The sequence below is a fragment of the Ambystoma mexicanum genome, chromosome 3q (assembly GCF_040938575.1).
Source record: "Ambystoma mexicanum isolate Mex_15411 chromosome 3q, UKY_AmexF1_1, whole genome shotgun sequence".
Lineage (NCBI taxonomy): Eukaryota > Metazoa > Chordata > Amphibia > Caudata > Ambystomatidae > Ambystoma > Ambystoma mexicanum.
In genome coordinates this window covers 229,127,763-229,199,851 of record NC_090926.1, presented here as the reverse complement: position 1 = coordinate 229,199,851, position 72,089 = coordinate 229,127,763, and the positions used below count along the sequence as shown (strand labels likewise).

At 44.7% G+C, this 72,089-nt stretch overlaps 1 pseudogene; it reads left to right on the top strand.

Annotated features, from left to right (window-relative positions):
* The first annotated feature begins 42,307 nt into the window (after positions 1-42,307).
* Positions 42,308-42,426, top strand: LOC138448291 (5S ribosomal RNA; annotated as a pseudogene).
* The last annotated feature ends 29,663 nt before the right edge of the window (positions 42,427-72,089 follow it).

Here is a 72,089-nt window from a genome sequence, read left to right as displayed (position 1 = left end):
AATCAGCATGTACTTTCCCTCCTCTTTCTTCGGGACAACCCCCAAAGGGGACACAATGAAGTTTGTAAGAGGAGCCTGACTAAATGGACCCGCTATTCTCCCCAATGCTTTCTCTTTGGTAGGTTTTCACTCACAATACCTGGTAGTTTGTCTGCAGAAGGGAGATTCTGTGCCACCCGCGAAGTCAGTGGTCCCTCATAAGCAATCCTGAACCCCTCACTGAAACCCTGGGAGATCAATCTCCCCTCACGAGTTTTTGGATAATCAGTCAGCCAGCCGTGCAATGTTGTCATGATTATAGGTGAAGGTCCCTTCCCCCAGTAGCCCTCATTGGGTGGACTTGCCGTGGTCCCTGCCCATTGTCCCCTGGACCATTGATAGCACGTAGAGGCTGGGTGGGACCCTTTACATTTTTCACACGCATGGGCAAATATGCATTCCTGCCCGAAGCGGTAGTACCCTGCATTAAATCCCCTGCACGTGCCCCTGGCTCTGTCACCCCCTGAGGTGCCTCTGCCGCTCTCCCGTGCCCTGTGCCTGCTCCCCCATCTCTACCCCTGCCCTTCGGCCTGTTCTGAAAGGGCTGCCATGTCTCCCTCTTGTCCTCGTACTTTCCTTGGTCAGCCTGTCGGGGGGACCTAACTGCATCTTTGATCGGTACGCTGGTCCTTTCCTGGCCACCCATGAATGCCAGCCAGCACTCCGTGTCCTTCTGGGCCCAGGACATTGATGGCAAATTCTCCATCTTGTGCCTGAAACCCCTGTCGTAATCGATCCAACCTGAAGTACCATACATCTTGTGCTCTGCCACAATGGTATCCCTGTAGATTCCATAGACCAGTCCCTTGTTCAGGGAACTTCTCAATCATTACTGTTGCATACAGAGAGAAAGATTTTTCCCAGTTATCAATGGTTTCCTCTGGCCTGTGCCTCTTTTGCCTCTTTTTCTCCTCCTCCTTTGATACATCTGGGCCCTAATTTTCCGATGTCATCATTGAAAATATGTCGAAGTTATCCCTTGTCCATATGCGTTCTTTCACCTGCCTATGAATGTAACAAGATATCGTACTTCTCCTGGTCAATATTGGGGCTATTGTTACCAGTGGAGTAACCCCGCTTCCTGCCGGTGTAACCGCCCCCAAAGATCCAACCGTCATCCCTTCCGACGGTACCATCCTATTGGACCCTAAGGAACCCACAGGCATCCCCTCTGGTGGTATCACCACCGTTGTTTGAGATACCACATCAGCTAGTGCCACTATCCCACTGCCCTGCCCGGGACTGCAGCCGGCCCTGCTGGTTGCCCCCAGATAGAGAGTGGGCCAACCCTGTTATCCCCTTGTGGTGCCCCGGGGGACCTGTCCCAACCTCAGCATTATCTGATCCATAAACCTGGTCATTTCAGATTTTGCCCACTCCATGGACTGCCCGCTTACTCCGAGATGTGGTCCATTTGCGGGCATTGTCCCCGTGTTTGCCTCAACCACCCCTGGACCTGCATTGTCACTGGCTACTGGTGGTATCCCTAGGTTTGCCCCACCTGGCTGGCCAGTACCTGTGCTTGGGGACAATCCAGTTGGAGACAGAGGAATAGAGACATTGGGGGACACAGTCACTTCAGTGGTAGGCTCCTTACCCTTTTGCTTTCTGGGCACTCTCTTCCTTTTAGTTGGAGTGGGTTTCACCACCTCCGGAACTGTTGGAGGCACCCCTGTGTCTGGTAGTACGCTCAGTGCTGGTTCCCCCAGAGACTGCTGCACCGTTCTTTTCGCCCACTCTGCACCCTTATTTCGGACCCTTTCTTGGAACCATGCCACCATCCAGGCCTCCTCCTGGCTCTCACAGGACCGTCCACTGTCGGAAGTGCCCTCCCCGCTGTCGAATAAGCTAGGTGATCCCTGGCTGGACATGCTGCCACTGCTGCAAGAAAATAAAACAAAATTGTGCAACAAGAGGTTGTTGCTTAGTATACCATCAAGCTCAGTCATGCATAGTTCAAAACTTACTGAGGTAATCCTCAGAGCATCCCGGGTTACTGCTACTTCCCCTTACTGCCAGTATCTTACGTTGGTTGTGCCCTGGGACATCAATCTCATTAACATGTGGCAGTCAATTGGCTGACCCTCTTCCTTTCTTGTCCTCCTCAAGCCCCCCAAGTAGGCCCCCTGCCTTACCACAGATCTTTCGCCTCCTTCTTTGTAACAAACCACCTCTGTCGACTGTACCTCGAGAAGATATCCGCTGTGATCTGCAAATGCACACATACATTGTTAAAATTGTCCTTCAGACTAGTACACTGGCTTGCCCCAGACTCCGTTCGCCCTACTAATACTTGCTAAGCATTATAATGTTAAGCCCTCTGCTTATACCTCGCTCTTACACCCCCTCTTTGGGGCATCCGCGATATCTCCCTTAAATCTCCACATTTTGGTATACCATTATGTAGATGTGTGTATAAATCACTTCCTCCCTGCAACATCCGCGCTATGCCCTTAGATCTGTACAAATCGGTAAACACTTGTGTATGCGCGCGTTATAAACCACTTCATCGGATTCACAGAAAAAGTTCAGGGAAAACAAACAGTGCCCCGCGCACTTGCAGTGACCATCACGCCTTCCTTGATGCAGTCCCAATGCTGCTCCATCCTCCCAATAACCTAAACTCCCCCAATTCATGGCCTGGCCTGTTTCAAACCTGACATCATTATTCTTTTAAATTCAGTTCACACGAATGCGGAATGCCCCCAGCTGCCTTCTGGGCCGCACACTCACACTAGCCCGCCACACATGCGATAAAACAAAAACAAATGCCTCAGCGTGAATGAGCCCGCCTCGCTTGGCAATCCCAGTTTGTGCCTGCCATCAGGCAATGTCCCGGCTGCTGCCTTCCGCGCACACACCCTGTATCAGAGAACGAAATGCCTGCGGTCCCCCAGGAAGCGAGGCCAGTGCATGCACCCGGGCCCCACCCCTCGACTTACCGACAGCATTGGTGGACCACTGTCTTACTTCGCGCATTGGCCCTGCGGCCCGTGCGTGCCTGTTTCCCAAATTATACCTAAATAGCAGCCAGTAATTTCCAATGCACACTGCCGATGTCTCAGCATGGTCTAACCCTTTCGGAAACCTCCAGCCGTTTTGTCCCTACCAACGAACGTGGAACCTGTCGTTCCGTGATGGCCCCCCCCCGAGATGGTGTACCAGTGCTAGCATCTGGTAGTTGCGCGGTCCATGCCTACAAATATACGGAATGGCCCAGATGCGTTCTGGGCTGCGCACGCACACTTCCCAGCCATACATGGGATACAACCAAACAAATGTTTCGGCGGGAATGCGCCCACCTCGCTCGGCAATCCCCGCTTATGCCTGCCGTCCTGCAATGCCCCGGCAGCTGCTTCCCATGCCCACACCCCACCTCAGAGGTTGAAAATCCCAGTGGTCCCCGGCCCACGATGTGAGATCATGCCCCAGGCCCAACCATCGACCCCACCACCAGCATTAGTGGGCCGATGCCTTGCTTCGGAGGAGGAAATGCCTGCGGGGTCCCCAATCCGCGAAATGTAAAGCATGTGCCCATGCCAGAAGTGCCCTCCCCAAATCAACCAATACAAGCACCCAAAACGTGGTTTACATATTGATATGAAAAAACTCTGCATTTTCCCATTCAAATCCCCCGTCTGTGTCCATTTTGTTTGAGGAAAAAACCCGGCTGGCCTTCGGACAAGGGTTGGTGCCTTGCGCCGCCCATCACTCTCCATCCACCCGCAGCTATGGCTGCCGTAATGACCACGGCCCCCCGGCCCTGTGTTAAAAACCCACACCACATTGCGGTCCGCCTTCACAGACCCAGAACCTTTGTGCCTCCCCCGCACCAAGTGGAGGAAATGCTTGCGGTCGCCAGACTCGCGGCGAGGGCGAGCGCCAATGCGCTACCCATCGACTCCACACCATACCTTATAATATCTTGGTTCCTGTGCTAACTCCGCGAGTCGATGCCGCGGGTCTCCCACTCCTTAACTTGCTGCTCCACGCAAACCTTCCTTGTTGCTGCTGCCAGGGCTGGTTGAGAGGGCTTGCTCTCTCTGCCCTGGCTATTTAAGCCCTCGGGGTGCCGTATGTTTCCGGCTGGACCCCAGAGGGCACCCTGATTGCGTCCTCTTCAGAGGAGGTGAGTCCACGCAGAGGATGGCCAGAGGGGGCGCCCCCACGCAGGGGGCAGCCCGCTATGTGAGCGGCGCTTCTAGCACCCCCTGCGTGGCTGTCGCACCTGCTGAGTCTGAACTTCTTGCAAGAAGACCATAACAGGGTGGGCATCTGGCTTCTAGCCGATGAGAAAAAGACACATGGGGAAAGGAATTGGAGTTAGCTGTAGGACCATCAGGAGGAAACGTAAAGACGTTTAGCATCCCACACTTCCATTCACTGCTGTGTTGGCAGCAATCAAGAACGCATCATTGGTTTCAAATATTTTGCTGATAGTGCTGTCTTCCGTTGCCCTAGAAACGCAAAGGGCACACAACAGGTCATCGGGAGCACTGTCTGTGAACAGCTTGATCCAGCATCCTTTCCGTTCACCAGCCACTGGCTTATTTTATGCCTGAAGGGATTAAAACGGTAGATAGGAGGTGTTAGGCGCCAACAGCACAGGGTTTTTGAGGCAAGCGGCATGCTCTGACATTTCAGGACTGCTTAGGCACCCACTATTGTACGGGTTTTTGTTTCTTGAACTGTGTCTCACATTGTCCTGGTAGTGGGGCCTGCGGGGAGCAAAGCCCTTGCTCCACAGTTGTCTGCAGCCAGCGTGCCCCTTTCAAGGGACTATGCTGTGGACTTCAGTAACAGAGAAATAAACACAGCCTGAAACTTTCTTTCAGGCTGCGCTTATTGCCATTATGGTGCTCATTCGCTGGAGATAACCTGCATGGAGCCCTATTTGAAATGCACATAAGACTAAATGGTTTGGGTGGTGCTTCACGCTGTGGTATTCATATCCACTTGAGAAGGTGTCAGGCCCTCCCCGCCCCTGAGGGGAGCAAGACCCACACTTTGAAAACTACTGGGGGGCTTTTGATGCCTAGCAGGCTTCTGTCCTCTGCCAATGTGTTCCCTGCTGTCGCCGCCACCAGGCATCACGTTAATGATAACGCCCTCAAAGCTGGCTGGACATCACATCAGAATGACCCCTTCTGCCTCCCAAGCCCAACGCTGTCGCCGCCCATGCACAAGATCGTTGCTACCTAAGCTTTATTTTAAATAGTTTGTTCTTATATATCATTCGAGGCGTTTTATTTTTTAAATTGCCTTAGACGGACTCTTTAGGCTGCATTAGAGGTTTAAAGGATGAATTAATTGACTTTAAGAGCCAAGAGGGACTGGTTGACAGCTGAGCCTGATGATTTTACGATGTAAAATGGAGACAAAGGATTTGGCAGGAAGCTATGTTGCTTGTGCATGAATCACACCCCAGAAATGTGTCTTCTCGTTTTTATAGGTTCGGGGGCATACCATTCACTCCCAAAGCCTCACTTTTATAGATCACACAGCGCTAGTATTAACAGTGTTGGGATCCACTCCTGCACTCCATTCGTCCCGAGCCTGACGTCCCATTTAATGGACGTCGTACTGACGTCACAGTGCGCAAAGTTGACTTTCATCGGACTGACGTCCGTCTTTGCAGACCAGCAATTCTGCACAAATTGAACAGGCCAGGCATTATCATGCACTTGGGTTTGTATGGAGTTTTCTGAATATCACTTCAGTTTATGGGTCTGTGACAAGATTGGGGACTGGACACAGAGGTGAGAGAAAGTAAGGTACTTTAATGGGTTAAAATGGAGCAGGCAACAGGCACCAAGCCCGACTCAGCTCCAACAGAAAACTGATCACAGAACCCGGTTGGATTCTGGAACACTGCTGAACACAAACAACCAACCCATGCAATACTAATCCCCCATCCAAGATACAAAACACAACACATCTCCCTCCTTATAACACATTACACAACGTAACCTAGTAACAATAGAAGTCTCTGAACCTGGTAGGGATCTTCCTGATCCTACCTTTATGTTGGTTGTCTAACTCCTGTTCCCCGTTCAACACAACTTTCTCCTCAGCCGTATTCTTGTAATCACCAAGCCTCACAGCATCCTCTCCCTGAACCACCACATCACTCTCCCCTTCATCCGACAAGACCAACATTCCTTTGGACCAAACTTCACCATCTTCCACAATCACCACACCAGCACGAACAGCTGTAATTCTCTTGGGACCCAAGAACGTACTCTCTAGACCAGGGGTCTCCAACCTTTTCGTTGGCAGGAGCTACTTGTAGTTAATGGACAATAGGCGGGAGCTGCTAGGGTGGTGATATCCATCAGTATGAGAATTACGACCAAGATGTTTTTGGGCAATTTATTTGCTCTTCATATAAAAAAGGAATAATGTATGTATTTACTGTGATATCAATATATCAATAACTTCAAAAACATGTTTATTTTATTATTTGTATTAGATGCGGTTTCCTAAAAATTGCTAAGGATATCAGAAGTAGGAAACTAAATCGGGACATTCAATGTGAAGGCTTAAACTGCATGCTATTCACCAGTGCTCAGAAATCTGCTGTATAGCTTGAAACAGCAACAGCACTCAGATGCTGTCAGACGGGATCAAGGTTTTGATTTCAGGAAGTTCACAGAGACAGGCAATCAGATTGGCTGATAGTGCAGATACCTTTTTAGCCATAGTGAGTGCACACTTGACATGGTAGACATACATTCTGGACAGTTTTTAAACTTGCTTACAACAGACTCCGCCATGAAAGTCACTGTGCCCTTCACAACTGCACCATCTGTAAAAGAGCATTTGTTTTTCATCAATTAATTAGCACCTTTTGAAGGATGGCTCTGTATCAGCATTTGGATAGCAGCATTTAGTTTACGTATTTTTTAGAATCACACACAAATTCCTTTAGGAAAATTATTTTAATAATTTGTGTGTATTGCTGCAAAATTCCAATCAATGTTACTATTTTATTCCCACTTTGACTTGGGCACCGTAGATTAAAGATACACATTTTATTTTCACATTGGAACAATAAAAATAGTTTCCCACTCTGGATGGAAATGGTACATCTTTTGCCTTTTGTTGGATGGCAATCTGACTAGTTTTTCAATAAATGTGCTATATGGCTTTAAAACAAAATCAAGCATATACCACACTCTGCTTTGTCAAAAAATATAATCCACTGCCAGTTTAGCATATCCCCAATTCATATACATTGCTCACTAGGTCACAGAAGTCAGCTAAGGAAAAGCAGGCCCACACCTACTTTGTTGATTACCCTTCACCGTGTTTATGTCAATAATTGGCAAGATTGAAAAAAGGAACATTTGGGAAACCATGCGATCCAGTTATATGCAAAAAATAGTGTAAATGGCAGGGCTAAAATAACATTCAGTTTTATAGTGATGACTTGTAGCACAAACACATGAGACAACATGAGTCTTTAAATTAACATTTTGAGCAAAGAGTATGGTTGTAACAAGTGGCGACTTATTCACAATGAATGGCGACATGCCACCCTGACACTGCCTCCTTCATGAAAGAGAGCAAAATGGACAGCTTACAAGATCGCTGCCTCGGCCTGCAGGAATCCTGTTATTCTGGTGCATGACCAATGGGCCATGCTTGGCTTGCACGTGCAACTCTACGACATATTGAAATTGCTCATGTCTTAGACAATTACTTGTAAAATAATGTTTTGCAGAATTTTTAGCAAAAACAGTGCTCATAAATTGTACCATTCAGCCCAGTATTGAAAGGCTGGAAATCCCTTGCCAGAAATTGAACATGACTACAGGTTCCCCATAGATCTCCCGATTTGTGCACATAGCCAAAGTGGATCAACCCTGTTAATTGTTCTCCCATCCCATGTCTCGACTCTATGTTCTCTCCCTGTATTCACCATCCTGTTTTGTACAGTGCTCTGCTACCTAGTAACTAGGTTTAAGCTATATTAATCCTATGCATATCAAAATATATATAAACCATCTCACATTATGTTTTTTTAAGTCCTGGTATTGATAGACATGTCACTTTACATTCTTGTTTATTTTTATAAATGTAAGTGGACAAGTACCAGAATGCAGTGCAGCTAGTAGTTTTCCATGTTTACTTAAATGTAAAATTGCAGTAACGCTTGAATTCCTGTTGTGGGCTCCTCCATACCACGCCATATTCCATCCTAAACTTTAATACAGTTTGGGTACTAGAGCTTTAAAACCGGGAACTCAATATCTCAAAATATAAACAATAATTCAGTTTTACCGTAAACACGCAATGCTAGATGTACCTTTTTTCTTGCAAGCTGGGACACACACGGATTGTTATTTTTCTATGCACACGTGCGCTGAGAAAACGATTAAAGCTGTATCTTTATTTCCCCCAAACTGATTGAAAGCCTACAATTACCAGAATGCATAGTAATGCTAGCTGAAATAAATCTGAAGAAACACAGGTCAATAGGCTGTGTTCGTGCTGGTAGAGAGACTCCCAGACCCCCCTTTGATTTGCATATTGAGTAACTTTGGGTCTCACCCTAAATTACCTGGGGAATCCAGACGTGGACCCCTTGCTCACTGTTTTTAGAGAGGCACAGCTCTACCTCACTGATGAGGCCCGACTAGGCCGAAACACGTGTCTGGGGTTGCTGTTGGTACTCTTGTTCAGAGAAGAATTGCCTAGCATTTCAGTGCTGGACTGCCCCTGGGCACGACAAAGACTGATATGCAGGGATATTTCTCCTCTGTGAAAGGGACAGCGAGCTAAAGACTTGGTTGAGACTCTGCCAGGGGCCTTCCACCCAAGAACAGGTAAATGGGCTGTGTTTGTGCTGGTAGAGAGAATCCCAGACCCCCCTTTGTTTTGCATATTGCGTAACTTTGGGTCTCACCCTAAGTTACTGGGGGAATCCAGACATGGACCCCTTGCTCACTGTTCTTAGAGAGGCACAGCTCCACCTCACTGATGAGGCCCGACTAGGCGAAACTAGTGTCTTGGGTTGCTGTTGGTACTCTTGTTCAGAGAAGAATTGCCTAGCATTTTGGTGCTGGACTGGTCCTGAGCACGACAAAGACTGATATGCAGGGATATTTCTCCTCTGTGAAAGGGACAGTGAGCTAAAGACTTGGTTGAGACTATCCCAGGGGCCATCCAGCCAAGAACAGGTCAATGGGCTATGTTCGTGCTGGTAGAGAGACTCCCAGACCCCCTTTGTTTTGCCTTACAAATACTCTCCACAAGACTAAGTTTCGGTGCCATACCTTGCCCTGAAATTTTGTGGCCTAGGTACTCCACCTCACGCACTCCAATCCTGCATTTATTCCTTTGCACAGTCAGACCAGCTTTTTCCAATCTTCCTAGCACCAACCTCAATATTTCATCATGCTGCACCTCACTCGCTGCAAACACCAAAATGTCATCCTGAAACACTACCACATTCGCCAAGCCCTGCAGCACTTTCTCCATGACCCGTTGAAATACAGAGGCAGCTGACGCCAACCCAAATGGCATGTGCAGGTACTTGAATGTTCCTTCAGGGGTGATAAAAGCTGTAAGGTCCTGGCTCTCTTAATACAAAGGCACTTGATGATATGCCACTGATAGGTCCATCACAGAAAACCAACTGGAGTCTCCCAGTACAGCCAATACTGGTTCCGCTCCCTTCGAACGCACCGCACACCCCTTCTGAACTGGGTTAACCACTGCAGTGTCTGTTGCCGTCAGGGCTGCTTGGTTCCACTTCCACTCTTCCCCTCGCTGGTGGCTGAACCAGGGACTCACGACCTTTCCGGGCCGCCACTACACCAGTGCTTGATCGACTGTCCTCATCGCCAGTGATAAGATTGAGGACCGGACACGGAGGTGAGAGAATGTAACATACTTTAATGAGTTAAAATGGAGCAGGCGACAGGCACCCAGCCCGACTCAGCTCCAACAGAAAACTGGTCACAGAACCCGGTTGGATTCTGGAACACTGCTGAACACAAACAACCAACCCATGCAATACTAATTCCCCACCCAAGATACAAAACACAACAGTCTGCCATAAACCGAAGTGCAATGCAATACCACTCGCAAGCTTTTTGTATTCATCACAGAATCGACTGGCTTGGGAAGATGTTAAGCATACGGGTAGAATAAACATTGAGCGGTTTCACTTTCTCAGACCACCATTATCTTAGCAAGGAGTTCAATAGTAAAACGTGATTAGTCTTGGATTGAATTTGTTTAAAGAGCCCTGAGGAAGAGATCAAAGCTCAAAACACGCTTCGGCTCATTTGTTATGAAGAAGTTTAGCTATTGGTAACAAACAAAGATTTCCGTAATCAATGAAAGGATTTGTTTTTTTCAAATGAACACTGAACATACACCACTTCTTATAAATTGGGTGGAGTGCAGTAGAAACCCAAATCTTTCCAGGTTTATTTTTCATTATATGTGAGGCTGGGGAAACGTCCCATACTTTGGGTTTTATGCAACACGCTTTCCAGACAATTCCAGCATCTAAGCGCATTGATTAGGATTAGTTCCCTACAGCAATACATCGTCACTTATTTTTATGGCTCCTTGAATGCCAACCACCACCCCTCTCACCCTGTTCTAGAACACCTCGGCAGCCAACGATATCCCAAAGCTCAAACTCTTGTAGCGCTGTAGGCCTATGTGCATTGTGAATCTCGTTATATATTGGGATTCAGGGTGAAGAACCAACTGGTGATATCCATCACGTAGGTCCAGTTTTGAAAAGAACACTACCCCTTGTAAGTCAGCGACAATATCATCAATTGTAGGTGTGATGTGCCTCTCCCTTGTTTGGGAGGTGCATGTCCACACAGATTCTGACTGAATATGGCAGCTTCAACTTGCATGCCACTACAATTGGCTAAACTCATTACACTCCCTGCCACACTACAGCAGTGGAATACCCACCGGGTTCACCCGCGGCACTTGGCACTGCAGCGCACCACGGGCAGCCACTGCATTGTGCGGACATGCACCTCGTGCGCATACCTGCCTAACCTCCAGGTTTAGCCCAGAGACTCAGGGATTTTAGCTCTTCTCTGGGTTTTCCAGCCATTCCTGCATCTCCACTAGATTTGTGTGCTTTGATCCCTTTCCAGCCACACACTACAGTACGTGGATGATCAAATAATAATGATCAGGCATTGAAATGATTTTGATGTAGTTTATTGAAGGGAAGTCCCCAGCAGGCAACCTCCATCAACAGGCATCATCTTGTTCTGCTTGTCTCGCCCTGGAGCAAGTTCCAGAACCAGACAAGCAGAACATTCTCTCAATAGAGTCATACGCATTCTACATTATACCATCTCCCTTCCTATATATATTTAAAGAGGTGTAAACTTGCACAACTATTTACATATAAAATTGACATGAGCTCAACCGAGCTGGCATCTGAAGAAAACTATGTACATGGTTCATAACATTGCAATACAGTGTACTTTTAGCCCTCACTCCAACCCACATCACAATATGGGAAAAGGATATATGCAGTGGGTCCATGGTGTGTCCAGAGTGATGCAGTTCAGGGTTTCATACATGAGGTGTTGTAGTCTTTCTTGAAATTGGGCACAACTCTTCTAGACCTCGCCGGGTAGTTATTGTTTCTACATGGATTTTCATGGATTTTCATGACTCTCCCCATCAACAAACTTCTCCACTGTTTCCTCATTATCTCTAGTCTGTCTGGATATATCAAAAGTGATATTATCGTTAATGTTTTTTGTTTGTTTGGATCTCTCTTTCCATATTCTTGGTGTAACAGGTTGATCCACACAATTCCTCATCTGATTTTTTCCACCAATACGATATCATTACATGACCACTTGGTACCGTCTTCCAGAGTTACTGATTTCTTGGAGCATTTGACAACTCTCTGAGGAGATCGGAATTTGGATTCTCCTTTGAAAACTCTCTTGGGTTCCCTCACTCTAATCCAGTCTCCACTCTCAATCTTGCTCTCTTTTGCATGCTTTTGTTTATCATAGTATTTCTTGTATTTCTCTTGTCTCATCTTAACTCTCCTTATAATCTCATCCATGTCAATATTCTTGCTCTTCTTCATGGTCATCCATGCAGGTCTGAGTCTGTTATTGGCAATTCTCCCTCTCATCAAGGTAAAAGGTTCCACCTCTGTCACTGAATGCGGAGTGACTTTGTATGTGTTTAGTGCTTCCTTGAGTGTTTCTTTCCACGGTAAACTATTTGTCACAGCCAACTGGATTGCTCCTTTATAAAACAATTTATCCTCTCCACTAACCCATTACCTATGGGATGATACAACGCTGTAGTGTTGTGTTTGAGGGCTCGTTCTTTCAGAAAGCACTGTACTTCTTGTGACATAAACTGAGCTCCATTGTCGGATATCAGCTCCTGTGGATCACCCTCTCTACTAAAAATCTCTTCCAAGAACTTTGTAATTTTCATGGCAGAAACCGATTCTTCGATGATTCCACACTCTAGTACTTCATATGGACCAGCTATGTCGATGGCTAGCCTTGTCCAAACCGAATCCGGTACAGTTATTGGTTGTAGCGGTGTAACTCTCGTTAACTTGCCTTTGTCACTCACCGCACAGGCGGAGCATTCCTTAACCAATGATTCCAATTCACCCCACATGTTGGGCCACCAATATGTTTCTCTGGATCTCCTCTTTGTCAAACTCCTGCCTACATGTCCTTCATGGGCAATATCCATGATTTTCTTTCTTAATGCCACGGGCAATACGATCTCCACGATAAACACATGCCTCATCACATGAAATTTCATCCTTTATCTTTTCCCAGAATTTAACGTCAGTCTGAACATCTTTCCAGCCACTTTCTACTGCTTTCCTTAAATAGCCTTGCTCTGGATCCAAATCTGAGGCAGCAATCCATTCATCTCTTCCAAAACTAGGAAGTATTTGCACGATAATGCAGTCCAAATATTGATCCTCTTCTAGATCTTCTTTGTTAAATTGGTCTTTTCCTTCACTGACGCATGGCAAACGGGAAAAGCAATCAGCAACTATGTTTGTTCTCCCAGGGGTGTACTTTATAACCACATTATATTGCATAATAATTAACGTCCACCTCCTGATACATGGAGACGTCAGATGAGGATTCTTCGGATTCAACACATGTATAAGTGGCTTGTGATCCGTCTTGAGTTCAATTGGAATCCCCCAAATCAGTCCTTTGAAATGTTCTAAAATCCACTTGACAGCCAATGCCTCTTTCTCAATAGTTGAATAGTTCTTTTCTGCCCCCTTTAAAGTCCTAGAGGCAAAAGCAATTGGGACCACAAAGCCATTTTGTACTTGTTCCAGGACACCTCCCAGTCCCACATTGCTCGCATCCACTGATATCATGGTCTTGGCCCCACAATTGAACATTTTAAGAGCAGGTGCTTTTGCTTTGTTGATCAACTTTTTTATTGTGTCCAATTCCGTTTTGCATTCTTCAGACCAATCAAATTTCGTGCCTTTGGTCATCAAACTCCTCATTTGACACGTTCTATCTGCATAATATTCAGTGAGACCCAATAATATTCAATAATATTCAGTGAGACCCAATAAGCTCCGAAGTTGGTCTGGAAGTTTGAGAATGGTATTTACAAGAGCTTCCTTAGGTCTTATTCCATCTTCATTGATGCAATGACCCAAATATGTCACTTCTCTTTTTTTTATCTTGCATTTCTCAATTTTTAGAGTTAAGCCTTTCTGTTGTATAATTTGTAACACTCCCAACAGTTTAGCGTCATGGTCTTCTTCCGTCATAGCAGACACTAATATGTCATCTTGAAAATAGTGTACACCTTTTAAACCACTAAAGAGATGTTGCATCAGTCTCTGGAAAACGGCAGCTGCCGATGCCAAGCTGAATGGCATTCTCTTGTATCGAAAAGTTCCCAAGAGTGTTATGAAAGATGTAAGATGTCTGGACCCTTCTTCCAATATTACCTGATGATAGGCAGAATATAAATCTAGCGTGGAGAAAAGCTTTGCTGGTTCCATGGTAGTGAGCATTTCTCCAATATTTGGTAGTGGATGGCGATCAACCCAAATATTGTTGTTAAGATCTCTTAAGTCCACACACATTCTAATCGCCTCTTCCGGTTTTCTCACTATGACAATGGGAGACAGCCACTCGGAGCTCTCTATTGGTTCAATGATGTCTTGTAAGCATAGTTTTTCCAGTTCTTTCTGTAGAGCATCTCGAGTACCAATCAGGATGTTTCTTACTCTATGCACTACCGGTTTTGCACCCCTCTTAAGTATTATACGATGCTTGAATCCCTTAAGAACACCAATGTTGTTGTTGAAGACCTTGGGAAAACTCCCCGCTAAATTCTCAGCAGAATCACAGTGTCATGATGCCCGCTCCCGGGGAGCCGGTTCAAGCCCTGCGTCCCCGAAAGCGGACATCCAGTCCCCAAGGAAGGACCCAGCAACCTTATATAGGGGCCCTTTGGACAGTGTCCTGGCGCCTATGGTGCCAGGCTCATAAAAGACATCAGTCCTGGCGCCATAGGCGCCAGGCTCATTATGGGAGTGCTTGGGTGCACTTACCTGATGCAGACCATGCTGCAGGATCCCGGCCTCCTTGAGGCCTGAAAGGAACTACTTTACCTGTGGGACTAATTTACCATCCGGGCCTGGTCGCGGAAGGATACATACCTGATTGGAGGAAGGATACATACCTGGAACTTCTTCCAAGGCTATTTAAACCCCACCCGAACAGCCACACATGCTTCACGTTGTTCTGCATCTAGCAGCTGGACGCTCACCGTGTCTGCTCCTGCATCCTGACTTCTGCCACGCCAGCCAGCATCCTGAATCACCTGCAAAGGAAGAGAAGAAGAGAACAGAAGAAGGAAAAGTCCTTACCTGCTAAATCCGCATCCCGGAGACATCTCGCCGACAATCCTGAAAAGGAAGACTTTTATTTAAAAGCTCATTGCGTCGATCGCTGCAGCGCCGCATTCCACTCACCTTTACAGGGCGCCTCCATGTTCAGCAGCGATTATCCGGATTCGCAGTCACGCCCCAGAGCCTAGGGAGAAAAAGACCAGAACAAAAGGTGAGAGAGAGAAGGGAATAAAGAAAGCTAAATCTCCATGTTAAGACTTACCTGTTGATTCATTCCCTCTTCATTTCGGGTCCACGCCACATCCTGGCATTTCCGGACCCCGGCCCCTAAAGGGAAAAAGAGAAATCAGCGTTAATGAGCGAATGAAAAGACATTATCAAAAAACGCTCATTAAAGACTTACCTGATTTCTACAAGGATTTCACCTCTCATCTCGGGTCGGTGCCTGTTCCCCGGCATTCCGTACCCCGGCCCCTATGGGGAAAAAGACACGAGCATTAGTACATTAATGCATGGACACAAGGGGAACCTCTTATCAAAAAACTTACCTGGAAGCCAAGCAAGTTTGGTTCTCACCAATCTGAAAATCCAGTGAAGTAACTGGATACCAATGCGCCCCTGCATCAGAAGCAGGATGGAGAGCTCGTCCTTCCAGACCCTAAGGTGAGACGCTACAAGGAATCACAGAAGGGTTTCGAGGAGGGTGAGAGGGGAAAGTTGGAGGTCGATTGCATTACCCCGCAGACAGTTAATCCCCTATTTTTGCCTACAGAAGGATACTTCTGCGAGCCAGACAAGCCAGATTTGGGGGCCCGGTCCAGTCCGTCTTCCGAACCCTGCGCATCATCTTAGAAGAGGTCACAGCAGCGCGAACCAGGCCAGCGCCTCCGTGGGAGTCAGGTGAGCGTTACACACAGCTATCATTCATTATGCTCATAATAGGTACATTTTCACCAGGGTGTATTCTGATCTTCAATGATGCTTCTTCCCACCATCCAACTATTGAAAAGCCATCCTTTGCTACATACAATTTACAGTATGTTTTCCTCCCTTCAAAGTCCAAATGCACCCAGGTATACCCTACGATATCAATGGGTGCCTTGCCATATCCTGTTGCTCTGACTTTAGACATTTGTAAGTCATTCATATCCTTTTTTAACACATTCAGATATGTGTCCATGTCCACCATAGTATATGGTGACCCTGTATCGACCATCACCTGTAGTGTTATGCCATTAATGGCCATGACACCCACTGACCAACAGTGCCTCCAGCTGGAGTGAGAGCTAATATATATACTTCATCCTCAAAACCACTAGTGATCGCCACTAAGTCATTCGACCCCACGATTTCCTCCAATGCTCTCACACTTGTCATGGCTCCTCTTCCAAGGTGGTTGTTGTTTCTTGCGGTATTGTAGCGTGGATTGAATTTGCCTCTTCCCCTAACATTGCGAAAAACTTTTTTTGCTGCCTAGTGGAGGTCTGCTTGGTGAAAGGATCGCTCACTTTCATTCCGTTCCCTTGCACAGCACTGCGAGCTGTTGAGTGCTCTTGCTGTGTTGCCCAAGCTTCCTGGAGGAGGCGGAGCCTGAGAAGGCTACGTGACTGATCACGTGACACTTTTGGAACATTTATTGAAGGTCCAGCCACCCTCACAGCGTTAAGCCCGCAGCGGGGACAAGGGCGCGGCATTTGCAGCACTGTTTGTCTGCTGTTTGGCTCTGGGAGGCTCTGGATTCGGGAGGTGATCCTGTGTGCAATTTAAGTACTATTGCAAGTTTTCCCACTACAACTTTGCTGCTAATATGGTGTACTAGCTTATTTAGTAGGACACTTGGTGACTGTGGAGGAATTCTCTTTGAGCCCATTTATTGCCCTACAATTACTGCTATTTAACCTTTTGATAAGTATGGTAGTTACTCGGGATTTCTTTTAATGCTTATCTAACTCCTAAGGAGGAAACACGTGTTGGCTTACTGCTACGTTTAGTTGGACATTGGGGAGGAGAGACGGACTAAGGCTGCTCCTCAAGCCATCGGGCGTTCCCAAGGCAGTGCAAACATACTCTAAATATTTTCAAATTTATGCTATAGTGATTTTGAAAATTGCTGATTGTCATAAATACTTTAATTAAATTGCTTTCTTTCCCAGCCCATATATATATATATATATATATATATATATATATATATATATATATATATATATATATATATATATATATATATATATATATTTTTTTTTAGAGGTTACAAGTTGTACTCTCTTTCTTTTTACCAGAAGGGAGTGTTCCCTTACAATCAAATTGCTCGATTATGCCTGCACTTAGAAGCGGGTTTGAAACTGTTGAGAATCAAGAGAATAAGATAGTAGAAGTTCAATGGGGCTCTCTGATACATTGTGAGTCGCCTATTAATATAGATCATATGGAAAATAAGGTTGCCTCTAATGTAGCTGCTGAAATTAATAATGAAAAGCCTAATCACAGATTTGAAGTGAGTATGGAGGGACTTCCCATTATTGATTCTGCAGCTTTGGAGGCTCAAGCTCCAATTGGGGGAAATTTAGACATATTAGATATAGAGGCCACTGGGGCTAATAGGGATATGCTGGATTCTAGACAGGAACTTACGGACAAAGAATGTCTTCAACAAAGCCTAATTGGTATTAAAAGGGTGGTTCGTTTTCATGCTTCCACTCCACTTCAGAAGATGATTTTAAGTGGAAAAATGCAAGCTGGGGAAATTCATGGCTCAGATTTATCAAAATTGAATATGATGGGAAATAATAAGGGTAAATACCCGTTTGGCACTAAGCATTCCACTCATATCTCGCCAGCAGTGTTTATCTTTGGGAAGGGTGAACAGGATAAGATGCAATGTGCTATTAGCCCTACCCAGTCTAAGCATGCCAGTTGGGGAGACCATTTTAAAGGCACTCCTATTCGTTCTAATCATAATCTTAATCGACCAATTGGGGAGTGCGATTTGGACGATTCCTTTCTGCTTATGGCAGATACTACAGGTGATTTGCTTAAAGAAATTATTGATTTGGATATACCGGCAGGGAGATTTCTAGCCAAGGGTAAGGGGGTGAGGAGCCTATCTGAGGGGGCGCCGAATGGTGCACTCTCCCAATTTAGAGATACTACTATGATGGGGAAACAACAAGAGGGTAAGCAACAAACCCCCATTAGACCGGCATTAGAGACACCAAAGCCTTTTATACATAGGAGGATAGCCTTTACTCAAACGGATAAGGAAGGGTACCATTGACCTAAAACAGTGAATAGTGCCACTGAACTCCATCAAACAATACTGGAAAGTCACTCTGTAGCTAAGGATAAACACGAAATACCCCGTTCGGGTAGGTAGGATAAAGGAGATTATCTTCTACCCCTCCTATCTAACCTACATATTAGTATGAATTTGGCTCTGAAAACCATGGGTGAGTTCCAAGAGACGCTCTGTGGCTCCATGGTAGGCCAACAAGCTGCCTTTAATCAATTAGTTACTCGTCTGGCATTCTTGGAGGGCCTAGTGGAGGGCAAGACCTATAATGATCATAATATTAAAGAACAGAACCTACACAATAAATATAGAGAGGTACAAGATATTAGGTTAACAACTATGGATGCAAAAATCACCACTTTGTTAGAAATTATGCTTAGAGGGGATCGCCCTACCTCTTCAGATAAAGGGATAGTGGACCTAGACTTCCCTGACCAAGGAGGTAAAAAATCCAATAATAATAAATATAGAAATGAATTTAGCTGTCCAGACAGTCCCTCTGTCCTTTTGGATGCTATTGTAAAAGCAATAGGAGGGCTTACTCAAGAACAGGATTTGGAAAATCTCAGTGCCCAGGAGCACAGGAGGGAAATATCTAAGGAGGGGGAATGTTTGAATATTAGCAGTGAGGACGCGATAATTATCCAACTAACTCCACTTAAAAAGGGGCAAAAATGTAAACAAAAGATAAAACATATAGAGAAAAAACTAGTAGACCCAGCATTAGAAACGGGTGGAATGACGAATCCCGACGAAATAGGTCCCGTTAACAGCTCTGACTATGACAATAATGAGGTACCCCAATCTCCAGTGTATAGGCGTAAAAAAGCAAAAAAACAGGTTAGGATGCTCATAAAAACTAAAAATATGCCTAATACTAAAATTAAAGGCAGAAATTCCAATCTTAAAGCGATTAGGAATATTCCTGTCCAAGAAGAGCGTGATGATAGTGGGGTAGCGAATGGCCCTAATAGGGAAGAGGGTCTGGAGCGGGGGGGGAGGTCACTAACAAAGGCTCCTTAGCTAGGGGAGAAAAAAATACCAAACCTATTATGGATGAGAGTCATTTACTGAGAATTGGGCAAGAGCGCCCGCAAACTAAACAAACAAAGATGACAGCCTTTGGTAAAATAACCAGCACCAAACATGCCAGAACATCAATAGGCACGCAACAAATTAATCTTCTCCCTACTGCCCAAGTAATAACACTGATAGTATATTCCAACACTCCCTCCCTTAATGGGCCGATTGCCATGGTTGAGAGTGGGAGTGGGTCTACCCTTATTAATATGGGGGAAAGCCCCCTAGATACACAGTCTTCCAAAATCCAGGACTCTCAAGGAAATGCATTGGCTAAACCTATTGTTGATAACACAAAGGCGCAATTTATCTTGGGCCAGCCCCTTTCAAAGATCCATACAGGGAAGATCTTGGGTTGGATCAATAACAATAAAACACACTCTCAGGCTAGTTTAAATAGAACACATCTTTTAAATTTGTTTAAAAAAATTCCCTTATTCCAGGCTATAACAACAGATGATATAGACGCTATTTCTTTACCCAATCATAATAATCATTGAATGGTAAGTTGCTTTCACTCGGTGATGGTGGGAGACATGGTGCATGCCCAAGAAAAAAACCTTAATTCTTTGGGTTACGGTCTATCTACATTAGCAGATTACAAAGAGGCCGATAATTTCCTTCAATATAAGGAACTGATTAACATCCAAACGCAACAAATCGTACAATTGGGTGATAAAAAAGCAGAAAATTCAGATCCAGGGTTGGTTTTAATTTCCAGCCTTCTTAATAGTGGTCAGGATTGGTCATGGTTGCAACCAGTGCTCAAAACTTTAGAGACCCTTAGACATAGTAATGGGTGCTCCTAACAGCTCTAATATCGATGTTATTTCCTGGAATTCATGTGGGGGATTACATTTGAATACATTTTTGACTAAAAGTGAAACTTACACTTGCCCCCGTATCTATTTTTTCCAGGAAACCATGATGTTGTCTGATACGCATATAGAAGGTTTCTATACCTTCTCTTCATTAGCATTGAGGGGGCTGGCTGGTCGGCCTAGTGGCAGTTTGATTATTGCTGTTGATCGTAATTTGGGGTTTCATGGCAATGTGATTTTTAGGAGTGATTGGCTTCTGGGTATTGTTCTATCGTCAGAGAATAATGTAGATCCGATCCTCCTGTTGAACTTATACTGGAATCCACTAAAAGTGACCATCGATACAGTGGAAGACTCTCTTGGAGAAATTCTGGGAGGTTGGTTTGAGAAGGGGTTTGGAAATCGTATTATCTTGGGAGGTGACTTTAATTCGGCCTGTGCTGAGGGCTGTATGCTAAATGAAAGAGGGGTGATCCCTAAACTGCTTCACCCTAATCTTAAGAGAGGTATATGGTGGGATAAATTCCTCGATCATTGGGATCTGGGGCTCTTAGATCATGCCTCGGATTGGAATTTACCAAAACATACCTGGAAAAGAGGAAGTAACAGCTCTAGAATTGACTTTTTCTATGTATCCAATAGCTGGAAGCAAACGTGCAGAAAATTGACACTCATGGAGGTAGAGTTGGGTGATCACATTCCCCTACGCTTTTCTCTATCACTTCCAAATCTTGGTAATCACATTAATCCTATGTTTTTGGGCCTAAAGGCGGCTAATAATGGGAGGAGGATTGCATGAAATAAGAAAACGATTATGAAATTTAATACCTTGGTTTTGGAGAACCTGTCCCTAGTATCGCATTGAATTAGTAGGGAAGAGGACATCGAACTGGGGGGATCATACTACAATAATATTATATTGTCATGTGTTTACAAAATCAGTAGGACAGATGATATAGAGGTGTTGAAACCTAGGGGGAGGGTTGGTGACTCTAGAATCCAAAAATCCAAGCGTATCAAATATAGGGATCTAAACATTCTGAAGAAATTACCCATCTCCTTTTCTGAATTGCAGCTTAGGAAGAAATAAATTATCCTGAAACATAAAAATTTGATTAAGTCCCCGAGAATGGATCAATATCTTGAAGCCCACCAATTGATGATGTATAATCTCTGCAAGGGCAGAGATGTTACATTTTGGGCTACTGTTAACAATACACTCACGCCGGCAAAAGATAGACTTGATTGCACTATCCAAGCAGAGGCGTGGTGCTCTTATTACAAGGAAAAGTTTGCATTGCCTTCAGCCTTCTCTAGGGAACAGGATTTGGATTTAGGTCCTCCAGTGGTGGGTGATTGCTTGTGGGATATTGAGGATATCATGTGGGCTATCAATAAACTTAAACCATTTAGAGCGCCGGGCCCCGATGGCATCCCTCCATTCGTCATAAAGGTGGCCCCTAAAATGTGGGCAGTTGCTCAAACCATTATTTGATGATATTTTTAAAAATCATATCATCCCTAAATCTTGGGCTCAAAGTATTATTGTACCAATATTTTAAAAAGGTGATGTCCTCAATCCCCAGAACTATAGACCCATAGCACTTTTAGATGCAGCTAGTAAGGTCTTCGGTATTTTACTTTTAAGGGATCTAAATAAAGTGATTAGGAGGAATGCTTGCTTTAGTAAATTCCAGGTTGGCTTTAGAGAGGGTTTGGGAACCGACTTAAATGGGAATATTTTGGCCTATATAAGAGATACAGTTCATCAATCCAACATGGGTGAAGTCTTTATGGCATCGGTAGACCTTTCTAGTGCCTTTGACAGGGTTATCAGAGCAAGATTGTGGACTAAAATGTTAGCAATTAACTTTCCGCGAAAGATTGTCAAACTCTTGGCTCTGTTGCATAGGAATACCTCGGTCAGGGTTTGCTTGACCCAGGAAGGCTCTCTATCCGATGCCATTGACACTAAGGTTGGGGTCAAGCAGGGCTGTTCACTTGCACCCACGCTCTTCAACCTATACGTTAGCGATGTGGAGGACATGTGGCAGGGTCCTTCCATTGCGACGGTTAGGTTGGGGAGTTTGGCTATTGAGTGGATGGCCTTTGGTGATGATTTTATTCTCTTTGACCGCACTCCACGTGGCCTTCGTAGAAAGATGGATATCTTCTCTCAATATGCGATGGTGAACAATCTCTTCCCCAATGCATCCAAATCCCGAACGATTGTGGTCACTAAGAAAAGAACTATCAAATCATATATTTGGAAGATGGGTGATGATCTGGTGGAACAGGTCCAGGCAATAACATATCTAGGCTATACTTTTACCAATAAATCTAGCCTGAAGATGTGGAAACTGAGCCTAGTAGAAAAAGCGTCTAAATTAAAGATTCAAATTAAATTTTTGAAGGTTAGGGTATGTAAATTCTCGCTCGTACCGATAAGACGTTTCTATCTTGCGAAATGTGAGCCGGTTCTTTTGTACGGTTTGGACATGTGTAACCATGACATGAGCTCATACCTGAATGTGGTCCAGGGGAAAATGTGGAAAGAAGTATTGGGCCTATCTATGGCAGTCCCCAACACCATTATCCACCATGAGTTATGTCTTAACTCACTTAAAGCAAGATACTTGTGGAGACAATTATCTGTGTTTAGAAAGATGAATGATCCACCTGCAAACACCCTATATGAGTTGTTAAATAGGGTCGTTAAATCCGGGTCAGTAAAATCTATTCGAGGATTCAGTGACAAAATGAATTATCTATTAGATACTCTAGGTCTTTGTTTAGAAGATCTGGTACAACGACCTGGACTAGTTAAGAGACTCCTATTTAAAGCAGATTGGGTGGACACAGTAAATGGCGTAGAGTCCTACTCCTCCTATAAGGAATATGCTAACTTTGGGCACGCAAGGGAATGCATTCCCCTTTATTTACAAAGATTCCCTTGTTATAGGGCGAGATTAATATTTATGCGTTTTAGACTCAATCAGATGCCGACTTTAGAAAGGATTCAGCACTGGGGACATAAAGAAGAGGTGCTTAATCATGATCAAATCAGCTTCACATGTTGTTTCTGTGGAGAAACTGACATGCTAGAAACCCTTAAGCACCTTGTCTTAACTTGTTCCCATTTTGAGTCTAAACGAGCACTCTATCTTAAAGATAGATTTAACAGGGATCTTCAAATATCTATCCATTTGTTTTGGATCCGCTGTATGTGGGGTGTAAATATTTCTTTAATTCTTGCATTAAATTTATTGCTCCAAAATATAATGGAGGAATTGGAAAAAAGGAACTTAATATTTAAGGGCTCTACTGTGGAATAACATGAATGGAAAGAAAGGGGTAAAGGAAAAGGAAAACAACCACAATATTAATTAAGGGCTGGGAGAGATGTTTTATGAAGATTTTATGATAATGTTTGTGATTTTGATGAAATTTGTCTCTCTTTTTGTATGATATTTTTGTATTTTTCTCATTTTATATTTGTACATGCTGTCTTATAAAATGAATTGTATATTTGTATTGTGTGCGAAATGTTGTATAAGGTTTTATGTAAACTAATAATGCAACAATAAAAAAATAAACAATAAAAAATTGCGACAAACGTTCCCAAAATGGCCTACTTGTCCACATCTATAACATTCAACTGAGTGAGCCGGACAATCCTTTTCTGCATTTACATGCCTAAGCCATCCACATTTAAAACACCTGCCTTGTGGTCCTTGGGGCCCCTCTCTAATTTGCCTGGAGTTCATGTCAAAATCAGACTTTACCATTCTCTTCACAATGGCAACCAATGCTTCTTCATCTTTACTGGAGCTCCCTTCACTTGTGTCTTGTACTGATTTTATGTCAACAGATTCAGATTTATTTTGAAGCTCCTTCATGCATTTTTCTCCCAGTTCAAATGATCTTGCTATCTCAATGGCTTGCTCTAAAGTCAGATTCTTTGCTTGCCATAGCCGCTGTTGAATTCGACTATCCGCTACATGTAAAACCAGTCGGTCTCTCAAATACTCATCTGCTACACCCGTGAATTCACACATCGATAAGAGACCCCTTAAGGCAGCAATGTAGTCATCCACTGATTCATTCTTGTACTGTTTTCTAGAAAGGAATCTGTACCGTTCCAACACAATATTCGTCTTATTGCCAAAATGTTTGCTCAATTTTAACAGTGCAGTCTCATATTTCCTTACACCAGCTGATGAATCACCAGATCCTTCCTCAGTATCATTGGGTTCTGGTAAAGTCCTGAATATTCTCAGAGCTTCTGCTCCTACACAATTGAGCAAGGTGGCTTCCTTCATGTCATCATTGTACTTAGCTCCACCAATTGCCCTTAGGTAAACTTGGAAGTTGTCCAGCCATAGTTCCCACGGACACACAGGATTACCAGGTAGAGCCAAAAACTTCACCGGGGCCACAATGTTCTGCATGGTGAATTTGCACAGTGATGACACACCACCAGAAGAAATTATGTTTGTAAGCCTTTCTTTTATGGCTTTGGGTGCAGCACGTAATCCAGTGGCGGGAGCACTTACAACTTTTCAGCAGTTTTCTTTATTTATGTTGAGGAGCAATCCTCACTGTTTGTGACTTTTGTATGTGGCACTGCTATCACAAAAAGAAAACCTTTGCACTTGTTCAGCAGAATATCCTTAAACTATACTGCGATGTATGTTGCAGGCAATGATTCAATGCAGTGTCCATTCACCAAATAAATCATTCTCATTTTCATCGCGTCCTTGTGTGTTTCTTTTTTTATTTTTTTACTGCCTTATAACAATGTCTTTCTTTCCTATTCCGATTTCTCCTTTTAAGTCAGTCAGCATATACTACAATGCAACCTCACTCTTGTTCATACACATGCTCCTTACTTTCACTGTACAGCGTATCATATACATTGTTGCAAGCATCAGCCAATTATGTGCCGTTCTAGCGCGTCGCCTCTTCCTTGAAATATTGTTGTGAGCGTTATCAAATCACGTGCTGCCCCAGCACGACGCTCTTCTTTTCTTTTTTTTTACTTTCCTTTCCAAAGCGTTGTTTCAATAATACGCACCGTCCGTAGCATTTACAGTTACTATGGCAATACAGTTTCAATATGGAGGCACGCAGTGCACCTATTAGAGTCCTTTAATCTAACTCATCCAGTATCACTTTCCACGCAGTATTGACATGCTGACGTACCGTGTGCTCTGTGCAGCTATCTTCGGTTGCCGGCTCGCGCACCGTTTTAAATGATGCACACCTTCGCTAAGCGGTCACTTTCAGTAAATATTAAAACTCCATGGTTGCATAGCATATCATTGTCTAACCTTGCCTGTTTCTTTGAATATGTAGTTCGCGTGGGCTCAGCTGTCTTCGTTTTGCGCTTCGACATCCAATTCATAACTGTTCCCTGTAGATACGTATCTGGGGACTTACACAGCCTACTGACAGTTCCTCGTCGCCATTTGTAGTACGTGGATGATCAAATAATAATGATTAGGCATGGAAATGATTTTGATGTAGTTTATTGAAGGGAAGTCCCCAGCAGGCAACCTCCATCAACAGGCATCATCTCAGTCTGCTTGTCTCGCCCTGGAGCAAGTTCCAGAACCAGACAAGCAGAACATTCTCTCAATAGAGTCATACACATTCTACATTATAACAATTACCAGCAAGTAATGGCCCCCTTCAGCACTTATTACCAGCCCATCTGACAGGGGTAAACGATTGGTGGCTGTCCCTCCCTAAATGCGCTCATGTTTGCCTATACATTTATGATGGATTCTTTAATATGTTTTGCACATTTGCTGCCTATTACAATCCTGGGAGTTTATAAAACACATATAGTACAAAGTAAAACATATTGTGCAAGTGTGGGCATGGCCTAGCGAACATGTGGACGGGGCATTCCAGCGACGTAGATCTTCCAGTTTTTCATTCTGGAATGTAGGTAGGTATGCTCGTGCGCCGGATCGTCCACGACGAGCACCACTCTTCAACAGCTGGGGCCCACACTCGTTGCCATTGTTATAGGTTCAGAGTGGGGGCACAGCATTCACCCTCCAAGTCTCATTGTTATAGACCACGCAGGGCAACTATTAACAGTATCAGGGTCCGCTCGTGCACTCCATGCGTGCCGAGCATGAAGCCCTATTTATTGTCTGAGTGCACTGACGTCATAGTGCGCTCGATCTTAAAGAGAACACCACACCCGGGAATCTTTCTTGTTGATTCTTCTTCACATATTACAGCATGAAGCCACATCCTAGATCCGGGACCCCCTTAATTTGGAGCGCTGAAGTCCTTAGACGTGTGTGTTCGAGGATCAGAGCAGTAAAGCCACAGCATTTTGAAAAAGCGGTTTAACATGGCATTGAACTCCATATGATGAGATTCATGAAATTTTAGGCCAGAGCAGATTTTATTTTACAAGTTTGAAAAAGTAGACATTAGAGGTAAACTCGGTTCCAAATGAGTAAGTATGAGGCCCTCTGAAAGCTGGTGTTCTGTGATACATTTATGAGTAACTGAGATAAGGACCCCGGTTAAAGAGGTTCTTTTCTTACCCAGCTTATTCAGGACATTTTAGTCCACTTTGCAACTTGTCCTACCCGGCCAATAACTGGAAAAGGCAGAGATGGAACAGCGAGAAAAATGTTTTGAGCATTGCAGAGAAATTGACCCTGCCCAGACAGGGCTTTGCCCCGGCAGTGGTACCAAACCAGCCTTACATGCTTCTTAAAATGACATTAGATGGGAGGTTGATGGCAATGTCGATAGGATGGCCTCCTCATGAGGCACAGTGGGTATAACCCTATCCATACCATCCATTGGGCACCAGTAAAATGCACCGTCATCAGGCATTATCCCCCTTATAAGGTAGAGTACGAATAGCCCTCGCAAACACTTCAAGATTGGCATTACGGCCAGGCAACAAATTCACAGTGACCTCTGCTTATGGAGTCTGGTCACGGCCCATAGGTAATAATGACCTCAATAAGGCAGTATAGATATATATGTGCCCCAATTTGACAATGCCAGGGTCAGCAGACGACTAGCAAACTTTGGCCTGGGGGGCAAGTACATTTTTCTGGACCACAATGTAGCGGCCCCCAATTTTCAGAACAACTAAACACCAACCTCTCCCCAGCCACAAGTTTGCCTAGTATAAATATAGTAGACATTACTGAAATGACTTTCTTTCTATTCGACCTATCTTTCAGTTATGTTGTGGCTTCTTAATCACCTGGGCCCCAGGGGAACCTCCCCCACATACTAAACGCAGTAAAAGTATTTCACCAGGATAATATACTTTGGTGCAATGGGATTTGAGAACAGGTTTCCTTTTCTCCCAGTTTGCAACTTGACAGCAGGCCACATTTCCACCCATACCATCCCTTCCCATCTTTAGTTTTATAGCAATTGCCAGGAGGTGGGGAAGCTAGAGAAAACATTGTCACAGCCGAGCCATAGCTTAGCTATGGGGTGTGGCTTTGCTCTAAGAGCCAAACACTAGCTGGCACAGCAAAGGACTGGCTTAGACTCACACCTGGCTTCCTGGCACTCCCCAACACAAAACCCATACATGTCACCCTGTCTACCCACTCCTACAAAACATCAGACCCTTACTTGGCATAATATCTCCCCACCAGTGCACATTAGATAAATGGTTCATGTTATAATTATCTACAGAGTAACACTATAGATTATAAATCCATAAGAGGGAGACTTTCTCTACATATAGTTAAGGACAATAAGGCATAAGGTGATGACAATTGATTTGCTCAAGATCACATAATGTGTGAAGTGTGGAAGGTGGAGATTTGAGCCCTAATCTCCTGGTTCGACAGTTTCCAATTTAGACAGCTGGGTAGACTTCACCTTCCCCTTGCATCTTCAGTATTAGAACCACCAAACTTCGCTTGCACCTACCCCTGGCACCTGATTGGGTATCTGTGGAGTATCTACTCCTGAGCCGGTGTCCTGATCAAAGGCACATGAACAAAGGCACCTGTCTCAAGCCTGTCTAGACTCGGGCTAGGACGGTAATACTATTTTTGATTGTTATTGACTTTGCAACCTGCACTGTTAATGATTTTTGCCCACGGTCAACTACGATTGTCACCTAGACTTATCCACCAGGATTCATACCCTACATTTGGGTCCTTGCCTGACCAATTTACCTCCTCCAACCCTAGCCTCCTCGAGCTAGAGCATACCCTAACTTCGTCATGGATCCAGTTGCTTAAGTGTTGAGTGTCATGTGTCATGTATCTAGTTGCTTAAGTGTCGACCCATAACGTATCTGACACGACCACTGTACTGTAAGCACTGTGTACTCTTATGCTTGACCTGCTTAAGCCCTACCTTTGGCAATATGTTCTTTACCTATGAATTACTTACCTACTAAGATTTGCATGATATGAGTATTGCCTTGCACTGCCAGCAGCTACTGACCTTATGATTCTTGACCTCCACCTTAACTAGACAGCGCATTACCCATTAGGAGTCAGCAACCTACTCCCTGACGAACGGCATGTGTAATTTGCTACTGCCTCATAATATAGCCTAGGGGTATGCCATTTAGTGTGCCATAGTATGCTGATCCTGTTCTTCAATGTGTATTGCGTTTTGTTACATATTGCTTTTATTGTTTACCTAGAGATTTGCATTGTTCCGCAATGCTTTTTATATGTGCCTTAGTACTTTGCATTTGACCAATTAATAATATAACGTCCCGTTGCTTCTTATATATGAATAATGTTCTGAACGGAGCCTAAAATACCTTTGGACACCTAAATCTGGATACTTCTTCTGTGCCATACTAGACATACTACTCTTGATCACTGTTGTGCACTGTGTCCTGCTGCATATCGCATTTATTGTTTACCTAATGATTTGCATTGTTCCACAAAGCATCCTATGCGCGCCCCATTATGCTGAACCTGACCATTGACTCACATTGTATCCTCCTGCACTTTATGTATGAAGCATGATCGGAATTGAGCTTGCAACCCTAACTGTCCTACGGCAGCCTCTGTGGGCATGTTAATGATTTGACCTGATTTATGTACCTTTTGGCCTGACTTATGCTCTAATGCACTGACGAGACCTGAATAGGGCCCGGCTGCAATCTATGAATTAAGTTGGGATCTGATTTGACGTAGTTATATATAACAGAGCATGCTTGCTTCCAAGCCTTACCTAGTTAGCCACAGGCTCCTTCTAGCTGCCAGACCCTTATACGCCCTAGCACTAAATTACCTACAGCCTAGCCTGACTCATTCTAACCTTAATATGACTTCCACGCCTGTTGAGATCAAACCGACTATATTTCTCCCGATGTTGAAATATAGATTGCCAGGCTCGCATGTCAACCTACCTCATTTCTTCCGCTCTTGAATCTCAGCTCATGGATCCATAATACAAACCAAATTAGGTCAACCAACCTTATAGACACTCCCGCACCTTCCCAATGGATCAAGCTATTCGCATCTAAACCAACAGCGAATCAACCTTGTCGTGGTGACCGCAGAAATGAAAGATTAGGTTCCAGATTTATTAGACATGCATCGGCTCCTGCTATAACACAGGAGCAAACGCATACACCACCTCGCCTTAACAAATCAATATCCAAGACTAGATGCCATCACAAGCCCCTCAACCATTACCTAAAACACTGCACACCTCTAAGCCTACCAAAATTTCAGATAAAGACTCTACAACTGCACCCCAGCCCACCAGCAACCTGATTAAAGGCGCTCTAATAAACGCCAGATCCATTATCGCGCACGCTACAGACATAGCAGAAATTATTATTAAGGGAGAACTACACTTCCTAGCCATCTCCGAAACCTGGCTCCAAGCTGCTGCTGGTCCATCCCTTCTCCTGGCCATTCCTGACGACTACACCATTGTAAGAGTGGATCGTGAACACCTAAAAGGTGGTGGGGTCACCTTTATCGCTAAGTCCAGCCTAGCCCTTAGAGTAACGACGACCCTTACAGGCAAATCATGTGAACTCCTCTCAGTGAAATTAGCCACCTCCAAATCTAGTACTTTAACTATCCAGCTATTATACAGACCTCCTGACCCCATTGGTTCATTCGAAGACAACCTCATCACTATTCTTTCAGATAACACTAAACCTACCTCACAAATATTAGTATTAGGTGATTTCAATTTAGGATTCCAAGACCCTAATGACCACTCAGCTAAGGCACTTGCTGACTCCTTAACTGAACTAGATTTTACACAAAGAATTATCAAACCAACTCATGAGAGAGGACTTATTATAGACTGGGTTGCTGATTTCAACTGCAAAACGTCAATCACAGCCATCGAACCTCAGACTTGGACAGACCATTTCCTCATTTCCTTCACTACCTGTGTCAATAGACCAACTAACAAATCTAACAAAATCGCCCGCCCCTACTCACCAGAAATAAACTGAACATTACTACAGAAAAGTTGATGCCCATCTTGCTCCCAACCTTAAACTCTTCTAAATCACAACACCTTGCTGAACTAGTCAATCTTTATAACAAAACCATGACCCATGCTCTTGACACTATTGCCCCACTTAAGCTAAGACATAGTAAACCTAATGCACACTTTAATACATGGTTCACCCCTCAGCTGAAAGCCTTAAGGCTAGAAAAAAGGAAAATGGAAGCCACCTGGAAAAACCTTCCATCTACAGTAAACTAAAACAAAGTGAATGCAAGTTCCTCAAAATAAAATGGCAAGATCATTCGAACCAAACAAGAAACATACAACGAAAGGATTCACAAGGCTAGTTCGTGCACAAAGGAATTATTTGTAATCCTAAGGGAACTAGAATCATCTATTCCCCCTAATGACTCGTGCCCAAAAATAAAGAATGGTGCACGAATAGCCAAAATGCTCTCAGTAATAAAAAATGCCACTCTCCAAAACAACATAACAGCAAAAATGCTCATTCTCTCTAACTCAGAGACATCCCAGAGACCGCAAAGAAACCTAACCTTTTCACTCCAAGAATTCAAATTCGGCCAAGTCACCACGGTAGAAGTAAAAAAGATTATAGCTTCCCTTAAACCTTCAAGATGTCAAGGTGACTCATGTCCAGCTTGTTAAGAATGAGTTTCCAGACACGTTGCTTGTGAATGATCTAATCCTTTATTAAGATCATATGTATAGAAACGACCCCCAGCTAAGAGGCATCAGCTGCTCCCTTCTCATCAGCAACTGCTTCTCATCTCGTGCACATTCCCTCACAGAATCATATGATGTTACAGTGGTTCCATGGCTGCCATGTGACCAGGATCATAACAAAGGCTACTAGCAAGAGCGAATCATCATTAGAGCTATTACAAGATAAGAAATACATATATTTGTATAGTGTGGAAGTTAATGGTAAGCAGGAGAATGAATGACATATAATAACTTATCACAATAACTTATCATTCCTAACACAGCCAAAGTAATTAAAGAAGCCGCCAGAGACCATGTCCCTTTCATTACCAAACTCATAAACGCTTCTTTCAGGACCTGCTGAGTACCTACTAATCTCGAAGATGCGTGGGTTCTGCCCTTAATTAAGAAAGCTACTTTAGAACCTAACATCCCAACCAACTACAGGCATATACCGACCGTCCCCTTTCTACTTAAAATAATTGATAAAGCTGCCTACCTCCAGATCCAGCAATATCTATAGACTAATAATCTATTAGGATTTAGACAATCTGGCTTTAGACCACTCCATGGAACATAAACGGCTCTGATTGATCTGACAATGCACATCGACCATCTGAAGGACAATAGACAATGTGCTCTACTTCTCCTTTTAGACCTTTCAGCCGCTTTCGACTTGGTGGACCACAATATCCTTTGTGAAAACCTCTCATTAGTGGCTAACTTCTCGCACGAGGCTGCAAACTGGATAAAATCCTTTTAAAGTAACAGATCAATGAGACTCTTTGCCCCGTCTGTTGCAGCGGACCCAATCCCTATCACATGCGGTGTGCCACAAGGCTTGTGTGTCCCTCCAACCTTGTATAATGTATTTACAAAGCCTCTCTTTGAAAAAATGTACCTCTTGGGTGCCATCTACACAAATTATGCAGATGACACCCAGATACTCATTCCCCTCTCTGGCAACTATGACACAGACATTGCCCTACTTTTTTTTTAAACTTCTTTTTATTTGAATTGACAGCTTACCAGAAAACATAGGGAGCCACACAGCGCCCGCATCAAAACATAAGCAATGTGCATATTAGGAAAACATATTGAGCAGACTGAAACGCCATGAAAAAAAAAACAGGCAACCCTCAAAGCCCCAACAGCTGAATAAAAAAGGAGTATGCATCTATGGGGAGCCCCCTGGAGAGGAAGGCAGAGAAGTTGATGGAGAAGCCATAGCGGTTATGTATTTCCGGAATCTATGCCAAATATCCCTCGGACTGGAAGGTGGGTGTTGTATTGCGCTCCAGGACTGCTCAGTGTCGTGAGCCCATGTGACTGATCTGAGCCACTGTGTATAGGTAGGCGCCCTAGGGCGAAGCCAGCACAGTAATATGCACCGAACTGCCAAGAGCATGCAGAGGCCCGCTAGTTTCTTAGAGTCGTGGGGCAATTGAGGGAGGTCGTGGAACAAGCAGTGCAGTGGGTTGGGGTCAATAGTGTGTTCCAGAATGTCAGACAGTGTGGAGCAGATGTCCAGCCAGAATTGGGCTAGGCGGGGACAGTACCATAGCATATGGATCTAGGAAGCTTGATCCATGCCACATCTAGGGCAAGTGGGAGGGACTGTGCCAAACACACGGTGAAGTCTCATTGGTGTGTGGTGGAACCTGTGCAGAACCTTGAATTGAATACGTTTAAATTTGGTGTTATAGGACACATCATGGGTACGAGCACACATTCGGGACCATCTTTCATCAGTAACTTCGACCCCGAGATCCTTCTCCCAACAGCGTCTCAGCTTGGTGAAGTGGGGGGCTGCTCTAATCTGCAGTAAGGAGTAGAGTCTTGACACCTTCCCCCTAAAAGAGAGATAAGAACAAAGTTCAGCGACTATAGGTTCGTCTGAAGGCAAGGCAGGGAAATCGGGATACCTGGATTTGAGACTCTCCCAAAGTGAATAGTATTGCAGCCACACCGAGGGCCGACGTTTGAGTAAAAGAGGGAGATCAGGCCACTCGACAAAGCTTCCCTGCTCGAATGCATCACGAAGCATCAGATAGCCGGTGTCCGCCCATGGGTTACCACTGCTCGTGGAATGAGTGGGATATCGGGAAGGAAGTTCCATAATGGCAGATCCCCATGAAATGGTTGAGGAGTGTGAACCATTGCCCATAGTTTGGTTAATGCCAAGGATGTGCTGGCGACAGGGTCTGCCGAGTTTGAGTCAGGGGGGATCGGCTTGAGGATCAGAGAACCAATCACTCGGTCACTGACCGCCAGCTTCTCTAGGCGAACATGTGGGAGTGGTCGGTAGTGTTGAACCAATATGAAGCGAATTGAGATTGGGCCGCCACCCAGTACCCGATGAAGTCCGGCATGCTGAATCCACCCAGCACCTTGTGGGGGGTCAGCGTAGGCAGTTTGAGGCGGACCGCGCCCGAGTGCCAGAGAAAGGTATTGGTGATGGAGCGCAGTGTTTGGAAAAAAGCATCAACCGGCCACACAGGGAGATTGGTAAATCGATAAAGCAATTGGGGTAATACAACCATTTTAAGTACTCCAATTCTGCCTGCTAGCGAGATAGGGAGCCTGGTCCAGTAAGAGGTTTTTGTCACCAGGTTAGTAAGGTAACTTTGGTAGTTGTCGTCACGTAGCTGCACCGTGTGTCGGGAGACCACCACCCCCAGGTAAGTGAAACCCGACGGAGACCAGCTGAACCCATGTAGATCCGGGGGGGAGTGTTGAGTCTGTGAGCGGGAATAAGGTTGACTTGGAGCAATTTACTATCAGACCAGATATGCGACCAAAAAGGGCCACATCAGCCAGTATGGGGGCAAGGTTGGTTTCAGGGGAGCGGATGTATAGGAGGGCGTCATCCGCGTAGAGGGAAACTATATCGGATTGGCTGGCAGTGCGCAATCCCCTGTGCGAGTGTGAATTCCGCATCATGTCGGTGAAGGGCTCCATGGCTATGGCAAAGATAAGGGGGGAAAAGGGGCATCCTTGGCGTGTGCCTCTGGATATCTAGAAGGGGACGGAGCATCTATCTTCCATGCGGACTCTGGCCGACGGGGCGGTGTAGAGTAGCTTAATCCAGGATCAGAAGTTGGGGCCGAACTTGCATTTCTCGAGAACTCGCCATAGATATTTCCACGAGACCGAGTCAAATGCCTTCTGCATGTCCGGCGTGGCCGCATCCGCCTGTGTAGACGGGGCGATCCTACTGATCACATTGAAGAGCCTTTGCAGATTTAGGGACGTGGATGTTCCCGGGACAAAACTGGACTGATCGGGATGGATGATGTGGGGCATGTATGGGGCAAGACGGTTGGCTAGCAGTTTTGCGTATATTTTAACATCACTGTTAATCAGTGAGAGTGGTCGGTATGAGCCGCACTGAGTAGGGGGTTTACCAGGTTTAAGAAGCACTGTGATCAGTGCCTCACGGAGAGACAGGGGTAGTATTCCATTGTTGCAGGATTCCTCCCACAGAGCTAGTAGGTGTGGTGCTAGCAGAGATTTGTATTGTTTGTAGAAGTCAATAGGGAGCCCATCAGGGCCGGGGGCCTTCCCAGATGATAGTGACTCAATGGCTTCAACAAGTTCCTCCAAAGTAAAGGGTCTCTCAAGGAAGCCGACAGCATTGGCTGAGAGGACTGAGATTGGAAGGCTATCTAAATAAGAGTCAATTTTGGGGATCTGGGGGCCGTCGGCCACTGAGTATAAGGAAGTGTAGAACGAGAGGAACTCACAATTGATGTCTTGTGGGGAGGTGGCGAGTGAGCCATCAGGTCTAGTTATGGCCGGGATATTGGGGGCACCAAGTTCGCAACGTAGTAATCTAGCTAGCATTCGACCAGGTTGTTTCCCTTCCCCGTATCTCCTCGCGGATTGGGGGGGGAGTCCAGGAACTTAACCTCACGTTCAGGGAGGCTGCGGAACCTGTCCAGCTCAGCTCCCAGCGCTGCTAGGGTGGCTGGGGAGTGATCTGCGGCGTATTGGGATTCGTGGGTAGCAAGGGCCGATTCGCTATCAGCAATATCTGCGCGGATGCCCTTCAGGATTCCACAGCTTTTGGAGATGGCGATCCCTCTAGTATATGCCTTGAAGGCTTCCCAGAGCACAGCTTGTGTGGTCACAGAATTTGTATTAATCTCAAAGTACTCCTCAATGGAGGACTCCAGCTCGGATGCTAAGACCTGGTCAAGAAGCGAATGGGGGCACATCCTCCACTGCCTGGTTTTATTTACATCCGGTCCCCAGTTTAAAGAGATAAGTACCGGTGAGTGATCCGAGAGTGTCCTAGGGAGTATAGCCAGGTGAGATAGGCATCGGACCAACATGTCTGTAATGAGCCATCTGTTTATTCTGGAATGGGAATCATGTACGGAGGAGTAAAAGGAGTATGTACGAGAATCAGGGTACATCAGACGCCAGGCATCTACCAATGTCAGACGAGGGAGTGTGGTAAGGATGGCATATGCTGCCTTAGACAGCTGGCAGGGTCTAGAGCCCGATCTATCTAGGGTAACATCCAGTATTGTATTAAAATCCCCGCCCCATAAAATAGGGGTCAGGGGGTAACTTTCAAGTAGTGTGGCCAAGTGTAGATAAAAGTCAGGGTCGTCAACATTGGGACCATATACATTCAGGATAACCACCTCCTGATGCTGTAGTATGCCAGTGATCAACATGTACCTACCAAGTGGATCGACGTGGGAGTGGTGAAGGGTGAATTTCAGACTCTTGTGAATTAGGTTGAGGGCACCACGGCTTTGAGTGGAATAGTTGGTATAATATCTCTGGGGTCCCCATTGTTTAGCGAAGTGCTCGCATTGCTTAGAGCGAGCGTGGGTTTCCTGCAGACATAGGATTTTAACTCCGTGATGCTCAGCATGGAGCTGAATCTGCCGCATCTTTTTGTAGTTGCCTAACCCCCGGACATTCCAGCTCATAAAGGTCAAGTCGGTGCTAGCCATAGCTCATGGGGTAATGCTTGAATTGCTGTGAAGAGGTTATCAGTAAGTGGAAAGTGTACGGTCTGAATGCATGTGACCTCATGTCTGCAAGTGGAAGATGTTACGGAATGGTACATGTGGCGCCTCCGGCAGCTGTCAAGACTTTTTTTTAACCAAAACGTCCCCTCCCCCAACAGAGGGACGAAACCCAACCCATAACCAAGCTTTAACAAACAATTCGGCATCAGCGCCTGGGGGCCTGTTAGCAGTCCTAGCCGTGGCGCAACGGACTGTATGAGGGCATGTAGAATGCGAATACAGCAAGGGTAACCAGTGTATTCTTTTCAGGTTACACATGTGAAGGATTATGGTGGAGACAGGTGGATTGTAGTATCATATTGATGCATTTTTGTGGCTTCCAGCCCCAAGACATCTCAATTATAGATATTCCATCTACACCAGTTCTCAACAGGGAAGAACTGGCCAAAACAGGGCAACCCACAAAACCAGAGCGGTTGCAAGGTATTACTAATAAACAAACATAGCGAAAAGCCCACTCCGCAGTAGGACCGGAAGGCAGAGGATCCAAGCAAAGAGGAGAGGAACAAGATGGATAACCACAGGTGGTTCATATGTCAATAAAGCATCGTGAATAGGGCTAGAAGCAGATCACCAGTGATTAACAGCAATATATTGGGTATCATGTCAGACTAGGTCCGCAGCTGCCCGGGGTCATCCAGGGAAGGGCTCATCCAGGTACTTGGAGGCCTCCTCCGGGATCGTGAAAAAGAAGGTTTTATTGGAATGTTCAATACGAAGTTCCGCGGGGAATAGCATGGAGTATTTGACCCCCAGGTCACGGAGTCTCCTCTTCACAGCCGTGAAGGATTGGCGCTCTTGCTGTACTGCCACAGAGTAGTCTGGATAAAGATGGATTCTGTTTGCTCCAAGCAGAAGTTCTCCCTTGAGTCTGGCCGCCCGCAGGAGGGCATCTCGGTCTCGAAAATTTAGGATTCTGGCAATAATGGGTCGCGGTGGGGCACCTGGCCTGGGTTTTGCGGTCAAGGCACGGTGTGCCCTCTCAATAGCGAACTGTGAGGAGAGTGTAGGGGCATCCAGGGGTGTCATGAGAATGCGCTCCACATAGTCTTCCATAGGTTCAGTGATATTATCCTCGGGAATGCCAATAATGCGCAAGTTGTTCCTCCTCGAGCGGGACTCGAGATCGTCATTTTTCTTTTCAACCGCTGCCACCCGGTTAGTGAGCGTGGAGACCACAGCCCGCAGCGAGCCCAGGTCATCCTCAGCGGTCCCAGTCTGGTTTCAACCTCAGCGACTCTCCCATCCGTCTTTTCGATATGGGCTTTTATGGAGGAGATTGTCCCATTCATATCGTCCAATTTAGTGTGAAGCGTGGTAAAGCCATCTCGTATGTATTCCAGCATCTTCTGCGATTCATCAGAAGTCGGCGGAGCAGAAGTGGCAGGTTGCTCCTCGGGTTCGCTAAGGGTGGGCTTGGACGGTATTTTTGCAAACATATTAAGTGAGCTTTGTTTTTTCCGAGCTCCAGCACCCTTGGTCATGGTGAAGGTCGGGCACGGGGGCCGGGGTCTCGGAGAAAAGTAGGTATCCAAAATTGGAAGGATTCCCTCAATTCCAATCACAGTACAGAGACACCTATGAATGTTGTATGTAGTGCACTGAATCTGTAGGGTGGTATTCGAGTTGCACCCAGGTCGAGTTATGCACCAGCAATTTAGGTGATCTGTGCATCCTCAGATGGACAGGGCTCGCCTCCACGATGGTTGAAATGAGTGTACACCCTCCAGGGGAGAGTCGGCGGGGTTTAGGGTATCAGTGGGGTGATACCACAGGTTCAGTAAAACACGGAGTAGGTGTTAGGGCCCACACCCACCCGTTAGGTGTATAGCAAGGTCCAAGAGGAGCACTGTAGAAGTTCAACGGGGTTGGGTTAGATGACAAGGTGGACATCCAATACAGAGGGGGCTCCCTCAATACAGTACCAACAATAGGGGCTCTCTGCCGCTTACAAGGCTTCCAGCAGCGCAGGGAGCGCAAGAACTATGGGACATGGGTACGTGTGTGAGAGCGTTAGGCAAAATTTAGGTGTTTAAAGGTGGTGCAGCCCCCCAGATAGTGGTAGCGAACTAAGAGTTCCTGAGTTTATGGTTGCCTGGTCATCAGCACCAGTGGGCCGTGGGCAATTTGCAGACAGGGTATGCTTCACGTCCACCTACAAGCAAGTCAATTCTGCCATGACGTACAGGGATCGCAGGTGGTGACAACAGCGGGGTGGAGATGATGGGGCGAAGAGCGGCTGCAGCACAGTCAGAGCAGGATCGGTGCGTTGTTGAGCGGGATCTGGGCCCAGGCGGCGCCCCAGCGGGCCGGGCACGCGCAAGCTGAGTGGCGCAGATAGTCCGTGCAGGTGTTTAAGGTAGGTCGGCTGGCCTGTTAGCCGTGAAAACTGGTGGGTGGGAGGTCCTTGCACGGTTACCACGGTGTCAATGTAGCAGCAGGGAGCTTAGGGTGCTCTGGAGAGAGTGGGGAGAGCGTAACCATGGATTCCCACGTTGGTCCTGCCGGAGGACATCCATATATGAGGTAGTTTGGGAGGGGGGGAAGTGGGGAGGCCTCAAATGTGTTCCAGGTGGTGTGGGCCTCCGAATTAGAGCAGCAGCAGAGGGCGCATGGAGGATATGTTCAATCCGAGGTCGAACGCTGCAATAGGAACAGCTTCTCAGCAGGGGAGAAAGGGCTCCAGGGCAGACCGCAGCTGTAATAGTTGGGTATCAGCAGCAGGGGAGATCAGCCCGCTCCCCGGCCTCCTAACTTAGATCAGCTGCAAGCGGAGAGCCACTGGAAGGGGAGCAGGGGAGATGGGCAGGCGTCTGACAGCGCCGCGCGGAGTCAGCCACGGCGGTGCCTGTCCAGGGGCCCCGCTCGCGAGTCGTGAAGAGGCAGTCACAGGACTCCGCAGCCAGTATGCACAGGATGATGTGGGTAAAAGACCGCCGGCGGCTCGGCCAGCAGCGCGGACGTGGTCCGGCACACGCGTCTTCGCGCCCCTCCCCCCGCAGGCCGACCTCGCCGGGGCGTCAGGTGGCTTCAGCAATCCAGACCACACGGGGCTACGGCACGGGGCGGGCCAGCAGCACGCCACGCCGCACAGCAAGTGATGACAAGTGGGCCACACAGGGGGTTCTCGGCTCTCAAAGTCGGCCCCGGTGTAGTCGGCAGCTCGGTTTCAGGGTTGCTACAGCGTCAGGTGAACCAGCTGCACTTGGAAGGAGAAAAAAAGGATGGTATTCGCCCTCGTAGTCCAGAGTCTTAGACTCAGGCGGCCATCTTGTTTCGGTGCAACAGCGCCCCCAGACATTGCCCTACTTAACAAAATCTATCTTATCATTCTGGCATGATGGCAGTCCACAGCCTCTGCCTGAATGATGAATAGAATGAGTTACTGATCCTGGATGCCACTACTTGTTACTCACCACCCTTGACAGCTCGGGGCGTTGATCAGCGACCCAGCAGGAAGTGTAGGAATCGAAGCGTTAACCAATTTCCAGTACTCCAGACCCCTGAACCCGAGATTCAGGCTTCCTCTAAGAGAGACTCTTCTTTACGATCTACCTCTCTGCTATTCCGAATTGGACAGACTGAGGAATTGATTGCACAAAAGAGCGGGGAACACGCGCACCGCCAAACCAATGCTACAAGAAAACACAAAACAGTTAACAGCAATATCTAAGTTAAATCACTCTATACCACATGAACCCAAGATTCGTGAATACCTGGTGGAAAAGCAGTGGTGACATTAATTAGTGTTTCCTGATACTGTGTCAAGACCTATAATGGACACCCAGACTATAATCTCAACCATAGAAGAAAACTCTTTACTGAAGGGTGTTTAGTAAGGTTAACTAACCTGAGGGTAGATTTGAGTTGGAGATAGAAAATATCCAGTAAGTTTGTACTAAGCAACGACCAGGAGAAAACAATAAATAGAAAGATTAGTAAGGCGTAGTAACACGGGCGGCACGAGGGACGCACTAGAGTCGGGTTGGTGCATAAATCAGAAAATCGTTCAGAAATGCACAGTACTTGAGGAACTGGAATAGCAGATCAGGTCGGTAAAGAATACACAGTCAGGAAGAAAATAGTTTCCAGGATTTCAATATCAGGAGAGAGTATGGTGGCTATAACAGTTGGCAGAAAGTATAGATCTTAACTGGATAAACAACTTCCTATGCGTAATATGGAATGCAGAAATAATGCTTTGAAATCACACTCACGTGAAAACAGAACAACGTGTCTCCAGACACAGAATCAAAGACTGGAGTAGGCGGAGACAGCAGGAAGGCATTCCAGGGACATTCTGTGATCGGGTAACCAGGTAAGCATAATAGACCAGTGGAAAAGACGGAGGCAGTCCAGGGACGTTCCGCGGTCGGGAAATCAGGTGAGCAGAATAGACCAGTGGGAGAGACAGAGGCAGTCCAGGGATGTACCGCAGTCGGGTCCACAATGGCAAGGCAAGGAAGTATTTGCCGTCAGCAGGTCTGGCGAACGTAACTCAAAGTAGTGAGTAACACCACAATTAGCAGCACAGAACTCCGTACGAGTGCCAACTTTAACTCCCAGAAGGCGGGGCTAACGCATACGTGTCTTGATGGAGTGCACGTAATGTGTCACGTGACCAGGTTGAGTCCTACCAGTAAACAATCTCCATGGCAACCGATGCCTGTTCCAAAGAGACGCGGAAACGCTATGTTTCCAGCGTGAAGCAGCGGAATGCAAGGGCGCAGTAGGAGGACCTTGAGGCCGACAAGTAACACTACTAAACTGAATAAACTTGATACCCAATACTCTCCATTCAATATAGATGGCAACATTATCAAAGTAGCCAAGGAGACAAAAACGCTAGGTTTCCACATTGATTCCACTCTGAATTTTCAAAAACAAGTGAATGCGACTGCTTCCGCTACTTCGTACACTTGCAAGCTCATTTGTGCATGCAAATCGTACCTTTCGACTAATAGTTGCTAGCAAGCGCTCTAATCTTGTTGAAACTTGATCACTGCAATGCATTCTATGCAGGAGCGAACAAATATATCATCAATAAACTCCAAATCTTACAAAATAACGCTCTTAGAACAGCCTTGAGCTTCCCGAAGAATATCCATATTTCAGAAATAAGAAGAAAGCATAATTGGCTTTCTATCAAGGACAGTATTCACTGCAAAGTAGTATCCATTACGCACACATGCCTGAACAATGCCGCTCCACAGTACTTAAGAGAGAAAATCATCAAGAAAACCTCTTCTCGGCCAATTAGGTCCATCAACTCCTACTGTATTACTGTTCCCAGGTTCAACCTGAAGAGAGCTGGCGGTATCAGCTTCCCGGTCCAAGCGGTCCAAGCCTGGAATGCTCTCCCTCTTCATCTGCGTACTGATCAGACATTCCTATGCTTCAGGTCCAACACCAAAAATGGTTGGCTATGAATGACAGGCCATTCTTAGGTGACTAGAGATCTTTGCGTTCTCTTCCGCTCCTTCTCTTTGTCCGCACAATGCACTTGCTTCGTCAGGAGGTCAGTCTTCCTTACATGCCACTGTTGTAAATCACTTGTAAATTATACACCTGCTTTTGTCCTTACTATTATCACTGCTATGATTTATCCTGCTTTTTTGACTGTTATGTATGTATGCACACAATCTGTTATGTATGCACATAATACGTGCACAATCTCTAACTAAGCTGTCTTTTAATGCGTCCAGATACCCCAGAATGTGTGGTGTGCTGTATAAATCAATAAAACAAACAAACAAACCAAAACACATTCTGCAAAGTTGTTATTCAAGGGCTAAACCAGTTCAATAAATCTGCAATTCAAAGCACCAAGTCACATGATAAAGCAACCTGACAACATGTAAGAGAAGTCTTATTTGAAACATATGCTCATAAAAAGTATGCATCACTTTGTCTGAAAATAAGAAAGGGGTTGAGCCAACCCACAATTGGGTGCGGTGGCATGCACACCACCCTGAATGCACCTGATCTCGTCTGATCTCAGAAGCTAAGCAGTGTCGGGCCTAGTTAGTACCTGGATGGCAGACCGCCTGGGAATACCAGGTGCTGTAGGCATGCACAGATCTCAACAACAGTCACTCAATTCTAAAGCCAACCTTCTATTCCAGATGTGTACTTTGGTCTCATTTACTCTATCATTCTTACCCATCACCCTCCAGTGTCCTTCCCATGCACCTCATCCTCAATGCTTATTCACCCCCTCCTTCCAATTAACTTTTAGACCTTCATTCCCCTTTTTCTCCATCCCTTATCCCTTAACTCAGTGCATTGCCTTACCTCGCATGCACCCCCCTCCCCTTCTCACATTGCCCAGTCACCAGTTCCTTGTCACACACCCTCTTCCATTGCCACATGTAGACAGTAGACCACCCTGATTTGCCAGTCAGCCTCTGCCAGATAAAACAAAACAAACTGCTGGATCTACGGGATCTGCATTTGGATAACACAGAGCAAAAGATACCAAAGTGATTTGCCTGTTTTTGAGCTTTCAAGTGGCACTTGCTTGGAAAGTCGGTTCCATTTTTCAATTCATGGAAGCAGAGGTAATCTGGTGATGGAGAGGGAGCAAGAGTGACCTATTCTATTTATTTGTGTTTTCAAGGAAGGGTAAGTGTGTGTGTGTGTGTGTGTATTAGTTTATGTGGCTGTGGTGATGTGTTTGAGTGCAACTCTTCATCAAGATTCTTTCTTCTTTTTTATTGATGCATCTTACAGGTTCTTTCTCCAAATGATTGTGAAGCATATCTTGCATATGATTGTTTTCAACAAGATTTTTAGGAGGGTATTTTCTATTGATATTTATCACTTTGATCAATATTTTTGCATAGCTTGGTTTTAGGCTTCTTAATTGCTTTTTTACTCTGTCCCCATATCTCGTTTTTTTGTCTCGCATTGTTTCATTGTCGATTGATTATTTGTAGCTTGGTATGTAGTCTTTTTAAGGTAATAATTTCCCAGTGATGTTATCTTCCTTGCTGGGCTCATCGAGCGGAAAGGGTCTTGAGGATTTTTTTATAGGGAATAGTTTACCATTCATGGTAGGCAATTTTAAGTAAAGTTTTTTGCACTTGCACTTTATTGGGGATAAATTTGTTGTCTACTTTACAGCCGTCCATGGATGCACGTTTTTTTGTTCCAGTGGCATTGTTATTTTATCTATTTGTGAGATATATATATTTATTGACTTTCATTCTTTTATCTATTTGATTGTCAAATTGTATTATGTTACTTAGTATATGCACCACACATTTAGGAACATATTTGTGCATCCATGGACGTAGAGCACTGTGCATTTTATCATTGCTGTTGTCTGGACATTTTTCTCCTTTAAACTTTTTTCCTACCTTGCTGCTAAATATTATGCATTTTAACAACTGCTGCTATTGCACTAAGCACTTTAAATGTGCTGCTAAAGCACTTAGCACTTTACATTGCTGCTAAAGCACTAAGCACTTTATATTGTCTCAAGACTGCATTATTAAGTTCGATTTGTATTTCACCTCGCATATGTATGCGTAAATTTAGACCTACATGACTATATATCTTTGTTTATTCGCGACTAACGTTGGACACTTAGAATGGCTATATTTTGTCTAGTGAACACATCATGTTGTGGGGCTGCTTGGACAGCGTTGAGGTAATGGCTGTTTCAGACGTTATAACGTGGACAGACCTACAAGGCAGGGCTTGTCATTTTTGGCGGTTGCCCTAGAATGGCATTATTTTTTTACTTTATTTTTGGGTACCAGCCTTTGTTGACAGACATACCATTGGAAAACACACGTTTATTTTGAACGATGTGTATTTATATATATTTATATATCCTTTTTTTATATATATTTTTCCTTTGACACTCGTTATGTACCTGAGGCTTTCTTTTTGCCATTTTCCTCCACAGTCCTCGCAGCCAGCACATCTGTGCAATTGTTGCTATATTCTTCATCATATAATATTTGGTTGATGTATTGACACTTACGATGTGTTTTTATTTTACTTAAAACACTGCATGTTGCAGTGCCTTAAATGTTCTAAGATGGCTGCCATGTGTTCATCATTTTGTACCACCTCGTGAATGGGGACATTCTATGCACTTGTATCATAGAGGTTTTTTAAGCATATATAAGAAGTCCTTCTTCCATGAAACACCCTACCTACGTGAACAAGCGGTCAGTGTACCGCGAAACGCGTCGTTTTGTAACCAGGCTTTCCCTTTTTGCTGCACCTTTTTTATTAATAAAGAAACATTTGTGCTGCCGGGATTTGCTGTCATGCCTTTTCCTTGCTGAGACTGGATTTCGTTTCTCAGCTGCTCTTGGGAGTGCAATCCATCGAATTTTGCCCTGTCCTAGGGCATTTTTTTCCTTTTTTGAAAAAAAAAAATATATATATATATATATGGATATGTTGTGAATACGAATATAAGTATGTGTGGGCCTCATTACGAGGTTGGAGGTAACCATGGCGCTATTAGAGCCATGGCTGCTTCCAAAACCTTACCGACTCCGCCCTGGTGAATGGAGCTATTACCGCCCCATTCCAAAGTTGGCGGGCCGGTAATTCCCCATTCACCAGGGCCCTTCCCCATTCCCATTTGAGCCCCTATAGGGCTCAATGGGAATGGGGAAGGCGCTAATAACGGTACCGCTAATTGCGGTACCGTTGTTAGCGCTAAAGTCCCTTTGCGGGTCCTGTCCTTAACGCCTGGTAAAACCAGGTGTTAAGGGAGGACCCGCAAAGGGAACTCGTAGTAGGGCGGTAAGGGATTACCGGCACCGGTGCCCTTACCGGTGCCGGTAATCCCTTACCGGCCACCTCGTAACGAGGCCCTGTGTCTTTTTTTAGTCACACCAGAATGTTCTGGACAAGACAATAGAACATGATCACAGACTTGGCGAGGTCTTTCAGATTTGGGTGGTAACAGTAAAAACTTCAGTATTTGGCCAATACTAGTTTTACGGTACGGCCAACTCCGGGTGTGATCAAATACCACCATTGGTATTCCATGAGAATACCGGCCGCAGAATTGTAGGCAGTCTTTCTTCTGAAAATCCACCTATTTTTGCCTCCACCAAAGAAGTGGTGATAAAAATTTCAATTTGGCTCCAATTATTTTCTAAACTTACTACACAGAAACAGGGAAACAAGTTTTTGCAAAGGGCATTGGCAAGGGGGTGAAAACGTGGGCATATCTGATGCCAGCCTTTCACCACCTCACCCATGTGATGCATAAAAGGGTCAGAATGTAGCCTTTGTGCATAATAAAATGTACAGTAGTGGCATGCTCCAAAGGATTGTAACAGACCAATTGGGTATAGGCCCCACTGGTGCCAACATTACCATTCAGGGTCACAGAATCTGTGTAATTTTATTGCATACATTGCCGCTGGGAGGTATGGACATGTGTCTGCGGCCCAGGCTCTTCTCTCTCTCACTTGCTCACTGGATAGGCCGATGTGTGGGGGCCACCCAGGCACACCTGCAATATGGCTAAAATCAAGAAGTTAAAAGGAATCGGAGCAGGCCGTGCATCAGTCGGCTCCATCTTGGCAGGATGGATTCTGAAGGATTGTCTCTTTTTCTATGTTTGCGTGTGCATGTTGCACTCTGGTCCATGGAGCAAAATCCCATCCAACATGGGGGCGCCAACTTCCCAGGCCCCGATGGCCTAATTATGATGGATATTCACCACCATCGATAGCAAGATAGCATGTCAACGACTACATAGAACATGTGTCTGTGTTTCAGCACTGGAGTGGGTATGTTTCTATTTAGCGTAATGGGCACCAGTTTCTGGTACTCCGCCCTTTTTCTTCTCCAATACTCACTCAAGAGTATGGAGCATTTCAAGGCCTGGTGATTTCCCCAAGATACACATTTTACTGCAAATGTATGTGGGGAGTGGGTTAGGGTAATAAAAAAGCTCAAAGGGGAGTGGGGGGGCTACGGAGGGTCTCCTCGCATACATTTGCCGTAAAATGTCCTAAAATATAGATGAATTCTCCCTTGATAAAAACATCTCGAGGAAACGACACAGAACCGATTGCCCCATTGCTTTTTAGTAACTACTGACTGCTTTTTATGGGTGATTGTTCACAATTTATGTTTTTTTTGCTGTAATTCTATGGCATGGCACAGAGGCTCCTGCAATGTACTTATCTTTTTTTTTTTAAAGCACCATGCAAACATCCTCTGAAAAAGGAAAAACTAAAGCCCCCACAATCTTCGTTGTTCCCCCTCCCCTTTTCCATTTTCCACCAATAGTGTCTTCTTGTCCTTTATATTAGTTGATCATGGCTAAACAATTCCTCTTTTCTTGCTGCTCCACTCCCTATCCATACTGAGTTAAGTATATCTGTAGGTTGTGGCTGTGTTGTGCCTTACTTAAAATATGAAGCGCTTTTGTTGCATGCCTATGATATATTACGCTTATGATGGGTTATCGCGGCTTACTTTATGCACATTGGTTGGAGCTGTGCAGTCTCTATTTCTCCAGTCAGTCATGCTTTTGCACGAAGCAGTGGGATCTGCCAATCAAAAGTCCCACCACAGTGACACATTTCCTGTGTTATGCAGTGGTAGGGGAGACGTTTCTGGATCTACGTCAAGCATGTACTGTTAGAGGATAGGACCTTGCACTTTGTTCAGGGGTGCAATGAAACGTACAATGTGGGTGGGAGGCTAACTGGGAGTGACCACTTCAGAAACTGGCCAGGGCAAACTTGGAGGCTCCACCCCCTCTGTTTAATCCGAAGGGTTGTCTGGCTTGGGGCCCCAGTAAGCACAATATGCCAGTGAGAATAACCAAGTGATTGGATTTAAAGATAACATACACTTTGGTTAAACAGTGAAGCTGGGATTTTAACCCATGCTATAGTTTAGGACCTTGAACACATCTTCCAAGCACCACTTGGGCAAAATATTTAGATTCGAAGGCCTACAATAATGTTTTATAGAGCAGAGTTCTCATCTTTCCTATGGCTTTGCATAAAAACGCCCCCCCCAAACCTGGTTTTGTTTGGAATTCTTGGACTTTTAGTTTTCGTTAATTTCAAATGATGGTAACGAAAAAACAACAAGTCCCAGAATTTAAGGGATAAGCAGGACTGCAAGACCTTCTCATGCATGGTCGCAGGAAAGATCAGAGCTCTGATAGTTTAATGACAAAATACACATATCTCATATTAATTCAACATACAATATGTAAATCCTTAGAGAAACATGCTAAGCCTACAGAATAATGCTGTAGTTTAAGGTTTCACACCCTAAAAGGAAACCTTCAAGTCCCAGAACATGAAATAATACAATTCAGAAAAAAAATATTGTTTTTAAACCACTGTAGTAATGTTACTTGGATACCGAGTGCATTTGTCACTAACTTACAGCATGCGGTTACGCTTCAATTGAAAGCAAATCCTTTTTTGCATGTCAGACTTATTGGCTTCCATTTAGAAAAGTGAAGTCTTATTTTATATGGAAATCTTGTTGCTAAGGTAATGGATCATGATGGGGGTCTTTGAGACCATCAGTGACAAATGTGTAAACATATGTAAAAGAACAATGTGCAGGCGATAAGGGAGTGAAAGGAGTAACTGCAGGCCATTAAAAGGCTGCAGGCAACCCCGTCCAGTACGCTGCTTGTGGTCTTGTGTGATAATGGCAATCATGAGCTTCAGGGTGTGTGTTTCGACAGTGGTTGGGAGGACGGGAGGATCGTTCTCCTTTCATCTGTAAATTAGCCTGCGAATGAAGCCAGGCCGGGGAGGTCAATTAAGTGCAATAATAAGTGCACTCAGAAGGGGCAACACTGGTGTGGAAGCCCCGCCCCATAACTCACATTTCAGGGGGGGCTGGAGCCTGATTAACTCCATGGCGTTGCACGCCCTACTTTGTTCATAGACCAATATTGATCAATTTTGCAGTTTTCTGGAGTGGGTTTTCCATCCCTGAAAAAGCATCATGTAAGCAGAAGAGGAGAAAGGAGACTCCCAGACTGAAGATATCTTGGGACAGTGACATCAGCTGTGAAGGAGCCTGTGGTGCCAAGGAAGGGGGGGGGCAAGGGTAGGAATTGACAACCTGAGCCTCTATCCCTGATTAGAAAAGCACCTCAGAAGCGGCGTCATTGGGAAACAGGCCACATCTCTGGATTTATGCATACTTAGTCCAGCATGCGACTGTGAAATGGCTGGTGTCTTCAGTTGACCATGTGGGTCCCCAGACAGTGGGGATGACCAAATTCCACTTAAGGAGAGCGAAACTAGTGGCTCTGAGCTTGTCATCAGGGGATTGGGGGTGGGGATTGGCTGGTGCCCTCAATCTTTCTGATAGTATCATTGCTCTTCTTTCCTGACATGGTCCGGCTTGATGGGTATATTGACCTGGCGGATGCCACCTGTGGTACCTAAGGAGTTTTGCACCACATGAGGTGACCCATATTAACCCCTTTAATCCCTTTAATTTCAAGCAAACGAAATCCTCAGACTGGATCGCCTTTAGGTATGTGGTGGAGAGGTTTGCCCAGCACTTGTGTAAGGAAAAACATGTTAAGAATTCCTGGAAAAAGATGAGGGCAAAACATCTCAAACCTGTCATGAATGGGAATGAGCACGCTGCTTCTGTTGTGGACTCAAAGCTATGTATGTGTTTCACACGTTTTGGTAATGATGTCGTGAAAGGGGTAGATGAAGCTTGTACTACTTGTCAGGAACACCTATTGGATCTTAGACTGTGCTGAGGAGTTAAAGGTTATATAGGAGGCCCTATACCTAGAGGTAGTGAGTTTCTGGGCACAACGGGCCTTATGCTTTTGTAAGGTCTATCTCCCTATGTTTCCATAAAAAGGGGTGAGCAGCAATGGTATGGGCCGGTTGGGTGAGTTGCCCTGTGGGGATTGGGGGGTTTGCCCCCTCCTAAAGCTAGGACAGCCCTGGTGGTTAACCGTAACAAGTGTGCACTTGGTTAAATAACAGTCACAATCTTATTTCATTTGATAAAGCTTGACAGCCTTCTTTATAAACCATGGTTTCTTGCTCTGATAGGGCATTCTTGATGGCGGTGAACGCCCTTTGCTCTTTCTCTGTCCATGTCCACACTACGTCATTCCTGGTGAGCGCCCTCAGGGGTTCTGATAGAGAGGCTAAGTCTCGGATAAAACGGCCACAATAGTTGACCATCCCCAGCAAGCTTCTTATTTCCGCTGGGGACACCGGTGGGGATGCTTCTCTGATATCTTTCACCTTCTCCAGATCTGGGGAGATGCCCCCAGCGTGGAATATGAATCCAAAAAACTCCAGCCTGTCCTTCAAGAATTCACACTTCTCTTTGTGTGGGTTCAAACCAACGCTGCACAGTCTCTCAAGGGTGTTCTCTAGGCGCTTCAGATGTTCAGCTTCCGACCTGGCGAAAACCAGTATGTCATCCGACATGTTGATGACCCCCTTGAGTTCTGACAGGACGGGCCCCCTGATGGCATTCTGGAAGACCTCCACTGCGGACGAGATCCCGAAGCTGAGTATTTTGTATTGGTATAACCCCTTGTGAGTCGTAAAGGTAGTAATATATCTAGACTCGGGGTGGAGTTCCAACTGGTGGTAACCTGATCTCAAGTCTAGCTTCGAGAAAACTTTCGCCCACTGGAGTTCCCCAACAATGTCATCAAGGGTGGGCGTGAGGTGACGTTCTCTTTTGATTGCTACATTGGGCAGCCTCATATCTACGCAGATGCGTACTGCCCCTAGCTGTTTGGGCTTTGGGGCCACCACAATTGGAGAGACCCAGGGGTTGGGCCCCTCCACCCTTTCAATAATGTCTCGGTCCACCAGTGACTGCAGCTCTTTTTCCACTTGTGCCCTTAGTTGGAAAGGGATGCAGCAATGTTTAAGCGCTGTTGGTCTCACTGACCCATCGATGTGCAACCGTATGGGATCGGCCTTTAGTTTTCCAATGCCTGTGAAGATCATCTCAAAGCGTTGTAACAGACGGTCCAGATCAGTGCGATATACCGCAAAAGTGAAGTGCACAATGTCCAGCACTTCCGATGCAGCACAGCTCAGGAGGGAGTGCGGGCTTACGTTGGTGACAAAAAACCTTGCTTTTATTCTGCTCTGACCGTGAGAAACTGGGGCTACAAACACTCCTTGGATGGGAAGAGGTGTATCCCCTCCAAATTTGTAAATTCGCGCTGTGGATTCTGTCAGTCCCGGCGGACCTGGGAGTGCATTGTAATGTTCAGTTGCTAGTACGCAGACAGATGCCCCAGTGTCTATGAGGACCGGAGTGGGGACCTCACCAATATTGACAGTGCATGTGGGTTGTCGACTTTTCCCAGGGCCCTTGGCGATGCTCGAAATGAAGAAGATCTCTTCATCTTCCTCTTCCTCTTCTGCGATGTTGAGATCTTGCATTCCTTGTTCGACAGAAGACACGCCCCTCACCCTCCTAGTGTCACTCTGCCGCTTCTCTCTGGTCCTCTTGAAGCCGCTACTGGTGCCACCGCCCTGCACATCCTGGCATAGTGTCCCGATGTGCCACACCGACCACAGACTCTCGATTTTGGCGGGCATTCACCCACATGCGGCAAATCATACCCGCAGTAGGGGCACAACGGAGCAGCACTTGCCGTTGTGGGGCTGTCTCCTCTTCTTGGAGCCCATCTCGCCCTCCCTGCGGCAGAGCGTCCTACTGCATATGCTTCTTCCTCCTTCCTGGAGTGTGTGGCTGCATCCATCTTTGCCCCTCTTGCCTCTGCCAGTTCGTAAGCTCTCCCCGTGTCCAAAATCTGCTGCAGAGTCAGTCCAGGTTCCTTCAGGACTTGTCTCCTCAGTTTCCCTGAGCTGCAACCCTGCAGCAGCTGGTTGCAAAACATTTCTTCCTTGTTTACCCACCTACAGGAGCTCGCTAGGTGTCTCAGCCGAGCACAAAACTGGTCCAATGATTCCTCATCCAATTGTTTTTCGGCGCACATGACAAACCTGTCAAAGTCAATATTTGCCATATTAAGGAAGTGATCACGGAGTGCTTGTTTGACTGCGTCATATGTGACTGCTGGGATGTTGAGAGAGTCATATATACGTTGGACTTCTGTCCCTGCAGAATAAACCACGATGGCTATCTTCGCATCCTCATCTGTTTCCCCCGAGGCCCTGAAAAACATTTCCAGTTTTTTGACCCACATGAGCCACTTCGGTCCCAGCTTGGATGGGGGCCTGTGGTATCAAATTCGGGCATGGGGGCAAGAGTACTGTGCATTCTGCGTGGTATTGGGGCAACAGCACCCTCCTCCTCTTCTTCACCCATGGCAATGAGCGGTACTCACAGTGAGCTGTGTGCAGCAGATGTTGAGGTGATCAGGGTGGATGTGTCCCCTTGAAAGGGCTCCTCACTGTCCTCCCTCCTTGGTCTTCCTTTTCTGTGCCACAGCCCTGCAGCAGCTGGGCTGTGGAGATTCCAAAAATTGTTGCAGAGCAGTGCAGATGGCAGATGGCGCACGAGCACCCTCACGGGCCGCAACCACTGCAATCTGCGTATGAAAATGGAAAAAGAAAATGACCGACAGCCGTGCGTGCCGGTCCGTGTGCACACGGAGCGGCGTTCTGTTTCTCCGACGCCGTCGGAGCAGAGAACAGCTCTGTGTCCGCCTTCATCGCCACTGTTGTGGGTGGTGGGGCTAGCGGGGGCCACATGCTTGCATCCGTGCAGGCATGCAATCAGGCACACACAGAGAGTACGCCGGAGACGTGCGTCTGCTCCGGTCCCTGGCGCGAACTGCCGGGTGACCTCCTTTAATAACCATTGCGCATGCGCGAGCCTCGATGCTGCTCGCGCATGCGTATACAAGCGTATTCAATACGCAACATCTGAGAGTGTGAGCGGGATGGGGGAGAGCGACAAAGGGAAAAGAAAAAAAAATGCCCACCAACTGTCACACTGCCCATTCACACAAATAAACCCACACAGAGTACAGGTTTACACTATGGACTCTAGTGTTTCTATAATTCAGAAGAAACAACAATGATCCTTTCACATATTATTTGAGAAGCTTGTGAGTCTGGCATATGATTCTGAGGAGGGCCTGTTTGTTGATGACTCTGTGAAAGAGATCACAAAATGTGTGTCTGCTTTTAAATCACTGGAAAATGCACACATATCTGCTAGGTTCCTGTGCCTAACACAGGTTTCTACTATGTTTCACAGCAATCTGTTTCCGGTTAAGGACGAAAGACAAACCATTTATTCCAATCGTCAACCTCAGATACCTCAATCAGTTTGTGATATACAGGCACTGCAAGGTGGAGGCAGCTTCCCTTTTTGCGAGATATGCCGAGGACAGGTGATTGGCTTATGCACCTGGATCTCCACGGTGCTTACATAACAGCCCCTATTGCTCAGGACGCGGCCGTTGTCTGGGCTTCCAATGGTGCCAGCACATGTTTGTGTTTTCTTCTTTGCCCTTTGGGGCAAGTTCAGCCCTTGGTGTTTTACAATCTACTACTTTCAGTGGTTACTTTTTTTTGCAAGAAAAGGGTACAAGGTTATTGATTTACTTAGACAACATCCATATTATGGGAGGGGGTCTGTCCCTCTTTTTGAGTCATCTGCATTCTGCCTTCAATCTGTTCACAGGCTTAGGCTTTGATATAAATTGGAATAAATCAGAGATCCGTCCCACTCAAAAGATGAATTTCCTACGTCCCACGATAAACTGTGCGTCATCCACTCTATCTCTTCTCTGGGAATAAATCCAGGCAAGCACGAGGGAAATATTCCATGTTTTGCTGGTTTGCATGATAACCCTAAGGTCCCGGAATAGACAGCCTTTCCTGCCCTGCCTCATTAACAGTCAATCCTGTGAGGTTCAGAGTATTCAGATTGGGCCCTTCCTTCACCAGAAGTGCGAGAAGAGTTGAAATGGTGGCTGGGGCCTGGAATGGTTTGGCAATTTCTAGTTGTCAGCCGGACCTTCTGTTTGAATCCAATGCCAGTCACAGCGCGTGGGGGGATTTCTGTGAGAGAGTCCCCAAAAGATTGTTTTGGCAGAAGATGGTCTTGGCAAGAATCACAAGCACACATCAATTGTGTAGAGATTCTTGCACAATCCTTTGCGGTCCGCTGTTCTGCAAAGACCGTGCCCAGTGCACAATCCGTTTGCAGGTGGACAGCTAGTCCAAATTTCAGTACATTAATAGGTTTAGGAGGTACAAGCAGGGCTGGTGCAAGGATTGTTGCCACCCTAGGTGTACTGTCAGATTGGTGCCCATTTTGGGTCCGACCTATTCTCAACCAACCACCCCCATTTAGTTACTGATTGCAGTAACCCATTACCTCCACCCTAACACAATGCTCACGTCTTCTGCTGTGGATAGACCCCATTGTAAATTCCTCGCCCTCATATCTACTCACAGTGTTAGGTTTCAGAAGTCAAATTAAAGCCTTGTTGTTTCATAAATACAGGTTTATTAAACAAGTCAATGATACTATACCAACAACCAATATAATACTGACGCATGTGGATCTAATCCTTTCTGTACATTATATATAGACAATACAGACAGTAAGAAAACTATTTTGATAATGCATACTAGACAACTGTAAGCACATAAGCAGCACTATGTGGTACAAAATAGTAAACCAATCCCAATACTTACTTGGTATATGTATGAATTCAACAAGAATTTGCAATATGTCTCTTATGTTTTCAAAAACCTAATAAAGTGAAAAACGGGGAGTGTCCAAAATGATCCAAAAACCCAAGACAAACTGGAGCAGAAGTTGTAGGCCACCAGTTGACAAACCATGAAACAGGTGTCTGGTTCACCAAAGCCATCATGTTAGATACATGTATGAGGCATATAAAACACACACATAGACCTGCATGTGACTCTATACCAGATGTGTATTAAAACAAGTGAAAATGCACATTAGAAATTAATTTTCCTAGCTTTAATATTTGCAAATGTGGACACAAGGTTCTTGATATCAGTGTGTTAAACAATGTCATGCTCTATTGACAAGGTAGCTAGCCCACCAAGTCTTTCTTGCATCTTCGAAGATCGAATATAATCAACTTTAGCTTTGAAAAGTTTCTTTGCACTTGCAAATGAAACAGGCAGCGTTAAGAGAATCTGTAGACCAATACATGAGTTGGGAATACTATCTGCCAAATTATGACAGTATACACATTTCAGTACATCTTGTGGCGATGAAGGATTTGGAACTCTTCTTGCAATTCATTGCACAAATCGGATGCATCAATGTCCTTCGAGGCCCCATTTTGTAAAGTTTTCTCTTGCTTCAAGCAGTGGTAAAAGATTTGATGTGCCGCCTTATTATTAAAACTGTATGTTATAGAAGAAGGCAAACACAAAACTAATTTGGTGCATTTGAGTAAATCTCTGTTCTACAGGTTGAAGGGCTGTGTCAATTATCGCAAAAAGAAATGTTCACTTTGAAATTTTCCTTGGGGCTTTCAATAGGCTCATCTGCTTCATATATGAACCGCTTCTTCTTCATTCGCACACAGACAGAATTATCAGGTTCAAAATATGCAGGAATGTCCACCTCTTCTGCAAGTACACGTGTGAATCGACAAGTGCTTTCTCAAACCCTTCATCACTCCTGCACCCACTAAGAAACTTCTTGGTTTCTTCCAGTTGTTGTATAGCATCACAGACATCAAATGTTTTTGCCTGTAGTTATTTGCTTTTCACATTTATCTCAAAGGGAAACTACAAACCTGAAGCTAGAAACACCCTTTGCAAGACCTTGGGCATCTAAGAGAGAGATATTACCAGATGATCCTGTTTGCGTAGTGTCATTTGATATCTCAACTAGTGCATCAGACACATCACCCAGCTGATAGCGGAGAGCATTCAAGGTATGAATTTGACTTTCCCATCTTGTGTCACTAAGTGGTTTCAATGTAAGATTTTTAACATGGCGCTTTAGAGCTTCCCAACGGCGTGTTGAACCAGAGAAATATGCAAAAATAAATTGTCAAAGAAAGCATTTTCCTCCAAGCAACACTTAGCTGCATTATTAACAATCAAATTTAAAGAATGTGCACTGCAAGGAACACACAAAGCACATGGATTTACATCCAAACCTCTTTGTTGTACACCATTTTCTTTGCCGTTCCTATTGTTTCCATTATCATAGCCTTGGCCATGCAATTTTTCAATGGGCAATGACATTTCGTGCAATTGGTGGAGTATAGTGTGTCAGACTAGCTCCACTTGTCTCTTTTAGTGGCACAAATCCTAAGAAATGTTCTTTTATGCTCACTGGCTCACAATGATCAGAGTCCAACACTGACATGGTGGTCAGATAGCGAACGATCATTGTCATTTGTTTAACATGGCTGACATCTGGTGTACAGTCTAGAATGATTGAAAAGTACTTAGCGGCCCGAACTGAGAATAGGATTTCCTCTGTAATGGTTGTGGCTAAAGGCTGAATCAGTTCTTTTTTTATATCTTTCCCGAAGTAGTGAATATGTATCTTCTGGACTGTTATTTTAAAAAGCTGCTCATCCATGAGAGGGTCAAACAGAGCTAGATATTCAACACATTTCAGGAAGTTTCCATTACCAAATGTATGCAGATTTTCATGTGTTCCACGAAACGCCAGATTTTGCATACTGAGAACTCATACTAAAGCAATCAGTCGTTCTAAGATTTGCTGCCAATACTTCGCTTCTCGCTTAATGAGGCGCACATTTTCTTTATCAATTGTTTTCTTCTTTTACCTTCGCAGTGCCAGTTGCTTCCACTTTTGAATATTTTCTAAATGCTCCTTGCTTCTTTCATGTGCTGCTAAAAATGTTTTTCCAGTCCTTTGACCCTTTTTCAGCAAGAGATGATGCACTGATAGGATTACTACTAAACCGCTTAGAACAGAAGCCAAAAACAGTGTCCTTTGATGTGGACTACTGTAGTCATTGATGATGCACATCATGTCTGTTGGGAAGCCTCCTTTGGTAAAGATTTGTTTCTATCTTTCGGGAACAGAAACTGCATAACCTGCTCTGGGCAATGTTCTACCAGGATTTGTCGGACATGATCGCTGCTTTTGGAGGGAAAATTATCCCATGTAGCAGAATCACTATAGCTCACGTTGATGGAGGCAGCAGCACTTTCACATCTTCCCAAATATTGCACCTGCAATTGTTCATTCGGTTCATGTTCTTCATTGAGAGTTTGCACTTTCTTCTTCCACTTGTGAGGCAGTAGCTATATCTGCCATCTCAACCTCCGTGTCCAATGGGTCCTCTGAACGATCTTCATCACCTCGAAAATACTTAAGAAAAGACACTTGTTTTGCTTTTTCCTTTTTCTTCATAGTTTATTATATTGTGACCCAGACAACATTTGATAACCCAGAGCCTACACCACGCCTCTGTCGCACACAATGAAAAAACAGCAAACATAGAATAACAACAATGTGTCCGGCCACCATCCCCAGGGGTGGCATTGAGTTCTGTTTTGGTATTGTGCAATGCAGCACTTACAATCCCGAGCTGAACAAGCATGGATTGTGTGCACAGCCGGTGGATCCCCAAAACACGGGCAGAAATGCAATAGCCCCTGCCTACCACACAGCACCCACATCAGCTGCAGCCATCAGATCTGGGCTCTTGGCCCCATGCCCACCACCTCTCTGCGCACAGCGGGCAAACATGACGGTTGTTGCACAGTCAGCAGCCCTGGGAACAAAGACCTGTTGGCATCAAGTTTGCCAGGCTGAGCAGCGCTTTGGTGCCAAACAGGGAGAATTCATAAGCGGGGGCAGGAGGTGAGAGAAGGATGGTTAGAGGACATCTGCCCAGGTGTTAAGTGTAGCACGATCTACAAAAACGGCCCCCTCCATGCTGCACATATATGTACAAAGTTTGCGTTTTAATCCCACTCCCTGTTTGAGAGTACAAAGCTTCTATTAAGCAATTCTTTCTGCGAGCTGGTGCTGGGCAAAACACCTACATGAACAAATATGTGCAAATCTGGACGATGGTCTTAAAACAACTTCATAAGCCCCATCTATATTACTAACACAAACCTGCCACCTACCCAATTTACAGATCTTCTCATCCACTGTCACCCATGTGCCCACTCACCAGGCTGTGCCATGTCTGGTCACCACCTCCCATGTTCCATTCATTGCCCATCTGATTTCATCAGCCTACACAAGTGCTAGTCACCCCCTTAATGTCCCCAGTCACATCTCCATGCTCTGTACCCCTTCCATGTCCCATTCACCCTTTCATGTCCCCATTCTAGGCTTGGACTGGCCTATAGGGCAATGCCGGAACCAAAAACGCAAAATGCTGGTCTAGGACAATTCTTTTGGTCAAAGTGGGCCACTTTTTTTGGTCAATGTGGGACAGTTTGAGTCACCTCACTATGCGGCTAGTAGTTTTGAGCAGTGTTGCTGAATAAATATTCTTTAAAATGTACGATTTGCACCACATTTTTATCAAAAAACTCCCCATCGGTACTATTCAAACAGTCTGTCACAGAAGGAATGAATTGCTATTTGCAACTGTGGGCCACTTTTTCACTGGCGCCGGAGACAATGTTATGCCCCAGTGCCATCCTGCCCCATTCACCCCTCCCTGCACTTCAGTCATCTTATGTGTTACCTTTCACCCCATAGCCTCATCTCTGTGTACCATTCAATGTCTCCATGGTTCCATCCATTCACCCCACAGCACTCTTGCAACCACCCACTGCAGTACCTTGCACGGGCGCTATCCTTGAAGCAAACGCTCACTTTTGATGCGCATGCGCGTAAAAACAGCCGTAACGTTCCATGCAGTCCCACATCCTTTGTACCTCGCGAACCACCACACTCGACATAGCCACCACGCACTTACACAGGAGGTGACCCTTCTATCAAGAGCCTACGGTCTACACCCGCTGGCCTGGGGGGCAGGCCAGCGGGGGCAGCAAAGTGGGGCACTAACTAGCTATAAATAAGCGTTATGAAACTATACCACAGACTGCTGTGCGCTTTTCAAATGGTAATAAAAGAACATATATCCCTTATCCACAGATTGGAGCTGGGAATTACTCAAATACCAAAAGGATATACCGGTCTAGAAATCCACCAACAGACAGTGTAATACCACACTTATTCCACGGCTCAGTCTCCGGCAGGAGTGGATGTCGCCACACATCCGTAGTCTGCGTCATACGTCCCGTCACTTAACCGAGAGATGGTTGATTTAATGCTTTCCACTGATGCATACAGTGGGGTACACCACGTTTTACACCTCACTGCAGGACATTTAAACAGAACCTGAGGTGACACCGATTCCACTAAGAGTACTAAAAACGGCACCGAAGGCAATCGGCGCATGCCCGCCTCGCCATGCTGAAGCCAGGGCAGGCACTCACTGCCAGCCAGACAAATTAGGCAATAACATTTAATTGCAAAAGATAGGGATTGGTGGGGGCGGGGGGCAGGATGCACCTACCAGCATATATTTGGTAGTATGTATTGAACAGTCGACACCTCACCTGTCAGTCAGAATACGGACTAGTCTCAGCAGGGGGTGAGGGGGTAGGATGAAGCTGGGGCCGGGCTAGCCTACTGGCACACCGTCCGCACGGCAGAAACTGCTGCAGCTAGTGCGGGGCTGGTGGTGGAAGTCCAGGACAGGACGAAAGCAGGTGGCAGCCTGCGGGGAAGGCAGGGCTAGGAAGGAAGGCACAGGCCACCGCAGCCGGAGGGTCATCAGTTGGAGGTAAGAATGCTTGCTGAATGCAGGCAGCATAAGAGGCATGAGCCCAGAGTCACGAAGATGGCACATACAGTGCTCTGCTTGTGCTAATGCGCAGGTGCGACTTGTGCGAGGCGAGCGGCGCCACGCCCTCCTGTGGCCCTGACCAGACCCCAACCTTCACGGTGCATGGCTGGCCTGCTGCTGCAGGCGCAGCAAGCCGGCAGACAGGGTGAATGCAGCCTGAGAGACGCTGAGAGAGAGAGCATATAATGTACATCTAGAACTGCGGTAGAGGTTAAGCCTTCAGCGGCATTTGCCGCTCTAAGATTTGCGCATTATAGGCAGGTGCCTAACCTTGCCTAGTGATAGCACCGGCCCTGGGTACAAGAAGATGTGAGACCTAGAAAATATATTTTGGGATTAATGCTTGCGGAGACAAATAAAAGACCAAGAAGAAGTCATTCTAGGCTGATTTTCTCAGCACTGGAGGTACTCAGTAGACTGACATCTAAAGGGAAAGTATTTCTAGAAACTGAAGTATTTGGGGACCTTTTCATCTGGACCCATTTGCATCAAGTCTTAACACACAGCTGCTGGGGGCCTTCAGTTGGCTTGGGTTTCAGATCCAGTAGCCTTGGCTTCGAATGCTTTTGCTCAGGAAGGAGGTCAAGGCACTGTATGCATTGCCCCATTTTAAATGATTCGGCAAGTACTTCTACAGGCACATATGCAGAGAGCAACATTGACCTTCATTACTCCCCTTTGCCCCTCCCAGACCTGGTATCCAAAAGCCTTGGGGTTGACAGTAGGGTGCCCAATTCTTTTGCCGCCTTTCCTTGGTCTTCTCATGGGTCGTGCAAGAGACCACCAAAATATACTCCTGAGCAACAGCAAGGTTCTCATAGCATACCCAGTATTGTGGACCGATGGATTGCCACAGGCATTTTGTGATGAGCTTCGGTCCTCATCAATAAAACTTGGGCACCTCATACTCTTCAGTTCTTCAGTTCTGCTTGGGAATCCTGGCTTGGATGGTGGGGTCAATGGGCTCCAGGTCCCAATCGGGGATTTAAAGTACAGGTTATTTTCCTGGCTGAACTAGCACACAACTCTATCTATTGGAGCTTACATTTGCATCAATTAGCTGTCTCATTCTACCATGATTGGGTGGCTGGCTTGCTGGTAGGTGACCATTTATTGGGGATCGAAATTAAGATTCGATAAGCTTGAGCTAAAACCAGCTCTTGGGTATCCAGCATGAATCGGTGACCAGGAGCTACCAATGGGGAATGAGGAGTAGCAGATAGAGTTCCGCAAATCTAGCTTCCACATGATAGGCAAAGATATTAGTTTGTTCTTATGCTTTAAATATCATACAAATGTTACAGATGTGTTTGATTGTTTATTTATAGATTGTCCCAAATGCACAGAGTAAGGTTCACATAGGTTTGTTATCTGCATCAGTTGGCCTGGAAGACAAAAATAGCTCCTGGTAGCTGTTGAGGTCAAGCTGACCAGGCTCCTCTAGGCTAAATAGCTCCCCCAAATTTCGAACCATGATGTATTGGTGTTTATTCTTTTTAAAGGGGTTTGGATATCTACTCCTCCAACCCCTATATATTTACAGGTTTGAGATGTTAATTTGGTATTCTCCTTGCCTGTACGATGGCCAGATAATGTGTGTACCCCGCTGAAGTCATTGGCGTCCAAACTGGTTACTTTAATGTGTTTGCTGCCATTTCAGCATGTCTCGCATATCCGGGCTCTGGACCTTAAAGGTACTGTATTTAGACTTGTCTGAGTTGCTTTTCATGTATGTAAATGTACATAGACTGCTGCAAGAATGTCGCATTCCCTGCACTGCCGAATAGCCCTTGAAAAAGTACGAAGAGCTGACAGCTAATTTGAGACCATCTTTGGGGGCTCTGTTTATTTCCTTTCATTACACGTTTGCTCCTGGATCCTCCCCTAGCTTGGGCAGGGGTTCAGTGATTCCGGTAGAGAGCTGTTGCATTCAAAGCCTTCTGGGGAGGCGCCAGGGTACACTATATACTCATATCAGAAGATTGGTCTTTAATCATTTGATTGTAAAAGCATTGTGCGTGCTTTGGCTGCACCTAGCAAGCCATGGAGGCTTGCATAATAGGAGCCTCTGCGCCATGCCATAGAATACTGATTGGCCCTAGTAGGGTTATGACAGGCAATAGTGGTTCTATTGATGGCACAGGGGCGAGTATTATCCCGCTCTGCCTTTCCCAGCTTAAAACTATGTTGTCTTTATTCTATAGAAATTAGGGGTGATCTTCCTCAGACGTTCTTTTGATTTATGGGCCTTTTGTTGTCTCGAATCAAGTGTGAAATAATGGTACAACTTTGTGACATCGACAGTCTTTTTTTTAAAAGAAATGTGGGGTAGTGGATAAGGGTATAGGGTAGGGAGTAGATAATAATGTTAAATTAATTGGGGAGCCCAAAATAATTTTAAATGAATTGATTCATTTTTTCAAAAATTAATATTTTGATAAAAAATACATTGGGCAAAAAACTGCTGCTCTAGTAACATAGAACCGAAATAACCAGCCAGTCCTGGCTTTTAGGCTCACTTCATATTTTCTGCCTCTGGGCTCTGTGCTCTGCCGGTCATGATTGCTGCAACTTCTCGCCAAAGTGTTCTAAGAAAACCTAAAAGAAGCAGTTGAGCAGCCGCGATGAACTGATTTGGGGGACACCAGGACTTTATTGGTGGAAAGTGGAAAATGGGAGGAGGAATTATGGGGATTGTGGGAGCTGTAGTTTTTCCTTTTTCACAAGATCTTTTCTTGCTGCCGTATAAAATGAATGCAAAGAGAACTGCACAATACTCGCCCCCGTACTAATAAATGAACCATGATGCTCTGCGTAATCCTACTTGGACCCATTGGTATTGCACTGATGTTACCAGAGTTGGTTAACGTCTGGCACCTTTAACTAATTAGAACAGCTACTCCCTCTTCACCTCCGGCCACGTGTACTCTACAGTTAGTAATACATATAACAAAAATACTCTTTTGTACATTAAATTGGTTTTGGCGGCCAGACCGATGGCTCTCTGCTTTTAGAGTTGATCAATAACTAACCAAGACACAGATCTTTCTTTATCGACCCAGGTGGCAACATTTCTTCCCAATAATTCCAGTGTACCTCTGCTGATGCTACTAAAACATTGGTTCAGTCTTTAGCAATTCCTCCCAAACTCTGAGAGATTATTGCAGCCATTTCTTCTTTTTTAAATATAAATGTTTATTGGTTTAAAAGAAAAACATACAAGTAAGCAAATGAGCTTTTTTACAATTTACATTAAAATAAACCATTTACATTATTGTGTCTTCAGCCATTCTCATCATTAGAGGGTTGTTTTGAGCAAATGTTCAAATTATTAATCGATTATTCTATCAATAGATAACCCTCCAAAAAAGGAAGAGAAAGAATTAGGCTAGGCAAGGTCAACACATCCATTTGGATTGAGTTAAATCAATTAACAGTCTGAGTTCTCAATGAAACTCAGATTTTATAATTAGTAGTATCGCTTCAATAAATCTAAGCATTTCAAGGTAAAGACTAGTGCTTTCTCCCATTAGCATCCATTCCCACCAAGATTGATCAAGATCTGCAGAAATCAACATTTGCTCTTTCCTCAGAAAGGATGAACGTAAATCGGTCAAATTAGGGCAAAAGATCACCTAATGCATCAGGGTTTCAATTATTCCTTTTGCTTTACAGAATCGACAGATTGCTTCACTTTGCTGAATTTGTTTCCTTTCCAAAGCAATCTCATCTGCAGGAAGGATGTTTAGTCTTGCCCGAAAAATAAGGTCTCGATAAATGGGAGAAGGGAATTTCTTTAAATATGAGGGCAAGTTATTTAAGCCTTTTTTTCCTTTTCTCTAGAGTAAAAAGAAAAAGACACATTAAGTACCAAGCACAATACATTTTTCATTCCCTCTTTCGCTGAAACTTCTGAAAATTAAATTGTATTGTTATTTAGTGCAACCATAGGCACCCGTCAACCATGGTAGAACACCTGAGGATAAATGTATTGTTATACAAATCTAAGACATCACGCCATGCAACCAAAACAATTTCAAAAATTTAAACACACCCTACATTATACCTTTATACCAGAACCTCTTATCACTTTCAATGTACCAGTACGATTTACATTCACCCACTGACTAGGGCAACCTTTCATTTTGCACTCATGACTTTTTTTTAACTAGCCTCAACTTGCTCAAGCCTCTTCACCTCATGTTTCTGGTGGAAAGGTCTGATTTGGTTTACATGGACAAACTGCTCCATTGTCAACTCACCCTCCTTTAGATCTATTTTATACACTACGGGTGAGACCCTGTCTGTAATTTTATATGGCCTTTGCCACGCTGCAAGAAATTTAGAGTTCTTATGTCTTCCCTTTCCAAAATTACATTTTTATACCTGATCTCCAACCTCGTACTCCTTTGCAGATGTCTTCCTATCCTAACATGTTTTTGCCCCGTCAGCTGCGTTTTCCAAATTCCGCTGCACAAATGCAGATGTATGCTGTTAGTGTTTCCTCAACTCTTCCACATATTTGTGAATTGTGGAAGAGTTTACAAGGACCTGCTCATTAGTCTTGTAAAGCAAATGCTGTGGTAACACCATTTTTCTTCCTGTCAATATTTCATGAGTGCTGAGATTTGTTGATTTAGCGGGAGTCAACCTAATGGCCATTAATACCAATGGAAGCCGAAGGTCCCAACTAGAACCTGCTTCAGCCAGAAATTTCTTTAACATATCCATTATTGACCAGTTACTCCATTCCATTCCTCCTGAAGAGGAAGGCCGGTATGAAATATGTAGTTTCCTCTTCACACCCAAAATCTGCCATATATTTGTCATCAATGCACTAGTGAAATGACTTCCCCCGGTCTGACCTTATCCTTGAGGTAAACCAAATCTTGAAAAAATCTGATTTACAAGTAATGTGGCTGCCGTTTGTGCACTGCAATCTGGGGCTGGAATGCACTCCACCCATTTGGACATTAAACAAACTACCGTTACCCTATACCGATTTCTCCTTGCTGATCTTCTTACAGGCCGACATAGTCGATTTTCAAATCAGACCATGGGAGGGTCAAACCCCTTTTCATTAATAGTGCGCTATGTGTAGGTGAAGCAGGTTGAAATTGTGCACATACTAGACACCCACTGGTGTAAAGTTCAACATCTTGAGACATGTGTGACCAATAAGCATAATCTTTGAAAATGTCCAAAGTTTTCTGTCAACCACTGTGTCATGCAGTTATAGCATCATCGGCATGATGTAACATCAATCCCCAAAATAACAAGGGCACTAACCATTGTATTTGACCTGTCACAGATTATCTAATCATCAGTCCATCCTGTAACCTAATTCTCTTCTTGTTTCTTAGCAACACCCTCATTTCCTCGCTCCCTTTACAATCTTCTTCAGTCAGAGGATTTTGCTCAGCATCTAACAGATGATTATAGAATATGCCTAAAATCAGATCTTCCTTTTGCGCTTTGACCAAGTCCCATTCTGAAGTATCAAAACTCCATTGCACCACGGGTTCCTGAACTACTTTTGGAGATTTGGAGCGTGTTATCGCATCTACCTGTATTTCACAAAGCAGGTGTTCAATAGGAAACAACTCTCCCATCACAACTCCAATTTCGGCTAACTGATCTGCCTTATCATTCCCCTCTTTGTCCTCACCTGGCATCTTTAAATGGTCACAGATCTTCCTTTCTGACACAAGTCTGTTTATGGCTTGAATCATCTTGCCATGTTTGAGTGTTTTTTTGTTATAGGTGATCATGCCTTTTACCTACCATCCAGGTAAAGTTTGTTTTCTACTGCGGTAGTGGCTGCTTTGTAAATAGCAGCCAATTCAGCTACCTGACTACTTCTGGGCCCAATTCTCATGCTTACTCTTGGAATGTTGTCACATTTAAACCAGATGTTTCCTATTCCTGCCACAAGCTCTTTTTCTGTGTTATTTTCCACATGGCATGCACAACTATCTACAAATACAGTTGGTAAATCCCTACATACCTCCTCATTGAATGCCTTGTGTGGGGATTGTTCGATTTCATTCAAACTTGATTTTATTTTGGTGGCCTCAGACGCACATTCTGCTGCACAATCATGCAAATCTGCTAGCCCTTGGGCAACCGAGCTCTTCTTATTTTGGCCATATCTCGCCTCAAAAGGAAATCCCTGCAGTGCTAATGCCCAGGAAGTAATTCTGGACTGGGCCAAATTCCCTGATCTAATTCTCCTGCTTTGCAGAAACTGCAGGGGCTGATGATTTGCTTCAATAATTACTATTTTCCCTTGAATTATGTGACGGAAATGCTGTATTGCCCAAACAGTGGTCAGGAGTGCTTTTTCACATTCACTGAACTTAGTTTCAACCTGTGTCAAGGCCTTTCTAGCATGGGCAATAGTTTTGTTATTCACAACGTGCTTTTGATATAATACTGCTGACATGCATTGATGAGTGAACCCTATTTCTACAAAGAAATCCTGGTTCTTTATGGGATAAGCCAGCTACAAAACCATTATATTAAAAAAGACAGTCACAAAGGACGCCTTCATATGACATTCCTTTTGCCTGGCCACTGCCTCACTTTGTTCCTTTTCCCACTTCCAGGGTACACCCTGCTTTAGTAATCTTGTTAAAGGTTGTGTAATCTCTGCATAGTTCTCAATACATTTCCTGGTATAACCTGTCATCCCTAATAAACTTTTTAACCCCTTCAGATTAGTATGATCTTTCAATTTATGTATTGTCTCCCCTTTCTTCTTTTGAGGGTTCAATCCTTTTTTGGTCACCTCCTGACCTAAGTAGTTCACTTTCTTTTTACACCATTGTGCTTTCTGTAAAGATACTTTGGCTGCAGTCTTCTTTAACTAGCTAAGTACATGTCTAATCTCATTGAAATTATTTTTCAGATTGTCATTTTTAATTAGCACATCATCCACGTAAACTATTGTCCCCCTTTCTGCTACATCTGGGAGCGCCTTGCTCAGGAATATCCCAAATTCGCCCTCACTATTGACATATCCAAAAGGTGTCCGGGACCACGCATATTATGATTTGTCGAAAGAAAATGCAAACACATTTTGGACATCTTCAGCTAATGGTACACTCCAGTATCCAGCTGTAAGCTCTAATGTGGTAAACACCTTTGACCCATGAACCTGTGCAAGGCCCTGATCAATAAATGGAAGTGGTCACCTTGAAACAGGTACCCCTTTGTTTAATTCTCGTAGATCTGGACACAAACATCATTGGCCATTAGGTTTTAACAGACCTAATATGGGAGTGTTTTGATGTGCTATGAATGGGCCTAATTATTCCTGTGGATTCTACATTTTTTTTATTATTTCAGTATATTGTCGCACAAATACCGGTTCCCTACCATGTCCTTCTGGTAATGTGGCAACATGCAAATCTGTTAATCCACAATCATATGCGTCTTTGGCAAAAACCTCTTTGAATTCCATAAATATTTTTTTCAATTGGTCCTTTTCTTCTTCATTTGTGCACGCGTCTGCCGTCTGAATCTGCTCCTCTACCATGTTAGAGAACTCTAAGCGCAATGATAAGGTTGTCTTTTTTCCCTCAAATTCAGGCGCAGCCCTCCCAATCTGGACCAAACCTTTTCAATAAGGATGTCTAACACCATACATATTCTGTGCATGATATAATTTCCCAAATAAAATTTATTTTGTGTCACATTTAGGATCCATACACTGTGATGGATACTCTTAGGACCAATTGTAATCTTTAACATGCTTCTTCCTACAACCCTTTGCCCTGACTCCCCATCTTCCAACCCAAAAATATGTTGGTTCTTTATTCTGAATTTTGGGATGTCCTCCCTTTCAATTATCTGCTGGAGTACTTTCTCATTAATGAAACTTCTTTCTTGCTCAAGTGCTAAAGTGGCTTCTATCATTTCAAAATGCCTATTTATACGGATAGGGATCCAAGGCTTCCCATCTCACATGTGTATTTCCGAAAGGGTTGCAATGTGTTTTTCTGTGTATATCTCAGGAGTGACATTTGGTTTGCATTTCTCTTCCTTTAGATAAAACCACAATGTATTTTCATCTATTTCGGTTTGCCATTTTTCCTAGGGTCCAAATAAATCTCCAGAGACTGCTTCTCTTTTTCACTCCACCTTTCACCCTGACACATGAGAATGACAGTGCCACTAGGCACACAGCCATTCAGAAGATATACTTCCACTGCACTTTCTGACTTAGCCACAGCATGGCATTCCCTCACATTGTGGTTTTGTGTCATAATTTTCGTTGACCTTAATGTATTTTTGGCTAGGGACCATAAGACCCCATTTACCCCATCAAGAAGGGGCGACAACCTCTTCAGGAAATTTGTCCCTATGAGGAAAGGTATTTCACTGATGGATGTGATCAATACTTCCTGTCTCATCTGATGCTTCCCTATATTTATGTCAACATCAATGACACCTTCGATAGGTATTTCCTCACCATTGAAGTTATGCACAGGGCCTTTGCTTTGTCTCACCTTTATATGATTTTGTGGGAATCTCCCTTCATTGATACTTTTTACCAACTCCTTGGACATTATCGTAGCCTGGGCACCCGTGTCAATCATTGCAAATGCATTAAATGTTTCTTCCACGGTGATAGGAGCATAGTACCTGTCTTCAACTTCCTCTAGCACACACAAAAAGTGTGCATTTTTGGTGATTTCAGGACTCACCTTTCTTAGCCCCTTTTCACTCCTTGTTAAACGCATGGTCATGTGAAATGATATTTTTCCCTCCTTTTTGCCCACTTCGCTTTGGATTTCCTTGTCCATTTTCCTGAGCTCAGACCCCTTCTGGAATGTAGCCACTGACTGCCCCTCTGACCTGGGACTACCAGTGTTCACACTGCAGCTTTTTGACTGAACATTTTCAAAAATGTCACGTGGCAGTCTGTCATTCTATGGCGCATGACACTTGTCTGTGTTTTGCATGGTGCCTGTCCTTTCTGTATCTTAGAATATTTGTGGTTCAAAATAATCCTCAGGTGACTGAGTTGCACCCTCCCTTTGAGCTACTGTTTTTTTCTGTCTGGAGCTCAACAGAATTCTGACTATTAAGGGAGGATATTCTAACAACTAATCCTACCTCTTCCTCTGGTGTTTTATTTTCACATTGTATGCTCTTTTTAAATCTGCCTCTCTGTTCTTTAGGTTATTCTGGTTCATTTTCTCCTTTTTGTTCTTCATCGTGACACACTTCAATAGTTTTATTCATTTCTAGATTGAACCCCACTCCCTTTGTGTGTGTGTTGGCATTCCCTGTCTCACTTTCATTCATTTGTATTCTTATTTTTGAATCAGCAAGCAATTCAGAACCATTATACAAAGGTGATTCATGAGTTTCTGTGTTTTTATCAGTTCAGGGGCCATTATATAGTCACTTGTTGTCAGAACGCACAGAATTACTCCTATGGCATTCTGCAACTTCACTTGGCTTCTGTTTCTGAACTGCACAGAGTTTTCCTATTTGTTCAGACAACATTTTGACTTGGGCCTCTAGGCATTGAAACCTGTCCATGCCACTGGTGTCTTCTCTTATTGGGCCTATTGTGGTACCTCTCAGGAGATTGATTTCTATTTGTGTTACTTCTGAACTCATGGGCCATAGGAGGTGGGGAACGCTGAGTGACCATCGTTTAACCGTGGCCGACTGGTGGTGATGATTGGTTATAATGGCGAGGGACATAGTTCATATTTTGTCTTTCATTTGGTGGGAATTTTCCCATATGCTAATTTCCATTTTCAATGAATCTATCCATATACTGTGGCCTTTCTTGGTGACCATATACCATTGGATTAGGGTCAAATCTGTTCTGTGCCCCCAGTGTCTGGTATGGGCCATTATACATTTGATTTTGATTGCTATTCATGCCTGACATATCAGGGCAAAAGCCCACTCTGGGGGAATCGCCCAGATATCTAAGGCTTATGTAAGACTCTCTATTGCTCGGATCAACAGATTGGAACATAGGAGTTTGAGGGGGCATCATCTGTGGTGGCATGCCCCTCTGATTAGGTGTCATGTTGTTCATTGCCTGAGTTTGGGCTGATTCAAGTGGCATTTTGCAGATTTTACCTCCATTATTGCTGGTGTGGATTCTTTAAACTTCTATTCTGTCTCTTTAATCTTAGACCCGTCCTCTCTCTGACAATAGATTACTTTGTGGAGTTTGGCCCCCTGTTCTATTATCCATTCTAATGATTTTTCTATGTCAAACTAACAAATTAACTGTGATACAAGATCTTTTTGGAGACCATAAAAGTATGCAATCTTAAATTCCACAGAATTAGTTATAAAGGACACATCAAAGAGTGAAAATGTTCTTTTTAACTCTCTAAGGAACTGGCGAGGGGACATAGCTGGCCTTGCAGTCATTGTATACACTGCTTTTATGGCCTCTTGTATCGACTGATAAGGATTTCCTGCTCATTGAGACCCCGAATGACACTAGCAGCTGCTGGATCAAGCGTTAGGTGAAAATACTGTCTATACTGTTCTCTAGGTATCTGGAGGACTTTAACTATATGTATCATGGACTGTTTCTAAATGGTCTTCCATGCAACAATCTCCCTCTCCTCCCTTTTTGAATGGTTTAATCAAAGATTTGATTGACTTCATGATTTTGATAGGCATTTTGGTGTGCATTTTAGTGTTCATTTTGGTGTGCATTTTGGTGTTCATCATTCTGTCACTCATTCCTGTTCTCTGGTGGGTAGGGATGATTGTAACCACCGGCAGGTGACTCATACCCCCCCAGCAGGCTATAATCAGGTCTGGCCACAGGAACAGCTATTCATACACTGTTCCCTCGGGCAGAGCTGGGGTTAACCTCAACTTCACTGGATGTGGTGCCTTGTCACCTTTCCTGATGATTTAGGCTAAATATTTGCTGTTCCAGATTCTTACAATGTCCATAAATCCGTTCAGCCTCCTGACAAAGAGTAGAATTCTCACCCCTAATCTTATTGATCACAGCCTGCAGCTCACTTATTATTATTATTATTATTATTATTATTATTATTTGCACCTGGCACTGGTCAAAAGCTCTGTCTTTCTTGTCATTCTCTTTGTCTTGAAAAAAGGTAAATGCTGCCTGGGACCAGCCCTTATTAGTATAATTTACCCACTTACAGGTCCGCACGTGCTGAGGAATGAACTCATGCGTGAGAAATGACACCTTCAGTATAGATTTAGCATTTATTAGACATATAGCATAATATAACATAACAGTAAATATAGCAGCAATTTAGCAATGATGGAAATTTCAGTTAGAGAAATCACAAAACTTAGAGAAACACAGTCTTACACCCCTTGCGATGGTATCATTAATCAGCGCTAGGAGACCCTGGTCCTCTTAAACTAACTGCTGCCAGCCCCGCTCCTTCAGATAACAGCGCTGCAAGGTGCGGCAAAGATCCTCATCATGTTCCGGGCACACTCGGTCTGCAGATGAATCTCCCACCTAGTTCTGGGTGCTTGCACCTGTTGTGCTCTCGTGCCATCAATCAACATGACGCACAGTTCCAGAATCTTTGTCGGGCAAAATATGTTTACCTATGGAAAAACCCAACTCTCTGGGAGAGGGCTAAGAAGCTCCCTGCTCTTACCCCTCCCTTGGAGCCCTGTCAGCCAAAGCTCTGGAATATCTTATCAGCGTGGGGGAAGGCAGTACCAGGCCTTCTCAGAGAAAGAAGGTATGTTTACAAAGCCTGGCAAAGCCACGGTTGCAAAGACAGAATATTCTAGGAGAAGCTGAAATCAATTAACCCCTAGTAAGCAAGCTTTACCAGGCCTGCACTATTCTGGCTAGTGTCTATAGTGCTTCAAAGATTGGCTATCTAAGCGCTATATAGGTGCTATAATTCTCCAAACACTCAAATAAAAGTCTCTATTAGCTACTAAACTGGGGCCTCTCTATGCACAATGCATAATGTAACCTTCCACAACTCCTAGGCCTGCATATTCCTTGTAGCTCACTAATGCGTAATGTAGGCACTATCAACACATTACTTTCAGCATTTAGCACATACTTTGAATAATCTATTGGTTTTAGCTGTTAATGCAGCCCTGTAAGGCCCTAACATGCAAATATGGCACTTTATATCTCACGACATTCCACCCCTTTTCAAAGTGTGGGTGACAATGCTGGCTAATATCTATCAAAGTGGTATGTAGTGCAGTGATAAATGAGGTAGTTAAAGACCTTGGTGCTTTGCGAGAGGTTTAAGCAAACTCTCTTCTAGCGGTTAGTCAGCGTGGCATGCAAGGTTAATAAAAACCCTACCTAAACTAAAATGTATACAAACTGAACAGTGACATTTACCCTAGCCAAAACCTGGCCTACACAAAAAACAAAGAATTATCTTTTAACAAATAATTAGTTAATTAGCAGCATGTGGTCAATATAGCAAGGCAATCTGCTGTTGTCAATCTGAAATGCACTATTACATTTATGTATGGTCACCAGCTCTAAACCTGGCATCCTTCCACTTTAGGGGCCTACACACCCCCCTGTTCCCAGGGCCTACAAACGTGACTATGGGCTGTGTGTTTAGACACTTCCCCCTTGTTAGTTGAACCCAACCAAAAACCATCTAATTTCATGAGCAAGATGAACACATGGGCACCAGGTTTCTAAAAATAAATTCTACTAATTTACATTAAAACTCAGTATTGGACTAGCAATAAAAAAAACAAATGAATTACTTTACATGTCTACAATAAAATTTAATTCTTTGTATCAGTGTGCTGGAGACAGCCGTCCACACAAAAATATGTAAACTTGTTAGTTTAACAACAACCGTGTCATAAAATGTGTATCAAGTCAGTCATGGTTTCATTTACCCGCCCTGAGGCTGTAAAAATACCCTCATGTTTC